This window comes from Lissotriton vulgaris, chromosome 5 (genome assembly GCF_964263255.1).
Source record: "Lissotriton vulgaris chromosome 5, aLisVul1.2, whole genome shotgun sequence".
NCBI lineage: Eukaryota > Metazoa > Chordata > Amphibia > Caudata > Salamandridae > Lissotriton > Lissotriton vulgaris.
Genome location: NC_141693.1, coordinates 1,375,058,823 through 1,375,130,911, shown reverse-complemented (window position 1 = coordinate 1,375,130,911; position 72,089 = coordinate 1,375,058,823).

Sequence of the window (72,089 nt, the reverse complement as noted above, 5' to 3'; positions counted from 1 at the left end):
AGATAGAGAAACGTTTGAGTAAATGTAACAAAAGTCCATTACACCAGGTTATGAAATAATGAAGCCTATGGAAAAAGGTATTTCAATGCATTTTAAAGTCAGCATTTCTTATTTAGTAAAATAAACTCATAATTAAGTTCAAGCACAACAAAATAAATCAAACATATCATATATGAGGATACTTGTAAGGTTGTCAGTGATTATTACACAGAAATGTTCAATTTTAACCATGGCCTACAACAACAATTTCAAGAAGTACCTACCTGCAAACTATTCCTAAACTCATTAAAATAAAAAAATCTAAACATTTGAGATCTTACTAATGTTAGGCACTTATACTGACATTTTTAGTCATATAGCATATTGCATACATACATTGCACCACTGTCTATATTGCTGTGGTGCTTTACAATAAAGTTAATAGAAATGCTAAGTTTCATCTTTAAATTTGTATAACGACTTTGTTCAAATATAAAGTAATCAGTTAATAAACATGTTAAATTCAGTATTTGATTAATCTTGTTATTTCTACATATCCAAGCACACTTTTACTGTGCTAGTACTTCCACTTTTATCATTTTCAGTATTGTTTTACAACAGGTGTGCAAAGCGCACATTATAGTTTTCCTTGTCAACATCAGTGTGTATGGCATGTAAAGAATAATCAGCTTCTATGCTGTAATATTCTCAACATCTCGCAGACAAACAGACACTTTGGGATGAGTGTGTGCCACCTGCGAGGTGAGGCCCCACAGGTAATATTGTGGCCTAGGGTACAACTGGTGTTTGCCAGTATTCAGGCACAAACAATCTCTACATTTATGGGAGCAGACACAGAAGGGTTTTGATTTTATAAAAGGGTTGTTTCATTAATGTTCGTTTGGCAGGGTGTGAATTCCCATAATATATGCATACAGACTTGAACTTCGCTGAGATGCATTTGTCTCACTTTGAAAGGTATAAAAATGCGTTTGGAAAATAATTTTTATAGATATTACTTGACAGTTTATGCAATGTTCGTGCCAACCTCCTGCAGTGTCCGTTCCATTAAGATGAGAATCCACACATTAATATTTTAAGGCTCAAGTTTACCTTGCAAACTCACTCGAAACTTTTATTTAAAAGGCTTTATTAAAATTTATATTTGCAACTGACACTCATATCTTCATAAACAAGAATCGTCAAGCCAATAGGGCTTACCTTTAAAATCAGACCACAGAGCTATTGACATTGCCATTGTTTGTTTTATTATGAATTCCCTATTTAAAGGTGGCTTTCATATTTCATACCAATGTGTTGGCAATCTTGGAACATAATCAATGTTCTGTTCTAATTTTTCTCATTCTCTCTCATTGTTTACCATTCCTAAATGTATTGAAACCGATTCACTGGCCTTCTAAGAATAGTAAAGAATAATAAAAAATGAAAAAAAAATGATTTAAGCCATTGAGAAGGGTGTCATCTATTGGCCGATGCCCGCAGTAGCTCCCCAGTGTGGCCTTTGCTGACGGCTCATGCAAGCATCTGAGGTTTCTTTTTCTAAACCCCCAGGATGGAGTCTAAGCATACTCCCTTCCACTTCAGCGTGCCTGCAATGGCGTAAGTACACAGTGCACCAGCACATAAAGGGAGAAGAACTGCGTTGTTTCTCGGCAGATGTGGTGCAGTTCTGCTCTCCCCCAGGTGATGCAGTGCAGTAAATATGCTCACTTCATTGAGCCACTTGTCCTATGAAGTATGCTGTTGTGTTGTGTATGTGGCAAGTTGAAGACATTTGTTTTTTTAGTTCATCGGATCACCCCAAGGGTATACTTAGTGCTTTTAGCTTTTAAACTTTGTGATGGAAATTGGGTTTCTGGTTGGCAGAGGTATGTACCCTATCCAAGCAGGAACCACAATCCTATTCAGGGCAAGCTACAGATACCCTTAAAGATCACCTGTGCTCACTCTCTGGTAGCGTGGCACAAGCAGTCAATCTGTAAAGAGTTTGTGCAACACACACATACACTGTAGCACAATAAAAACACCACAAAAAGACTCCACACAGATTTAGAAAAATTGACAATAAATGTATAAATAAATCAAGACCAAAATCACAAAAAGCCAATGTATGGAAGTTGAGTTATAGATTTTCAAATATTAAGAAGAGTTCTAGCACTTAGAAGCAATAAACGCCAATGGGAGCTATCTGGACATGCTGAACAGGGGCAAAGTCAATAATTCGGGACGGTGAAGAAAGTAGCTTATCCTGGTCGCAACAGCAAGATGAGGGGCTCAGTCACGCGCTGTGTCGATGTCGACCCCGCAGTGGTGGTGATGCATTGGCTTCGTATGAAAAGAGTTGAGCCGAGATGCATTGGTTTTTGCAGTGCGATGGGCCGGGTTTCTCCACGCAGTTGAAGGATGCATCGATCTCTCCACACTAGTGCGGCGGTAATGCATGATTCTGAGGCGTCAGGCACTCGCGGTGATGCATTGTTTCAGCGTGCGATGTGCCAATTCTGCTCCTGCAACTGAATCGATGAGCCAGTTCTGCTACACACAGACTGGAGATGTGTTGATTTCCATGATACAAGTATCTGGGTCCACTTCCAGTGAACCAGGCATAGGAGCTGGGGTAGAGACTATGAGATCCCTAAGTCTCAAGCAACAGGACACAAGCTAAAAAGCCCTTGGAGACCCCTTTGGTGAAAAAGAGGAGTCCAGTTCTTCTCAGCAGAGTCAGAGAGCAGCAATTGGGAGAGCAGCACAAGAGGAAAGCAGGCTTTTCAGGTCAGCATCCCAGCACAGAGTGTCAGTCCTTGATGCAGCACAGCAGTTCTTCTGACAAAGTCCAGTTTTAGGTCCAGAAGTGTCTGATTTGGTGGGACACTGAACTTATACCCAAATGTGCCTTTGAAGTGACTTCAAAAAAAGATCTTTGAAGTGCACACAGGCTCTTTCTTCCCATCCCTGGCTCTAGACTATCAGTTGGTGGGGTAATCAGCATGTTGTTTTGGAAACAAGACACTTCCTATTCAGGTGTAAGTGTCGACTCCTGCTCAGGAAGAGCCATAAGACTGCAGATGAGTGTTCAGATACCCCTACCTTCCTCTGCTTGTGGCTGTCTAGAGGGAATGCACAAAGTGTAGCTGTCACCCACCGCAGATGTGTATTGGAGACAGGCTGAAGGCCCACAGAGCAGTAAGAGCAGAGAAATGTCCACTTTCAAAAAGCAGCATTTTTCAAATAGTAATGTTAAATCCAATGTTATCAGTACTAGCATTTATCATTACAATTCCAAAGATATAAAACATGATACGGCTAATCCTTTCCAACCAGGAATTACAGCTTAAAAATGTGAGAGGAGTAGGCCTCGCAGTAGTAAAAACAAAACTTGGGGGTGTTTCACTGGCAGGAAATGCATAACTTTAAAGTACATGTCCTACCTTTTACGTACACAGCACCCTGACTAAGGGCTACCTAGGGCCTACCTTAGGGGTGACTTATGAGTAATAAAAGGAGAGTATAAGACTTGGCAAAGGGGTTTAAATGCCAAATTGGAGTGGCATTAATCTGCACACACATGCCCTGCAGAGGAAGACCTGAGACAGATTTGAAGGGCTAATAGTGTGGGTGGCACAACCAGTGCTGCAGATCCACTAATAGCATTTAGTTTATAGGCTTTGGGTATATGGTATCCCACTTTACAAGGGACTTACAAGTAAACTAAATGTGCCAGTTATGTATGCATCAATGTTACCATCTTTAGGGGTAGCACATGCATTGTAGCACTGGTCAGCAGTGGTAAAGTCCTCAGAGTCCTAAGGCCAATAGGATGAATTAGCAAGGAGGTAAGTAGGCAAAACATATGGTGGAAGACCCCCTAAGGATGACAGTTCGAACGATTTGTCACATAAATCTTAAAGACTTACACACACACCCACTGAACCATACTTCTGCCTTTTATGTAGGACAAAGCGTTTGCAAAGTTTCATCCAATGACTTGTCTTTAAGAGATTCTGAAGATGATGGTCATAGCAGTTGTATTTGCCCTTTGTGAACACAATCTGTGGAGCAGAGAGACAGTAGCAGAGTATACCAACCCAAAGAGCAGGGACATGTGGTGTTAAGCAAAGATTTAGTGTTCTCTTAGCAGCCCTCCAATTTAATGTGCCCCAAATTCCTCTATTTCACTTCAGATGCTGGATGTGAAGTCAAATATAGCAAATCTCTTGCCTTTTGACTATGGTCATCTCTTTCTGGATATTGACATCCTTGACGAAATTGTGCACTAAACGAATTTGCATGCCGAACAATATCTGAGGTAGCATGGGGGTACTCTTGGCCTCATTCTGGGCACACTGGTAGACTCCCATTTCACTTGGGGAGTTCAACAAATTTGTGGACCTTACACTCAAGATGGGTGCAAAAAACAATCATACAGTCCTAGTGGTCTACTCGCCAGGTTTGACTGACACCCAGGTTCACACTGGCCATGAGCAGAAATCTTTTTTTTTTTTTTGGAAAACCTTTATTTTTAAATCGTAGTACACAGCTATTTAGCCATACATCCCGGAGGCTAGGCAGCATAATATCATTAGAACGGCTGGTGCACTCAAAACATAGTGTAAAATCGTACAAGGTTTATTTTTAATGGCATAAAAATTAAGAAAAACGAAATAGAACACAAGAAAAAGAGCACCAAACTAGTGCTAGAAGGCAAGGCAGAAGGACATGTATGCGACAATACCCAGGCCAGGGGAAGACTAGGCCGATAATCCTGAGAAAATACACATATGAACAGTGCCAAATGGATGATCATGGGAGGGAAAGAATGCAGGATGTGTCTGTTAGTAACACTTGGGTTGGAGCCATAGGCTACGGAGATAATCGTTCATCCAAGGGGGCAGTGTCAGGCGGGAGACAGATATCACCCCTATATTCATTCCAGGCCCCCCAGATTTTATGCCACTTCTTGGGTTTACCCCGGGCCACATATACTGTTTTCTCACGAAACATACACCAATCCATGTTGGTCTTCCACAATGTCACTGAGGGAGGTGACGCCGCGCCCCACTTCTGGGCAATGTCACGTTTTGCCACCATATTGCCCAAGGTGATCCATTGGGTTTGCGCACTGTTGTAGTCCGTGGGGCCCCATACATTCAGCAGTCAGCGCCGGGCCTCGGCCAGCAAGTCCACTCCAGTCACCTCACTCATCACCATGTGGATACGCCTCCAGTAGGAAGCAATCGCATGACACTCCCAAATGATGCGCATGAAGGTAGTCAATGCACCACAACCACGCCTACAGAGGCCATCGACCGAATGGCCCATATGTATGAGTCGGGGACCGGTTACATAAACCCTATGTAGGATTTTCAGCTGGACCAAGCGCAGTCTGGCCGGGATCGCTACCTCCTTGGGGGATGATACCGCATACTGCCAATCTTCGTCATCCAACTCAACACCATCACAAACCCATTGCTCTCTCACACCAAAAAGAAGGTCAGTGCGGACATTGATTAGTTTCTTGTAAATCAATGAGATGGCACTGTCCGGCATATGACCGTCCAGTACCCTGTCTTCCAACGGGGACGACTCGGGGTTCTTCTCACCCTCCGGCATCACTGCCAAAAGGGCGTGCTGCAGTTGGGCGTACCTAAAAAATTCTGTCGCTCCCAGCTGAAAACTCCGTCTGTAGAGCAGCGAAGGATTTTATTTCACCCTTGACCATCATGTCCTCAACTTTAGAAATACCAATCAGGTCCCATCGATCAAACCCCTTGGTATGCCACAATTTGCCCAATAATTCCGAGTCGTAAAGTGGAGTGGCCATCGTGAGTCGTCCTTTCCATCCCTGCGCTTTTGTGACCGCCCTCCATATGTGAACCGCTGTCCTAGTCGGACCTGTCATTCTGCCATCCAGAGATCTCGAGTACAAAGCCCTGTAATATTTCCCGTCGTCCAGGAGCCACCGATCCATGGCGTAACCCGGACTTACAGCTGGACCATAGAAGCCATGATTGAGGGCGGCTAGCTGGGAAGCCCAATAATACCTCCGGATGTCAGGCAACGCAATACCTCCGTCGTACCACGGAGGCGTAAGTTTAGTGATAGCAATGCGCGGCCTGCCATCCCAGAGAAGGGCCCGCTGTAAGCCCTCGACCTCTCTGAAATACCCGGATGGGACCGGGTCCTGGGTATTCTGAAGCGCATACAAGAATCTGGGCAGGGACATCATTTTGAACAATGCCGCACGTCCGGGCAGGGAAAGCGGCAGCTTCCGCCACCCCTCTACATCCCACCGAAGGCGCGCAAGAGGGCGAAGCAAGTTGTTCGCATAACGTGTCTTGGTATCGACTGAAATGTAGATACCCAAGTATTTAAACCCCTGCCTCGCGACCTGTATGTTGCAATCCCTCGGGAGCCGCGGAACCTCACCTCTCAGAACATATAAATGTGACTTTGACCAATTGATGACCAGGCCTGAATGCCTATCGAAGGTTTGCAAAAACAACAAGTGATGGACCGAATGTGGATCAATGTCACACATTCCCCCAGTCAAAAGATCTGGGCCCAAATCCATCGTTTTTTTGCACCCCACACCACCCTGGGTTAGACAATGGCGATATGCAAATCAGCTCTGACCCTGTTGCCCCATGGGAATAGTCCAGTCCGAACTACAAAAGCCATGTCCTTCCCAGAACGGAATCAAGCATCCGAGGACCGGACCGGTTTCGAGGTAACACCTCTCATCAGCCCGGCTAGCTTGACTCCAAGTGGTGTGGAGTGCCTGGGACCCACGTCTGGGCATCCCCAGCGCACTTAGGGTGGCAATTGCAAAAACAACAAGTGATGGACCGAATGTGGATCAATGTCACACATTCCCCCAGTCAAAAGATCTGGGCCCAAATCCATCGTTTTTTTGCACTCCACACCACCCTGGGTTAGACAATGGCGATATGCAAATCAGCTCTGACCCTGTTGCCCCATGGGAACAGTCCAGTCCGAACTACAAAAGCCATGTCCTTCCCAGAACGGAATCAAGCATCCGAGGACCGGACCGGTTTCGAGGTAACACCTCTCATCAGCCCGGCTAGCTTGACTCCAAGTGGTGTGGAGTGCCTGGGACCCACGTCTGGGCATCCCCAGCGCACTTAGGGCGGCAATTGCAAAAACAACAAGTGATGGACCGAATGTGGATCAATGTCCCACATTCCCCCAGTCAAAAGATCTGGGCCCAAATCCATCGTTTTTTTGCACTCCACACCACCCTGGGTTAGACAATGGCGATATGCAAATCAGCTCTGACCCTGTTGCCCCATGGGAACAGTCCAGTCCGAACTACAAAAGCCATGTCCTTCCCAGAAAGGAATCAAGCATCCGAGGACCGGACCGGTTTCGAGGTAACACCTCTCATCAGCCCGGCTAGCTTGACTCCAAGTGGTGTGGAGTGCCTGGGACCCACGTCTGGGCATCCCCAGCGCACTTAGGGCGGCAATTGCAAAAACAACAAGTGATGGACCGAATGTGGATCAATGTCACACATTCCCCCAGTCAAAAGATCTGGGCCCAAATCCATCATTTTTTTGCACTCCACACCACCCTGGGTTAGACAATGGCGATATGCAAATCAGCTCTGACCCTGTTGCCCCATGGGAACAGTCCAGTCCGAACTACAAAAGCCATGTCCTTCCCAGAACGGAATCAAGCATCCGAGGACCGGACCGGTTTCGAGGTAACACCTCTCATCAGCCCGGCTAGCTTGACTCCAAGTGGTGTGGAGTGCCTGGGACCCACGTCTGGGCATCCCCAGCGCACTTAGGGCGGCAATTGCAAAAACAACAAGTGATGGACCGAATGTGGATCAATGTCACACATTCCCCCAGTCAAAAGATCTGGGCCCAAATCCATCGTTTTTTTGCACTCCACACCACCCTGGGTTAGACAATGGCGATATGCAAATCAGCTCTGACCCTGTTGCCCCATGGGAACAGTCCAGTCCGAACTACAAAAGCCATGTCCTTCCCAGAACGGAATCAAGCATCCGAGGACCGGACCGGTCCTTTGGACTGGGTTGAGTGTGTGACATTGATCCACATTCGGTCCATCACCTGTTGTTTTTGCAAATACCGAAGGTTTGCAGCACGTCACACACCACAATAAGGGACTTGCAAGGAGAGGTGAGATAAAGCAAGATGTCGTCCGCGTATAAAGACACACTGTCCTCAAATCCGGGAGACCACTTTATCCCGCTAATGTCCAGATGAAATCGCAGCTACGCAGCCAGAGGCTCAAGTGCCAACGCAAACAACAAGGGTGACAGGGGGCAACCCTGCCTGGTGCCCCTGCGGAGAGCGAATGACGCAGATACGCGGCCATTGACCGTAACGTTAGCAAGTGGACTGGTATACAGAAGCTTGACCCATCCTATGAATTCCGGACCAAATCCAAACTTCGCCAACACCGTCCAAGGGTAGTTCCACTCAAGGGAGTCGAAGGCCATCGTGGCATCCAAAGACGCCAAAACGGCCTGCTCACGGAGCGTACGGACCCTCGCGAGGGCCCCGTGGAGTCTCCTAAGATTAAGGGCGGTGTTGCGGTGTGGAATAAAGCCAGATTGATCCGGATGAACCAAGTCGCTAATCACACCAACAAGTCGGTTAGCTAGCAATTTAGCCAAGATCTTAGGCTCAGCATTCAGCAGAGAAATGGGGCGATACGATCGACACAGGTCTCTGGGCTTCCCTTCCTTATGAATGACCACGATGGTGGCCAATCTCTGGTCCGGGGGAAGCGTACCCACCTCCCGCGCCTCTAGTAACATGTCCCGTAAGGGCGGGGCGATGACATCAGGCTTTATCTTGTAGAGCTCCACGGGGATGCCGTTGGGGCCGGGCGCCTTGCCGGACCTCAGGAAGCGTATCGCGAGAGCGACCTCGTCAGCAGTTATATCTCTGTCCATGTCGTCACGTTCAGTGTCCGACAGGCACGGAAGGTCCACCTCTCGCAGTAGGGCATCGGAATCCACCTCAACCATCTCAGAGACCGAAGTGTAAACGGACTCGAAGTACTCGGCGAAGACCATGACTATAGCGCTGGGGTCGGTAACAGCCATGCCGTCCTCCCCCAGCACCTCAGGGAACACTCGGCTGGCCCTCTCCTTCTTGTCAAGCCATGCAATAAGCTTGCCCACCTTGTCCCCGACATCATAGATCCTCCCCTGCTGTTCTCTGCCCATGATCTTAGCCGCATCAGTAACAGTGGCCCGGTACTCTGACTGCTTAAGCGAGAGAACATGGAGTAGGTCCGGTGTCGGATCAGTCTCCAATTGGGAGTCGAGGTCCGCGATCTCTGATTCAATCCGCACCACATCCGCGTCCCTACGTCTCCACACCTCGGCTATTAAGGAGAAGGCCTCTCCTCTCAAGACAGTCTTAAAGGCCTCCCATAGGGAGACAGCTGATGTGACCGAGCCCGTGTTTTCGGAGAAATAGAGCTCAATGGCTTTGGCCAGGAGTCCACGCGTCCTAGGGTTACGGAAGTACCACAGGTTAACCGGCACCACCCTCTGGGCTACCACGATGTCAAAGTCAAAGGACACCCAGACCGGAGAATGGTCCGAGATGCCCCTGGCCATCAGTCGGGCCTCAGAGACCGCCGATGCGTGGGCCGCTAGAGCCAGAACGTAATCAATTCTGGAGAGGCTACCGTGAGCCCCTGAGTGGAACGAGTATTGACGCTGGGTAGGATGCAAGAGCCTCCAGCAGTCAATAAGCCCCATAGTGTCCAAGAAGTCGGGAAGCCAGGACTGCGCACCTCGAAGATCTCTGGATGGATGCCTGTCTAAGGTCCCCAACCCAACCGCATTGAAATCCCCAACCACAATAAGCAGGCCCTCAGGCAAACCCAAAATGGCGCCCCCAAGGTCCTGAAACGTGGTTGTTTGCAAACCAGGAGGGACGTAAACAGAAACCAAAACTAGGGTACGCCCCTCCCATCTACCCGTGACGGCGACGTAGTCACGCTGGATTCTATCTCGAATGGGAGAGACACGCGCACCATGATCCCCGCCCCCCCGGGACCCCGAAGAGAACCCCGAGTGTGCCACCATCTTGAAACCCTTTCTATTAAACGCAAGGCACGTGTTTCCTACCAAATGAGTTTCCTGCAACAAAATAATATCAGGCATACATCTCTTGAACATTTGTAGTACTACACCTCTCTTAATACGATCCCCCAGCCCATTAACATTCCAACACAATACATTCAATTTCTTACCCCCCATCGTCAAAGTGCAGGCCCATGCCAGCCATAGCGGGTGGCGTCGCTACGAAACCATATGCAGCACAACATTTACCTAGCCTTGAAGTAGAAAAGTGGAAAAAGAGAACAAGTGACCAACAAAAAACCCAACCATCCCCCACCCTGCACCCCTGCATCAGACTAAAGAGCCCCCCAACTAGCAGTGTGCCTGTCGCCCCTAGAAAACTACACTACGAAAAGCCCCTAGAGGAGAAAGGAGGTTACCCTATCCCCCCCATCTCCCGTTCAAGAAGTAAGGATAGTAACTAAAAGTACAGTACTGTGATACCGACTGCCATGGGCAGTCCTATTGTCCGAAAAAGGTCAGAAGGATCATTTTACTCCTGTTGCTCAGGGCCACCCGTTGCTCCTTCCGACTGTTCCTCGTGTTCCTCGCACCGGTGAGGCAAAGTGTCCAGCCAGTCTCCCACGACCTAAGGCAAGTCAAAGAACAAGGCACGGCCATCGTGCTGAATACACAGTTTCGCAGGGAACAACATGGAGTACTTCATCCCCAGCTCCCGCAGTCGTCGTTTCACGCCCGTGAAGCTTTGCCTCCGCCGCTGAACCGATTGGGTGAAGTCCGGGTAGAAATTGATATCTGCGTTTTGGTATTTCAGCGGCCCATCTCTCCTTGATGCCTGCAGGATAGCGTCCCGGTCCCTAAAGTTGAACACACGTGCAATGATGGGCCGCGGAGGGGCACCCAACTTCGGGCGTCCTCCGGGCAGTCTGTAGGCACGCTCAACCGAAAAGAACCTGCTAAGGCCCCCAGGGGCCAGATGATTCTGAATCAAGTTCTCAACAAGGAGGTCGGTGGCAGACTCCTCAGCCCCCTCCGGAACACCGACAATACGGAAATTCTGGCGCCTGGCACGTCCTTTAAAGTCATCAAGCCTACGTGCAAACATCGCGTTTGCTGACTTCAGGTCCCGGACCACTGATTGCAGGTCCGAGACGTCCGTGGTCAGGCTAGAGGTTTTAATGTCAAGTGATTTGACCCGATCGTTGGTCTTGCCCAAATCGGCTCTGATCAGGTTGACCTCAATGGCCAGTGTGTCGACCTTGTGCGCCAGGACCTCGTGCTGTTTATGCATCTCGGCTTTTATACCCTCGATGGCGCCCATAACGTCCCGGAGGGTTGGGGGCGAATCGTCCGGCGACACCTCTCGATATATATCCTTGGGTCTCGCAGCGGCACCAGGCGAGCTCTTAGGGTGGGCATACCTCTCTATGTTGTTGGATTGGGAGTAGGTTGATTTCCTGTTTGACTGGGGCTTCCTTCTGTCGGATTCGCCTCTGCCCGCCATGATAGGTGAACAACCACCACGGTTGAGAACACCCCAGGGCCTCACCGGCTCACCGATGTGACGAGCAGTCGCAGCTGTCCCCGCCTTCTGGTTTGTACCAACACACTCCGTAACTCCGCAAGCTCCGCTTCGAGGCGGAGCAGTCACTCCCGTTCCAAGCTACCTCCGTACGGCTGTGTCGCACTCGCCGGCCCAAGCACGGGCACTGGTCACGTCGCCGTCCCCAAACTTGCACACGGTGTAACTCCACCTAGGAACGTCGGAATCTCAATCGGACAACTGTGGTATTGGGTTCCCAAGGCCTACATGCTCCGCAGAAATACCCACTTACACCAAAAGAACTGTTGGCACGGAAACTGAAAAGTACAAAAGACAAGTTTATTAAGACCCCATGGGGTGGTGGTACATTCCTACAGCACCCTTCGGCAATGCAAGAAGTATCACACCGAACGTTGGTGCGAGTCCTTCTTTTATACAATTTACAGGTAATAAAAGGTAGGCGGTACAAGGTTACAGAGTTTAGGTACATATATGGTCATTTTTGGAACACAGCCAACTCATGGGAGGGGTTACAACTCCACTGGTCAGTTTTGGCGGAACATTCCTGAGAGGTGACTGGTCAGCGGGAACTGCGCAGGTACAGGCTTGACCGTTACTAAAAATAGCCTGTTGCTGGGCAAACTCGAGTGGTCAGCGGCACGGACAAAGGACTAAAGGGCATGCTGACCACGAGGCCGCTCATTCCCTAAAATGGCCACCGTAGCATACAAAATGGCGTTTTCAAATAAGGCCAAGTTAAGGGAAATAACGTGTAGCAAAGCTAAGCGCTAACCCGGCCATCGTCAAATTACGACAGACGACCCTTTTAGCGTTTAGCTGAAGCTACCTCATAGTGGACGTAGTCGGGATACTCATCTTCGATATCAATTGACATTATTTGAGCTACTTCTTTATGAAGCATCAATTCTTTTTGGGCAAGAGCTCGTCTAGATGGAATACAGGCTGATAAACACATAGAACATAATGCAGGGCCACATTGTATACATAAACACACAAAGAATAGTATCCCAACTATGACACATAAAATCGTCAGTAGTTTCCAGCCCCAAGTACTAAGCATTGACCAGAACCACCCCGAAAGGGTCCATGTACCATTGTCTGGGTGTATTTCAGCAGCAATTTTGTTGAGTTTGGAAATAGCATCATATACAGATGGTGAGTTATCAGGCACGTATACACAACAGCTACTTCCGATAATTCTACATGCTCCCCCTCGATCAGCTAGAACCACATCAAGAACCATTCGGTTCTGAAGCGTAACAATTCTGGATATTTGAAGTTCTTCCGTTATATTTCCCAATGCAAAAGCGGTATCGTTAGCTACAGCCTCAACAACACGGGTCAGTCGTTGTATTTTCCGACTATTCAAAGCAGCCCCCACAAAGGAAAACAATCCCAAATTGAAATCTACATATTGTTGTAAGGCAGTATCGGTCTGGTCAATATCATCCAAGACCACAGCACGTCTAACTCTATTTAACACAAAGTCATGGTATAAAACATAATCATTAGGGTACATTGGTGGGGCAATGAATACAGGGGGCAATACAAAAGAGATATAACATGTACCTAGCCATCCTAACGGGCGCTGATGATAGCCTTTATTACCACAAATGAAGTATGTATTTCGAGTTGCCACAAATGATATGCCATTCGGACTGTCAAATGTAAGTGTGCTGTTACATTCACTTTTTCCAACCGGGATTGTACCTTTATTGCGTATACAGAGATCAGCCTTAGTATCTATGACATTAATGACATGCGAGCTGGACATGTTAATGTTCCGTTGGTTGCTATAAATTCGGGGTGCAGACACGTTGTCAGGGCGGTACTCTTCCCATTCGAATCGAGTACCCTCAGCTCGTGGATAGCCATCCCGATCATGATAACATATCTTGTTTAAACGGAAAAGCACCCCCCCTTTTGTTGGCCATCGCAGGGTGAATAGAAGAGTATACCAGGCATTGCAGGAACCATTGTGGGAAAACGGGAGCGGGATGAGCGGTGTGCCCCCTTTCTTCTGATGCCCAGGCAACATCCCACACACCCAACAGTTAGAAGTGTTCGTCATATTATGAGTATGATGCAAGATTTGAATAAAGCTATTGTTCAAGTAAGTCTGTCGGTGCCGTTCTTCATGATAGGGTAAGGTGAAGTGAAAATGTTCAGATGGAGCCGGGGTAGTCGGCAGCAAATGTTCTCGTACAGGCACCACAAGTTCTACTACCCAGGCTATCACTGCTATCACCACAATCGTCAGTACCAACAAGATGGCACCAAGAATTCTCTTGTCTCGTGATGCAGAAGACGCCATAGTTCAAAAGTTCACAATGTCTCAAATACACAACTACAAAAAATAAAAACGTTAGTGCTGAGCTCCGAGGTAGCCGTTGTTTTCTTCTCCGGGGTCAAGATGGGTGTCGCTACTCTTGGCAGAACTGATCCCCCCCCCTTGAGATTCCCGGCTTCCGTTTCACAAACCCCAGAGCGGTAACCAACCAGTCTCGCACAAAAAAAAAAAAAAAATCTTCTTCCTATCTTGGCCGCAGATCGTAGCGCTGTCGTCCAGAAACAGTGTGGTCCGGGAAGGCTCCCTCAGATTCGGCCGACGTCACAGCTGGGCTCTTTTCTTTGTCCAAGATCTCTTTGTAGTCGGACAACACAGTAGGATTCACCAGGTCCGGAGAGACGCGACGGCAGTGAGTTGAATGCACCCACCGCTTTCTGTTGGTCACTCGCACAGCCGTTCGAGTCGCCAGTAGAACTTGCTCGGGGCCACGCCACCTCGGTTCCAAGCTGTTCGCTCTCTCAAACGACTTAATCATAACATAATCTCCAGGACGGAGATTATGAGCCTCTCCAATGGAATTGTCAGGGAGCGCTTCTCGAACCTGTTGGTGAATAGAAAGCAAATCATTTGTTAATCGTGCCAAATAATCGTTCATCATTATACAAGGCACATCATGTAACAATCGCGGCTTAGGAACTCCCCATATGTTCATAGGCCTTCCAAACACCACCTCATACGTGTGAGGCCAGTTCGAGAGTGGGGCACTGATCTAAGAGAGAGTAATGCTAGCGGCAAGGCATCCGGCCACTTCAATGACGTGGACGCCACAATCTTAGCCAGTTTTAATTTCAACGTAGCATTGTACCGCTCGACAAGACCTGCTGACTGAGGGTGGAACACAGCATGAAACTTCTGCTGGATCCCCAGCCCCTTTAGCACATACTCCACAATTTTCCCAACAAAATGAGGACCATTATCGCTCCACAAAAATTTGCAAACTCCAAATCGAGGGAAGTACTCTTTGAGCATAACCTTTGCTGTTGTCAAAGCTGTATTATCTTTCGTGGGGAAGGCCTCAACCCATTTGCTAAAGGCACACACCACCACTAGGACATACTTAAGGTTATTGCAACGCTCAAGCTGGATGTAATCCATTTGAAGTACCTCGAATGGTGCGGAAGGTGGAACAAACCCTCCTTTCGGAGTATGCGTCCCTTTTGCAGGATTGTGCTGTAAACATATTAAACAAGTCTGCACTACTCTCTTTGCAGTATTGGCAATCTCAGGATGCTCCCAAACTCGTGTGATTGCAAGAGCCCCCACATGTGCTAACCCATGTGTCATCTGGACCATCGCTTGCAAGTAAGCTGCAGGCAATTTCCATCTCTCCATGTCCTTGCTCCTCCAACAACCCTCGTCATCCAGTACCCCTTCTGCTGCCCATGCTACAAATTCTGCTTCAGTCGCTGATTTTTGGATGTCTAGTATCTCTGCTCTAGCATCATGCCATCGCTCGGCCTGCGACTTCGCTACATACATGGGGGAGTCATTTCGAGACATAGCTGTTTGTCTTGCTATACTGTCTGCAAAGGCATTGCCTTGTCCCACTTTGTCAGTGACCTTTTTATGTGCACTGCATTTAATTATCGCTACTTTCTTTGGGCAAAGCAACGCGTTTAGGAGATCACGCACTAGTTCTCCGTGCATAATGTGTACTCCATGAGAGGTCAAAAACCCACGCTCTCTCCAGAGTAAACCGAAGTCATGCGCTACTCCGAAGGCGTACTGGCTGTCTGCGTAGATATTCACACATAGGCCAGCACTCAGTTCGCAAGCTCTTGTCAAGGCTATCAGCTCCGCTGCTTGGGCTGATTTCTGGGGTATTCGCGCTGTTTCTACCACCGTCTTAAGTGTCGTGATCGCATATGCTGCAGAGGTCGTGCCATCTGGCAGCCTCAAACACGATCCATCAACCCACAGTTCCCCATCCACATCTGGAAGTGGCATATCCTGTAAGTCGACACAACCCTTTGTTTGTTCCTCAGTCAGGAAAACACAATCATGATGTTTTTCCTCCTGGCCCTCTTCAACCAGATAAGGCAATAAAGTGGCAGGGTTCAGGGTAGCACATCTTTTCAGTGTAATGTGTGGCGCCAGGAGTGTGAGCTCATATCCTGTTAAGCGTGCACTCGTAAGATATTGAGTCTTTGTTTGATTTAACAGGGCATCTACTGCATGGGGAACTAGCACCAACAATTTGTGCGACAAAACTATTCCCTCACTCTGTCGTATAGCTACCGCTGTTGCTGCAACTGCTCGAAAGCACCAGGTAACCCTCGTGCTACAGGATCAAGAAGGGCTGAGAAGTACGCGCATGGCCTCTGCTTATCCCAGTGCGCTTGCACTAACACTGATAACACGCACCCATCTTTCTCGTGCACGTACAATGTGAAAATCTTTGTGTAATCTGGTGTACCTAACACGGGTGCAGAGCAAAGGGCCTGTCTCAATTGTTTAAAAGCATTCTGACATTCATCTGTCCATTCAAGGGGCATTGGTGTAGTTTTGGACAGTAACGCTAACAAAGGTTTGATAATGTGCGAAAACCCCATAATCCACTGTCTACAAAAGGACGTTAGTCCTATGAAGGCGCGTACATCTCTCTGAGTGCGGGGGACTGGTGTGTCTAAAATCGCCTGAATTCGATCTGATGTTAATGCACGCCCCTCCTTAGACAAAAGATGACCGAGGTAGGTCACCTTGGGTCTACAGTATTGCAGCTTTTTCTTAGAGACTTTATGGTTGTTCTGAGCCAAAAAGGAGAGCAAAGCGAGCGTGCTCTCCTCACATTGTGCATAAGTGTCTGCAGCCAACAGGAGGTCATCAACATACTGTATAAGGGCTACTCCGGATTACAATTCAAAAGAGTCAAGCTGTCGTTTCAAAGCCTGGCTATAGATGCTAGGACTCTCTGTGTAATCTTGAGGAACACAACACAATCTATACGATTTATTATTTAACGTGAAGCCAAATAAGTATCTGCTGTCGGGATGAATGGGAATGGAAAAGAATGCGTTTTTAAGATCAATGACAGAAAAGGTCATTGCTGTGGGAGGGACCAATGTAAGCAATGTCGTGATATCAGACACCACCGGGTATTGTGGAATGACAATTTTGTTAATTTCTCTCAAATCAATAATAAATCGATAGACTTTGTCGTCAGTGTCTTTCTTAAGGATCGGAAGAATAGGGCTGTTACAGACATTGTAAGGAACTTCCTCCACTACTCCTGCAATGATCAAATCCTGAACAATGTGCGTCAGAGCAATTTCACCTTCCCTAGAAATCTTATACTGTGGTACACGTGGCAAAAGTACTCCCTCCTTGACAGTAATTCGAATAGGTGGAATAAGCATCTGTCCCACATCCGTATCTGAGGTCGCCCACAACGTGTGCGGGAGAGAGGCTAATGCTTCAATTTCCTTCATTGTACAAAATCTGTCTGAATCTGGGTAATTGTCATTCAAAATAACCCGCACTCCTTCAGGAGCGCAGCAAATCGTTGCTCGAAAGTATTTGAGCAAATCAATGCTCATAATGTCATCTGGAGTGTGAGGCGACAACAAAAATGGACAAAAACTGAAAAATTTGTCAATGCAAAGTGCAAGAGGTTGTGATAGTGGGCTAGAAGAGGGTGTGCCATCAAACCCTATACATGTTATCGTTTCGCCAGACAGGGGAGCCCTTGGAACCAAGTTTTTGGACAAAGCACTACGAGTAGCTCCTGTGTCAACTAAAGACTGATCAGTAGAACCCAAAATGCCCGCTGATACATATGGACCTCTTTGATCTACTGGCACTTCAACTGATTCCGTACCCCATCCTACGCAGTCCTATGCATGCACATAATCCTGATGCTCCACACTCTCACCCTCCGATATCTGATATTGATTTCGTCTATCAAAAGTATTTCGTTCATCCTGACCACGGCCCCTCGCTTCAAACCTACCACGATCACTTCCGCCACCTCTCGCTCCTGAATAATTATTCCTCGACCTTCCACCTCCTCGACCACGCTGGCTGCGTTGCTCACGAAGCACCGGACAATCTTCAGCCCAATGCCCAAACTCTTTACAATATGCACATTGGTCCTCAGCAATGTCAGTACGACCATACGACGCATTACCCCCTCCTCGCCTGCCTCTATCATTCCCTCTGGATTGCGCCCCGCGAACCTGCGCCAACATCACCTTCGTTTTCAATTCCTTCGTTTTCTTATCTACACTTTCTTTAGCCTCTAATTCCTGCCGCTCATAATACTGAGCCATAGTTAACAAAGACGCAGGGGTCGCCGTGGTCCAGGAACTTTCACTCGTTTTTAACCGCTTTGCAATCTCCGGTAGGAGATTAGCCACATACTTATCAACAAACAGAGGCCTACCCGTATCATCTGTTAACAATTGACCACTGTAATCATGAAACGCTTCTTCAAAACGTGTAAAGAAATCTGATACCGATTCATCTGGCTTTTGTTTGCACGAAGCTAACATAGTCCAATCGATCTTTTTAGGAGGAACAAGTGTTTTTATTTTGTTCAAAATAGCCGTTGGGAGGTCTAAAATTAAGTCACATGGTTTGCATGCAGGTTCCCTGTCTAAGTCAGCCTGGCTTATGTCTTTCCAAGTTGCCCCAAACATCGTTTGATCATTAGTCTTACGAATCGACCTCCACATATCAGGCGGAAGAATTAACCCAAAGAAGAGATCTATATCAACAAGAGTCATAACACAAGAGGAAATGGCCCCCTCCACCCCTTCATAGAATGCGGCTGGATTTTTACGAAGATCAGGTAAAGCGCTTTTCAATGCCATAACATCTGCTCTGTTCCAAGGCATATACACCCAATTATATATAAAATACCCCTTTGCATTTGCCGATGTTTTATCCTCATCCGTACCGGCCCCTTTGGGGGGAACATACAAAGGTGCAGCTTCATGCATAGGCATAACATGCACTTTAGAATTCTTATCTGAACCCAGGATAGAACACTGTTTGGACTGCTCCGTCGACCCCGGCACGGACTCCGTATCTTTTTTCCCTTCTTCCCGCAATCTGGACGCCTCATCCCGTAGCTGGAGCAGTCATGTGAAAAGGTCATCGACATCTGCAAGAACAAATAAACCTTTATCCAAATTCTCACGATGGACCGACACAACCTTAGGTTCTAAGGTCTCTGAATGTTTACGAAATCGAGTAATAACTTCGTCTGCAAAAGTATTCAAAAAACACATAAATTCTCGTTCTGTCCATTTACTCCTTTCAGCTATAACTTCTGTCACAGTTATATGATTCAAATTTAATTTTCTAGCATAACTACGCAAATCCGCGGCTCTCTCCGCAGATAACCTGAAACTCGATTTATCCTTCCCATCCGACTTATCCCATTCTTCATCACCAGAATCTTCAGTCGGAGCCGTAGGCTGAACATACGGAGGCGGAGATCGATCTAATAACGAAAAATCATCAATTTCATTATTAAGGACAGGATAAAGCGGTCGTCGAATAGGAAATTGACCGGTCGTTTGCAAATTACGTTCCCGTGCCTCCCTCTCTTTCTTTTCCTACACCTCCTTTTCCTCAAGCTGTAAAGCTTTATCTCGAGCAGCCTTGCGCTGCTCTTTGTCCGCCAAGGCAACTTCACGCTTCATACGTTAACGCACCGCTTTCTCCCACATTCGCACACAATCAAACATATTCTGTCTAGACCTGCGCTGAAACAAACATTGCTCCACAAACTGAACCTTTCGCAAATCAAACGACCCATGTAGTGGCCATTGCAACTCGGGATCGGTTCTAGTGTATTTATGCCATAATTTACTGTACAGTATAGGGGGAAGGCCGAATTTCACATACATCTCACGATTGGGAGTTCCCTCTGGAGGAGCCGGCTGAGATTCCGCTAACCTAATTGTGGTACCATTTCCGAGACAGCACATCCCTCGGAGTGTGCTTAAAACAGGCATGTTCAAAAAGTACCACGAAAGCGTGATACCATAAAAAATGGCACTTACAGTACTTCACACAAATGTGCCGCTCAGAGTACAAACAAGATTAGAGAAACATCTCTACATGCCTGCCTATGTGAAGTGCACTACACATATATATTCAAAGTTCACAAAGTCAAAACGTTAGCTAACTCAAATCATAGTCCCAATCATAGAACTTCAGTAAGCGTCCGTAGACTACCTTACTGATCACAAATCTTACCCAATCTCAAATATTCAGATTCCAACTGCCAAGGTCTTTAATCGAATCAGCCAAACGGGCACTGTACAGCAACGCAGACGATCAGGATCTCAGTCGGAGACCGGCGCCACCTGGAAGGTCAGATCAGAAGGAAAGGAAGAAAACACCGTGGGTGCCAAGACTCGGGTCACTCAGTGGCAGCGTACGCGTCCATGGCGAGTTTCCAATCCTTCGTCACGACCTCTCCTTCGGGCATCCAAGTCGCCGATGAGTCCCTTCGTGGTCGCCAATTTGTGGTATTGGGTTCCCAAGGCCTACATGCTCTGCAGAAATACCCACTTACACCAAAAGAACTGGTGGCACGGAAACTGAAAAGTACAAAAGACAAGTTTATTAAGACCCCATGGGGTGGTGGTACATTCCTACAGCACCCTTCGGCAATGCAAGAAGTATCACACCGAACGTTGGTGCGAGTCCTTCTTTTATACAATTTACAGGTAATAAAAGGTAGGCGGTACGAGGTTACAGAGTTTAGGTACATATATGGTCATTTTTGGAACACATCCAACTCATGGGAGGGGTTACAACTCCACTGGTCAGTTTTGGCGGAACATTCCTGAGAGGTGACTGGTCAGCAGGAACTGCGCATGTACAGGCTTGACCGTTACTAAAAATAGCCTGTTGCTGGGCAAACTCGAGTGGTCAGCGGCACGGACAAAGGACTAAAGGGCATGCTGACCACGAGGCCGCTCATTCCCTAAAATGGCCGCCGTAGCATACAAAATGGCGTTTTCAAATAAGGCCAAGTTAAGGGAAATAACGTGTAGCAAAGCTAAGCGCTAACCCGGCCATCGTCAAATTACGACACAACGAGTCCTGCACCAGCAGCAGTTCACCTACAGTATTCCACTATCGTGGATCAGGATAGACGACATGATTAATGCGGAGGATCGGAGGGTCTTCGGAGCTCCGAGCTTACGCGGCCATCTTGGTCTTCGGAGCTCCTCGCCGAAATCATTTTTGCTATTTTAGAGTATACTGCATGTCAGTAATAATTCTGCTGCATTGCTCTAGGGCCATCCAGGCCATGATAGGATATTCAAAATTTAACCTGTCATGGACCATTTGTCTGCCAGGTTTTGAGAGTTTTATACTCCTGGAAAGAATATAGCCACTGATAAGTTCTTAATTCTGTGCAAAGGGTGACTGTTGATCAGGCAGTACATACCGAGCAAAATAACTTATTATGGCCTCACAATGTTAATACTGTGTGAGAGCTCCACTAGTTATGTATACAGTTTAAGAGTGTACACTGGGAGGGACTCAGCTCTAAATCCTGCAGGTTGCCTTTCCACGCTAGGAATCACTGTAAAGATTGTATGGGAGCTTCATAAAGGATATGTCCTTTATGTTGACACATTCTATATGGTAATAAAGCTGATCAGTAAGCTGTGCAACGCTGGCACTGTGGCATGGAGTACAGTTGAATGTTACTGCAAAGGATTGATGCTGGTAAGAAGCTACAAAAAACCCAGAACACTGTGCTGCATTCCTAAAAACGTATCACAGTCATCTTCTCCGATTCGCAGGATTTGTATATGCTCACTACAATCCATGATGAGAGCACTTCCGTGATCACTGTTTGGAGTCAGTTGGCTAAAGGTCACAAGCCCACCTGTATACTTGATTACCAGTAAATGGGCAGAGGGGATAAGAATGACTAGGTACTTCAGCAATATAAGGTTAGTCATATAAACTCCAGTTTTGGGAATCTGTTTTCCCACCAGACCCAGTTTGCAACCTACAATGCATATGTTGGTCTCCATCAGACCTAATGTAAATAATCTAGGGCAACTTCAAAATTATACATTTCTCAGAACATGTCAAAAATGAACAATAGTGACACTAATGATTAGGAAAATACAAAAATAATTTATTTAGACTTCATAATCGTCATGATAAAAATAATACATTCTAACTACATTCAATCATCACACATTCATACTACATTCCATTGTGTACATATTCTTATTGTGAAAATAAATACTGTCATTACAGAGCACAACATTTCTCCTGATGAAGGCAGTGGTCTGTCGAAACGAGCGTAGAATTATTTTGGAAACCACCTCAAGAATCATGTGTTCACTAAACTGTTTCGCTACATCAATTGCGATCTAAATTGCGATTCTCAAATAGATCATGTATATCAATCTGATCAATTGAATGTAGTATGAATGGGTGATGAATGAATGTAGTTAGAATGTATTATTTTTATCATGATGATTATGAAGTCTAAATAAATAATTTTAGTATTTTCCTAATCATCATCACTTGGACCCAGAGTGATTCTAACATCTAGTTATAGGGCCTCCTGATCTGAAGCCGCAGGGACATAATAACAAGCTTCCAACAACATTGCATATGCACCTAGATTCTGCCATCTGTGAGTCTACCCTGTCAAGTGGTGCCACCCCATACCTGGAGGCTTGGAAGTGGGCCTACTGTGCTTACCAGCAGAGCTGATGCATCTTAACTGCAGAGCGACACATCCTCTAGCCAAACCGATGCTTCTTCTTGGCTGAGGGGTGCATCCCTGAGCAGAACCAACGCATCACTCCTGTTGCATGGATTGGGCTTTGGGCAGTAGGTCCGCATCAACCTCGCACCTTCAGAACCAAGGCATCGCTGGCGGCACAGCACATCTTCAACCCAGGGCCTCGCTTCCCCAATCAATGGCAGATCGATGACAACACTGAGCTCCATAGCGCAGCCTCACAGCTCATCAGAATCAATGCATCGCCTCGGCTGCACACCGATCCTCGATGCTCAGACTTTGCATCGCGAGCCCCGCCTGCAGGCTCCTCAACGATGACGCAACAAGAACTCACATTGCAGCCTTGCCACATCTTGGAACCGACACATCGAGTTGGCTGCACAGCACTTCTTCACCTCGGATTTATGCAATACTCAGCAACCAAGATTTAAGATACCTGGTTCGACTGTAATAACCTGATAACTTTGAGGGCCCTCACTCCATCCCAGTTGGCCTGAGATTGTGACTTTGTTCTGGTCTGGCGCTTTGTGCTTTTTGGCACTATTTTACTGTACATATTTAAAAATCAACACCTGCAGTGCTACTAATTGGAAGTTTGTTGCTTTGGTCTTGTTTTATTTCTTAAAGTATAATCTATTCTTCTAAATACCATTACACAGAACCCTGCAGCCAGCACTACACATATGGGTCACATTTGTGACCCACTTGACATGTTCATCCTCACTTAGAACGTGGTAGTTGTTCTGTTTGCCATATGAAAAGTGCATTACAGTCACAGCACTACAAATAATGGTGGACGGGACATACGACATGTTGTCACAGAGTACCCTGTGCGCCAAAAACTAATGTCCTTAGTAGTTTTGAATTCGCTCTTTAGGGAACATTGAACGGTATTCTCCACCACGTTTACCTTAGTTTGACTGATAGATATGCTCACTCAGTTTAACGAATGTAGGCCCAAGGCATTCCCCCAGCTCACATACAGAAACTAGATGTTGATGTGAGTATACTGTTGTGTTGGATTGGACCTGTGCTAGTGGTATGAAAGTCTTTGTGTGCGGTGCGTGAAAGGTGTGTGAATGAACCGTACAGTGGTTGGTGCCATGACATTGGCTTTAATGCTTACCTTAAGTAGTCAAGGCTTCAGTATTCTGATTCTTTTTTTAGTATTTGCTCTTTGAAGTTAGCCCTCGTGGAGGTTCCAAAACCAACCTGTGTAAGTGATGGTTTCTCTTTGGAGGAAAAGTAACATCCACTCACATTTAAAAAATCTAAACACTGCTCTGTTCTTGTGGTGTGAATGAAGCCTTGCCACACAAGTGGGGCAGCACTTTTATCAGGAAAAGTGGTAGGAATTTTGTGGTTTGTGAAGTCCTGGTGATTACAGATGTTTCCATCACAGGAATGTAAAGAATATATGTGATTGTAGGCATAGTTTGGGGTGTGCGGGCATTGTGTGTAAGAAAACATAGTGAGATACATGTAAGGCACATCAACCTGAAACAACCTGGGTGTCTATTTTTTTTAATTGCCTGTAGAATTGTAGGTTTTAATGGGTGGCGGCTGAGCACAGCCCCAAGACAGCAGCTACACCTATCGCTTATCTCTCCATGTAGAGTTTTTGAGCCTTTTGCACCATGGTCTCTTAGCCTACCCACACAATGGGGCACAATTGTTATTGAGAGACATGGAGAATAGTGGGTGGTAGATAATGTGTGCATCCTCACAGATTCTGGAACTTTCTGCACAGAAATGTGAGGAAAATATGTCACTATAGGCAAAGTTCAGGTTTGCAAGGGATTCTTTGTAAGACAATCTTGTGAGATCCATGGAAGGCACACCACCCTGGACTCCCGTGGCTGTCTAGTTTTAAGAAATGTGTGGGTTTGACAGTTTCCCTGGGCAGCAGCCCAGACAGTGAGAAAATTAACAGCTACCCACATTGGGAGAACACAGTTAGGTTCTGTGGAAAAATGTGATGTGTTCATGCTGCATTTTCTTCCCTCTCCTCATGCGAGTATTAGGCCCATCTACGCAAGTGAAGTAACATTTGTATCGGGAGACTAGAGGGAACACTGAGTGGTAGGAAATGTGTAGCTTTGCCTAGGTTCCAAAACTTTCCGCAAAGAATAGTAAGGAAAATGTGTGCTTTTAGACAAGCTTTGAGGTTTGCTAAGGCTTCTGGGTACAAAAAACACCTGGCAAGAGCCACACAAGTCACAGCTCCTGGTCCTCCCCTGAGTGTCTAGTTTTCGGAAAAGTGCAAGTTTAGTAGGCTTCCCTAAGTGCTGGCTGAACTGGGGCCCAAACCCTACTGACAAAGTTCAAAGTTTGCACAGGCTTCTGGCTAAAAAAAAACCTGGTGAGAGCTTCACTAATTATGCCACCCTGGACTCTCCCAGGTGTCTAGTTTTCAGAAATGGGTATGTTTAGTAATCGCAGAGGAAAAGTAATTCCCTCATTTGCATGTTGCCAAGCCCCCATGCAAATGAGGGAACACCCTCTCATGATAGTGCTGGTGCACCATGTGCGCCAGCGCTATCTGTATTACAGAAGGGGATGCACAAGCGTGTTCTCTTCTGCATATTGTGTAATACGAACCCCGATGTGCTAGGCTAGCAGGACTTTTTTCTGGGAATGAGCACACAAACATCGACAAACAAAATGTCACGTAAAAGAGACACTCTATATTCTCTTTATTCTGCAGCTTGAGTTGGCAGTTCAGACTCTGTTTTTGATTCCGGCTGAGATCACTTCTCTCCAGGGTAAGGCTATGCGCTCTTGCCAAATAATAAATAATTCATACTTCCTAAGAATTTGCTTTTGTGATGGGTCCTAGACTTCTTCCTATGGAAAGTGTTATATGTATTTACATCCTTCTTGCTATAATTGTCTTTACAACCATGTGTGAGTGATAGCATATTTTTTATTAACAGATGTTTTATTTTTTACATTGGATTCTTTTACTAAAGACTCTAAATTTGACCATTTCCTTCTCGCTTTTGCTCATGAGTTTTATTTGTTTAGTTTCAAGCTTTTAATATATTTCCGTTTCGTTGCAGATATATTCATCATTTAACTCAAGGCAACCTTTTGTTTTTAAATGCAAGACCTACATCACAGCACAGTATGCCTCGGAGAGAGGCGTCTGTGGAAAAAGTAGCAGTCTTTTTCCAAACTTTTTTGTAGTTGTTTGTTTGTTTTCCATTTTTAGGTCAAGCCTCTAGAGAGTGCATGCGCTGTCTGTTGCGAGGTGTTGTGGCTTGCCAACAATATAGAAGGAGCTGGAAGCCCGTCCATTGCTTACCTTTGATTGGCACTCTCTTTTTCCTGCTTCCTATTCATGTCCAAAGCTATATCTGTACCTCCCATAGAGCATTTCCTCTCTACTTTTGCCTTAAATAGCTAACATAGCTCCTTCCTTTTCTAGGCCTACTTCTTTTATTCTGTGAAGCACTCAATGAGAGTGCATGTGTTTTTTAACTCCATGTTGTGTAGCTCTCTGTTGCCGAGTGCTTCTCGAGTTGCACCCCTCCATTGTGAGCACGCTGGTGTGCTTCTCCCCATTGTCTACCCTGCCCTCATGTTGCTTTCCCCTACAGTGTGTTGCTTATCCGACCCTCCACCCATTGCTGGTGTTGCTTTACCTGCCCGCACCTTCTACCCTGTGTTGCTTTTGCTTTACCAAAACCCTCTAGACCGCTACTGCATGTTGTTTTGGCCCCTCCAACTCCCATCTGCTTCAAAAAATGTTTCTTTTTTTTTAAACAACGCTGTGTGGAGGTGTGCTTCCTCCTAATGAAAACAGGACACTCCACGCTGTGTAACTGGGTGTTTATTTAAATATTTATTCTCCTCACGGAGAGCGCCAGCTTGCTGCCACTCAGCCCCGCTCCGGCACCCGATCTGGCGCCCTTCCCGCGCGACCCAAAATGGCCGCCTTTCACGCTACGTGGTGACGTAGCGTGAACACTAGAACGCCAACACTACATATCTCCCCCTCTTTGTATCACATGAATAAGCAGTCTTGGGGGTTATTGTCCATCACCCATCTCAAAGTCCCGGAACCTGGAAGGTCTCACAATCACTCACCCCCCTCTCGTGCATCTTACCGGGGTGGACATCGCTTCTCTTCCACTGGTCATCATGGACCCCTTTTCTCTACCTTCTTGCGTACCGGGGCTATCTCTGCACGTAAGCTCTCTCCTCTCTCGCCTCTGTGTCTCTGCTCTGGGAGTCTCACCGCCTCCTTGCTCCAACACCGGTTCTGCACCTTCCATGTTTCTTTCCAGGGTGAATTTCTCATTCTCTGTTGTACTCTGATCTGTCTCTCCTTGTTCCCGATCTCCGGGAGCCCATTGTAAGATCTTGTTGCATCGAGCCATGCGATCCTGGGACCACACATTGCCATCGCTCAACATTGCTGCTCGATTGTAAACCTCTTTGACTTGGAGGGGCCTGCTGTATTTGCTGTCACCCATTCTCCTTCTTCCAATGACGTGTCCTTTACATTCTTCCTTTTGTTATAATGTTCTGTATATATGGTTTGAGCTTTTTCCAAGTTCCTTTGTACTACAACCGGAGACCATTTGCTAGTCACAGTCTTTTCCTTCCACGCCAAATTGTCTTTGGTGAAGGGATCTCTGCTTCTGAGAATCTGGAAGGGGCTGTACCCCGAACTCGTGGGCGTGATGTGGTAGGCCCAAATCATGTGTAGAATCTCCTTCTCCCAGTCCTTCCCTATCATGATAGCTGCCTGGATGGACCCCATTAGTACTCTATTGAATCGTTCCACTTGTCCATTCCCCGCTGGATGATATATGGACGTATGTTTGGAGATGATCCCATTCCTCTCCATGTATTTAAGCCACTTTTCTGAAGTGAATTATGGACCATTATCGCTCAATATGGACTTGGGAATGCCTTCCCTGAGGAAAGTTGTCATGAGGAACTTAAGTATGGTTTCCGTATCCATCTCCTCTTGGACCTGTACTTCAGGCCACTAGAGTATCTGTCTACTAGGACGCATAGGTATTTTGGAGTTCCTTGTTCGTCCAGTATTGGTCCCAGTATATCAATGGAGAGCTCCTCCCATGGATTCATCGGGGCAGCACATTTTCCTAAGGCCGGCCTCAATGGCGTCATGGTTTTGTCAGCACGCTGGCATTGGTCACACTCTCTCACATGGCGTTCAGTCTGTATGTCCATGCCAGGCCACCAGTATCCTTGTTTGCCCCTCAGTTTGGTTTTTCCAATACCTAGATGGCCTTCGTGCAGTATCGCCAGTAGCCTCGGGATTAGCCCCTACGGGGGTACCACCTTATCCCCTCGGTATAGAAACACACCTTTGTCATCCAGGGACAGTTCCTCTCTCACTTCATAATACTTTCTCAGGTTCCCATTTAGATGCTTCTTTTCGGGCCAACCTCCAACTATGTGTTCTATCACCTCTCGGATGTTTCTGTCTGCCTTGTATGCATCCTTCCACTCTTGATTACTTATTACCTTCTCCGGGTCTTCCATCAATGCCACCATCTCTTCACTCACTTCCTTCTCTTCTTCGGCGTTTTCCATTGCTGCAGCCCTGCTCAGGTAGTCAGCCACCTTGTTCCTGCTGCCCGGTATGTATTCCACGTTATAGCGATATTCCAACAATTTGAGGGTCATTTTCGCAATTCTGGGTGTTGCGCTCGCATGTCCGGTAGACGTGAGAACTCTCACTAATAGTTTATGGTCCGTTTTAAGTTGGAACCTCGTACCCCACAAGAACTGATGAAATCTGCCCATGGCCCATACTACTGCAAGCATTTCCTTTTCGATGACACTGAACTTCTTTTCCGTGTCTGTCAGGGCTCTGGATGCGAAGCTTAATGTCTCCATCGTTCCTCTATCCCTGTCTTGCATAAGGATTGCTCCCAGCCCCTTGTCACTGGCATCCGTTGTCAGCACCGTATGACCCTGCGGATCATACCCCTGGAGGGGTATGGCCTCAACAACATCCCTTTTGATACCGTCAAACTCCTTCTGTGTCTCATCCATCCATGCGAATGCCGTTTTCTCTCTCGTAAGCTGCCTCATGTGGTGGGTCTTGGTGGCAAAATGTTGTACGAACTTGCTGTAATATTCAGCCATCCCTAGGAAGGACCTTACTTCTTCCTTGCTGGAGGGGGGTGGAGCATCACATATTGTTCTCACGTTCTCCTTCTTTGGTGTGATACCTTGTTCACTGATTCCATGTCCCAGATAGGTGACAGAGGCCTTCCCTAGACAACACTTTTCCCACTCTGCGGTCAGTCCTTTATCCTGTTGCACGTTCAGGCCAACTTGGTGTCGTGGTCTCGTTGGTCCTTGCCCATCACGAGGATATCATCTTGGAAGTATTGGATCTCTTCCATGTCTTTGAAGAGGCAGTGCATGAGTTTCTGGAAGGCAGCCGCTGCGGATGCAAGGTCAAACGGCATTCGGCAGAATTGGTAACACCCGAAGGGAGTTATGAATGACGTCAGCTTCCTACTACTGTAACGCTATCTGGTGGTACGCCGACGATAGATCAATGGCGGAGTACCATTTTTTTCCTTTCGTTTTCGCCATCATTTCCTCGATGCGGGGTAACGGGAACTTTTCCACCACTATGCATTTGTTTAGCACATGCAGTTCCACGCACAACCGGACCATGCCATTAGGCTTCATGACTACCACTAGGGGTGCAAGCCACTCCGCACACGTGATGGGTTCTATTATCCAGTTCCTCTCCAATTCCCGTAGTTCCTGTTGCACCGCTTCCCTCACTTCGATCGGCGAATTCCTCACTTTGTGTGATACCGGCGTGACATCCATCTTGAGGACGATCTTGTGAGAAAATGTTTCCAATTTCCCAACCTTTCCTCCAAACACCTTCGGGAACTCTCTTTTCCATTTTTCTAGGCCTGGTCATTGTTCCGGCGCCATCATCAACACCTGTACTGCTCCTCCGGGGTCCCGCTTTATGCCCAGGTCTCCCTGGTCCATCCATCCTAGGACCGACGGGCCCTTTTCCGCTACGTATAATTTACAACAGCGCTGCGTCCCCTAAACTCAAATTTCAACAGTCTGTACCCCACTATTGGGATGCGGTCTCCGAGGTATGTGACTGGTCTGATGTCCGGCGGTTCCAACTGCGGACCCAAATGAGGCGTGAATTTCTCAGCCCATACTGCTCTCTGGACTATCGTGTATGGCGATCCTGAGTCCGCCACAATGCTTATCATCACACCACCTATTAGCATGTCCAATAATGGTTTGTTCTACCTCCTGGCGCCTATGCTTAGAACTTGATCCTCTATGCATAGTACCTCGTCCTCTTCCTCTTGACATCTTCCTTCCGTGCCTTCTTGGTCTTGGTCTACATACTTCACTGTGTTGCGGTCTGCTTTCCTTTGGCATACCTTTTCGTAATGCCCCATTATGCCACAGAACATGCACTTGGCACGGAACGCTGGGCTTTTCTTGTCATGTGCTTCATGAGCCGAACTGACACAATGGTAACAGGGATTCTTGTCTCCTTTCATCTGCTTCCCTTGTGGTCCTGGCTTCCCCGGCCACCTGTTGGGTCTTCTGTACGTCACACCCATGTTCTTGTTTCCTCCCTTGGGTTCCTCTTCGTCTATCTTATTTACCATTTGCCTTGCTGCTGGTTCTCTTTTAGCTGCGTCTGCGCATCTCCGTGCTAACTCCTCCTTCTTCACTATCGCGATCACTTCTTTCAGTGAGGCATCTCCGCTCGCCCATAGTTTGTCCTGCACCGATTTATTTGTTGTGTGCATCACAATTTGGTCCTTGATGAACTCATCATGGAGTGCGCCGTATTTACATGTCGTTGCTAACTTTTTCAGCGCCGCCACATACTCATCAATTGATTCTCCAGTTTCTTGTTTCCGCTGCTGAAAGGTGTAGCGGTCTATCGACACAGACACTGCCGGCCGGTAGTGCTTGTTGAGTTCTTCAATCGCATGGGCGAAGACGTCACCGTCAGTGTCTTGCCGGGGTTTGGGTACTGAGTTCTTGAATACCCTTCTTTTCCTTTTGCTCGTGAACGCCTCCTCATTTTCATCTTCCAGGACCTCTATGTAATTTAAGATGTACTCTCTCCAGTCATCCCACTTCATCAGGGGTTCCCCCGGTTTGGGTAGAAATGGTATCGGGGCCGTCGCCGAAGTCGCCTGGGCGCACATGGTATTGCGCTTACCCGGCACTGTGTTCTGGCTCATGGGACTGCCTGGCGCACTGTTCTCCTCTCCCTGTTCCGGTTGGAGGTGGGGGCTCTCTACGTCACCTTCCTCACTGCCCCTTGATTCCTCCAGTGCTTCTGCTCAGTTGTGGCACCCTTCATACCTTGTAGCGCCCCTGCATGCTCTGCTGGGCGTGCGGTGGCCATGGGCCGCTATCTTCCTGCCCCCTTCACACTTCTTGGTTCGGGTGGTTCTACCCCTATTGCTCTGGGGTGATCAGTGCCCTTGTACCTGGTTCCTTGCTTTTTTTTCCTTTGGCTCTGGTGGTTCCTGGCTTCTGCCGCACTCTCCGTGGTCCTCTGGCCTCTCAGTGTGGGGCCTTCCTGTGTGCTTCTGTGTGGCTGTCCTGCCCTGTTGCTCCTGTGGGTTGCTTCCTGTGGTTGACTGTCCCTCAGGTCCCAGCCTTTGTCGCCACTGTGGAGGTGTGCTTCCTCCTAATGAAAACAGGACACTCCACGCTGTGTAGCTATGTGTTTATTTAAATATTTATTCTCCTCACGGAGAGCGCCGAGCTTCCTACCACTCAACCCCGCTCCGGCACCCGATCTGGCGCCCTACCCGCGTGACCCAAAATGGCCGCCGTTCACGCTACGTGGTGACGTAGCGTGAACACTAGAACGACAACACTACACTCTGTGAGCGGTTTTTAAAATTACTGGTCCAATGCGGATAGGCAACTGATAAGAAAAAACCCCATCTGTGTCTTCATTTTCAGTGTACAGTGCGACGCTGTCAGTCTAGGGTGACGGGAGTGTTCCAAATATATAATACATACGCCGCTGAGTAGCTAAAACAAAAGAAGCTCCTGAATTTTCTTTTGTGTGGAAAAGACAGAGATTAGTGAACTCCAGAGAGAGATGCGACCCCTGACACTGTCATTGGAGCTCGTTGATTTGGATTCCAATCGCGGCTTCTGCGCTTAACCAAAGCATCTGTGATTCTAGGCGCATCAAGCTGTCATGCAGTGGCTCACTCTGCAAGTGACTTAGATATACTAAAAACACGTGTGCAGTGTGTCCTGTGTAATGCTTCCCAGTTACAGTTGACATCACAGCCTGGATTCGGCAATCCTGCCTATATTATTCCATGCTCCTCCCTTAGCATGTAATTAGCTCCCCTGCATTTAAATAATATTTGTGCCAGTGCTTCTTGGAACTGCAGGAGCTATGTGAAAAACCTACTAAGTCTCTCTATGATCAACGCAAGGGGTTTCGTGCTGGTTGCCTCTGAGCTCTCATAGACAATAAATACAGATTCCCCACCTACAGAGATAAGATCTATTCACAAGGACCCTAGCTCTCTGCACCTGCAAACCCGTGGTCTGGAGTGCACGACTTCACGGCAAGTGTTAGTGAACCGAATCTAGTTCTAGGCTCTGTACAAACATAGGGCCTTATTTATGAGGCCTTGCGACAGTTTTGTGTCACCATTGCGTCACTTTTTGTGACACATCGGCAGCGTAGAACATGTCTCCTGTTGCGCCATATTTACAAAGTGACGTCACTTTGTAAACCCCTGCATTACATTATACCTGTGTCAGGTATTATGTATGCAGGGGGGCGTTCCCACGCAAGTAATGCTCGTAGTAGTGACGCAGTGAAATCTATGAGATGGCAGGCGTAAGGGTGACCTACTTCTATACTCATAGCCCTCCCACCTGCATTGCTGGAGTTGCTTCACGTTTCAGACACCACTTCAGCAATGCGTCACTTTTACGCTGACATACGTTAGTAAAACTGCCGTATCTGTCATTGATTGCGGCATGATGCGTAATACAGAAAATATGACGCATCCTTCATGTTGCAAGGAGGGCTCAATAAAAAGTGACGCATCGATGTTTTCACGCAGCAATGCGTTACTTTTCATAAATAAGGCCCAAAATTATGCAGTAAGATGCCAGCGTACATCTACGGGTTGCATTGGCGGAGCGATAGAGGTGGGGAGACAAGCATGGGACGCTCCTTGCTGTCTGAAGACAAAGTAAGTACATCAGTTTTAGAAGGTGGTTCTGACACTATGGGCCGCCCGTATTTTTAGCTTGTTTAGCACACAATTGTTGAGCTTTTACTGTGGGGGAGCCTCATAAGTCGGGACTCGCCCACAGTGAACAAAGGATGAAAGCGACTGCATGGGGATTTTACTGGTGTCCCCCTGGCTTGACCAGGTCACTGCGCAGCAGCTGGAGAAAGGGACACTGGGCTGGTAACATGCAGACACAGGTGTACATTTGTGTGCACATGTATAGGGGCTGCGCAGGGGAGATCCCTAGCATGCTCAGTCCAGGAGCAGCTACAAAGTGAATGGTGTGGCAGGACTTATGCAGAATTGAATGGCGATATGGAATAGACTTTATACACTGGGAAGAAACATGTCAGGGTAAGTCAGTGTGTTCTACTGTTTTTCACTTCATTATTCCACTATGCGGATATGGAGCCCATGGGCTGGATTAATTTTCCTAAGGCCTACAGATTCAAGACACGCAAAAAGTCCACTGTAACGGTTGTGAGAAGAAGTATTCTGAAGAGTCCAAAGTCATATTTGTGCTGCTTTTGGGTCATCCAGAAATGTCACATTTCTCTAAGTCTGCCATAACCAGGGCCTGGCTGAGGGCTGACCTCAGCAGGACGGATTGATAATCTGTCTTCTACAAGCTAAGGCTTCCTCTCCACGAAGAGTAGATGGGTGGGGCTACAGGCTCATACATCAGCAGCTATCACTGAGCGCCAGGCTCCAGGCTTCACCAGGAGGGAAGGCAGTGTGGGGGAAAGGGACTTCAGAGACCAATGTGGCAGGAGACCCTGGACGACGTCATTTTGAACAAACCCATAGGCAGCGCAGAAAGAAGGGAGCAGGGACAGTGAAGTGATGTGTCGCTGTTTGATAGGACAAACAGAGACTTCCTCCCAGCCCCCACCTCAACGTTTAAAAAGTGCTTGCACAGGAAGAGAAGCTCTCTCTGGGGTGTGGTCTGCTGAGGCAGAAGGAGCTGGAGCCTGGCGCAATGGGCAGTTGAAAGTAGGAACCCCCTGAACAGTGCTAGGAGAAGAGTCCAGGACCAGTGCGCAGAAGCAGGGGCCTCTGCGCAGGTAGAAGAGACGCCCAGGAGGAAAGCCAGGTGGAAGGCGGGCCCAGGGAGCCAGTGAAGACAGCCCCCTGCAGAATTTACCCTCTGGGAGACCCAGAGGGCGAAGGAGAGTGCTCCCAGTGGCTGAGTAGCACCACCGGGAGCAAGAGGAGGCGAAAATGGTGGAGAGTGGTACCTTGGGGGGCAGAGATATTTACCCCAGAAGGTAGGCGACCTTTGACCTCCAAGAAGACTGACGACGATGCGCGTGGGGCTCTGCCGCCAGTCTTTAATGGACCCCCGGGGTGGGTCAGGTCCCTGGTGCTGCCCCCACAGAAGTAAAGGCTGGGTGTGCCGTTGTGGTCCCTGTGAAGAATGTGCCCCCTGTGTGGTGCCAGGAGCCCACCCTGGCTCCCGCCGAACATGAAGCCGGGGAGCGCGACAGCGCTCCTCAGCTTCATGTAAAGAGGTGTAGGGGCAGGGGCCCGGGATCCCAAATCCGGGCCCCATGTGTGGAAGGAGTCTGGGGAGTGCCGCCGCACCCCCACAAAGATGAAAGTCAGGGGAGCGCCGTCATGCCCCTGGGAAAATGTGCCCAGGGGCCCTGAACCCCATCCCCGGGCCCGCAGAAGTAAAATCAGGGATCGCTATTGCGCTCCCCATGAAGATGCGCCCCGGGGCCCGGGACCCTATCCCCTGGCCCTGAAGAAGAAGAAAAGTTGGGGGTGCCTTCGCACCCCCGTGATGAGATGGATGGGGCCCGGGACCCCATCTCCAGGCATCGAAGAGTAGGAGGAGGGGGAATGCCGCTGCACTCCCCTGAGGTCCGCCTTGACCTGCTGGAAGCTCAGTGTCTGCCGGGAGGAGGTAGCCCAGAAGACAAGTGCAGGCTCCCGCTGCAGCACGCAAGGGTGCTGACTGAGCAGGGAGCCAGCGGGGGCAGCCGGGGGTGGGCTCCCCAGGCTGCCCTCCAAATGGAAAGAGCTGCAGGGGTCCCGGTTGGTAACAGGTCCCCACAAAGACAAAAGGAGGAGCCAGGGGTCCGGGTGGGACCAGGCCCCGAGGATCAGCAAGAGCCGCAGGGGTGGGCTCCTCGAGCTGCAGGCCCTTACCTGGGTGTGCGGGCCCCCCAATAAGGCTGGAATGCGGCAGAAGACCACCGGCACCACCAGCACGGCTCTCCCTGGCACAGCGGGAGAGCCGCTCATCTCATATGCACGGCCAGGAACATGGAGCACCCCATAATGCCTTGCAAGGCATGGGGAAGTCTACGGTTTGGGTGTTTTGGTGGCCCCCAGAGGAAAGGGGCCACCACCAAGTGTTGGGAAGGTGCCCGGAGAGCTGCTGTAGAAAAGCAATCTCCCCCAGCACGAAGAGGAAAGTCGTCCCCCCCCCCCCCCCCAGGTTTCTCAGGGACATAAAAGAATAATCAGATTAACCCCTCAAGGGCTCTGCATAAGCACTAACATGTCCTGGGCTGGAACTTTCGTTCTACAGCTGGGGGTGTACTGCAAAGTGCCTCAAGGAGTGAAAGGCTGAGCTGGGGATGTTTGGAAAAGGGCATCCCCCAAGGGGAAGAGGTGTAATGGCACCAGAAATGCTTTTACTAACCTTATTTCTTTTAGAAGGACTGAAGGTCACAGGTGTAATGTGAAGTACCTGTGTAAGGTGATATCATAAGCAAAGTGGGGGTATGTTGCCAGACATTCCTGCTAGGGTGTGGGCTGTATATGCGTAGCCCTGTGATTATATCTGTGATGCCTTTAGGGACTGTAATTGCAATGCATTCTAATGATCCATAAAGTTGATGAATATTGTCAATCTAAAGTGATGCTTAAACATGCATTCTTGCTGCTGAGCTCAGGTGAAGAACCCCGACTGCTACCCCTTAAGATGTGGAGGTGTCTACTTCATGGTCGGTAGGAAATGCTCTGTCAGGGTTATGTGTCACCAAGGCAGGGTTACCTATTTTAAATGCTTGTTGAGATAATGGGGTGGGCCGAAACTGGGATGGTGCCAGTGCACAGGGCCCTCGCTCCAGGTTATGTTCAACTAACTGCATTGGTGGCAAGATGATGTGCATACGTGGGAGTGGTGGTACTAGACCCCACCCTCCCTGCGGGAGGGGTGGACATGTTATGCAATGTCACAAAGTAATTCCAACAGCTTATGTATATTTGTAAATTGGTGCATAGTATTGAGTAGTGTGTGTGTTTAATAAATGTACTCTTACTTTTATAAAGCAAAGTACAGACTGGATAATCAATTATTGCGTGTTATTTTTGCTCAAAACACACAGAAAAGGTAGATGAGGGTCAGAGGCCAGAGTTTATAGACCAACTAGAATATGTAGCCCCAAACAGACATGTAAATACAAAATATATTCTAGCGTCTAGAATCTGATGGAACGAGAGGAATCAACAAACTTAACAAGAATCACAGTGTGATGTGACAAAAAAACATAAAATCTTATGTGTGCGGATTCCCATCATTCACCAAACCTGGTGATCAGCTTCATCATTTGGGTATCCTTTGTCTATAGGAGTAACAAATCAGCTCATTAGAAATCAGAGCTTACAAGTGTCACAAAGGTATAGTAACCAAGAGGAGCAAGATAGAGTGTATTGGGAACAAATTTGACCACTTCTGTTTAGGACAGCTATTTGTTAAAACAGGTCCTAGTATTCACGTTTTTAACCCTTGATCGTGACAGACACCAATAAAATTCACAGTCTGTTTACGCACCAATTTTATACCTTTGCACTTCACTACTTGCACTGCACTTAAAATTTGTTCCCATACACTTTTGTATTTACATGTTATTTTTGCTCACCTGCCAATGGCGATTACTAGCCCACACCACCTCCCTTGAGTAAGCCCCAGACTGCTCTGCAACGCTACCCTCTGAGAGTCAGGCGCTACAATTGGGTGTTTGGTTCCCAGTGAAGGACAAATGTAGTGTTATTTGTGCCGGCCTCACAGATGCTGCCTCATTTTCCAACAATCGGTAACAGAAAGCTGCTTCTGCATTGATTGCTAGCGCCCTGTCCCCCAGATCCATGTGTTTGTTTTTGTCATGTTATGCCCTGTTGACAAATACAGCCTGTGTGGAATGTAGACACGCGAGAGGTGTTTAGATAGCATCACTACAGTGTTCGGGACAATCAAAGACATCAACCACCTCAGCAGCTGAAAAAAAATATATCCTGGTTGTGCAGATCTCCTGTTGCCTGAACTGATATCTTTCTTTTTATTGGTGCCCATTGTTAGACCTGGCATCTTATGGCGTGGTTTTCCCTGACATTTTGCTTTCTGACCTCCTTTTTTGACTGTATGCTGAACTTCTTTAGGCTTTAGGACTCTAGCACAGGTCAGCAGTGAAAAAGTGCGCAAAGTGCATGTACTCTTTGTCTAAAATGTAATGGCATATGGGGGAGGGCAAATATTGTGTCCTTAGAAACCCAGGAAAATACATTTTTTAAAAGAGTGCTGGCCATTCCGAATTCAACAGCTAATTTTATAGTTCATAAAGAATTATCTGTATTGTAAATAAGTTATTTTATTAATATAGCGGGACTTACCTTTTGGAGAGGAATATGGGCGAAAGAGGACACTAAATAAACTAGAGATTTATTAATGGACTGTCTGACTCTTGACCATAGCCGAAAAATTCCTTTGCTAAAGCATATCCATAAATTATTAACATATTATAAGATAACATTTGATAAAGTGAATCCCTTGCTTATTAAGGATGTTAGTAAAATTGAGTTGAAACTGAGATATAATACTGTCAAGGATTGGGATAGAATGGAAGACGCACGTCGAAAACAAGGTGTTAGTGCTTACTGCGAAATCCCCTTTGTGGTGGGTATACCAACATATTTAGTCGTGGTAAGAAATATCCAGCATATATTTTACTTAACAAGGCTGAGACTTGGTACATTACATTTTATCACAGCATTCTCTAGCATGGAAACATTGTCTTATAAATTCCCAAATTGTCCGTGTGATGGAAAAAACCCTCAGTCTACCTTGCATTTTTTATTGTTCTGTAGTTTGTATAGAAATATCAGGAAAACTGTTTTAAAACCATTATTCTTAAGTGATAGGTTTTTTCATTTCAAACGTACTTTTAATTTTATATTAGTACTTGGTTATCTCTTTCATACAAAGGGCGATTAGATTTGTCCCATCTAGATGCATTAATGTACGAAAAGCCTGACAATTTCATCTAGTTTTGTTATTTAATGTGCTATGTAAAATCAAAGTAATACTCTGATTTCTGTACATTAAATGCCTTTCATACATATTTTATCCATGTTTTATATACTAGCATTTTGCACATTATGCATTTTTTTTGCACATAGGCTATCTTTGCACATCTAAAGCGCGTATTTGATAATAATAATCAGAATGTTAGGAATCGTTGGTATCTTTCTTTTTTTAAAACTGTATATATCTGAAAATAATGTTTTGAATTAGAATACTGTATTTTTTTGTATGGTTTTATGGTTGTAGATTTTTACACTGAATAAAGCCGATTTTAATGTTTGATTGATTGCAATGGCATTCCGTTTTCTTCATGATTGGCTTATTTGATTTACTGATATGTCCCAAGTACAGTGCACCATATGTCTCCCGGGCCTGTAAATTAAATACTACTAGTGGGCCTATAGCACTAATTGTGCCACCCACATGAGTAGCACTTTAAAACATGTCTCAGGCCTGCCACAGTAGAGTCTGTGTTTGCAGTTTTTTTTTTTTTTTAAATTTATTTATAAAACGTATCTAGCGCACAATTACCGATTGGTGTCTCGGCGCTGATACCTACAATTGCAGAGAGAATCCTTGTCAGTGTTACTGATTGAAAAGCCAAGTTTTCACCTGTTTCCTAAATATTAACAAGGAAGGGCTGAGTTTGATGTGATCAGGTAGTGAGTTCCATAATTTGTACGCTGCAACTACAAAACGTCTATCTCCCCACGTAGCTTTTTTTGTCCGTGGAATTTGGAGAAGCTGGGATGAGGAGGACCGTAATGTTTGGTTAGGCGTATATACACACAAGGCCTTTTTTAAGAACTCTGGTCCTATGTCGTTCATAGCTTTGTACATGATACACAAGGCCTTGAACTTCGTGCGACTTCTCACCGGCAACCAGTGAAGTTGACGAATAACAGGTGAGATGGAAGAAAACTTAGGGGTACTGGTCAGAATTCTTGCAGCTGCATTTTGAACCAGCTGTAGTTTGTTAAAAACTTGCTCTTGGGCGTTCAGCAGCAGTCCATTACAATAGTCCACTTTGGACAATACCAAAGAGGACATAAGGGTTTTACCCGCCGTACAAGGGAGAAACGGTAACAGTTTCTTCACCATTCTCAGCATGTAGAAAGAGGCTGAGACTACTGCGTTAGCATGACTGGTAAATGCTAACTTGTTGTCAAATAGAACCCCCAAGTTTCTAACCTTGGGAACTGGTGTTAGCGGGATGCCCAAATCGGAAGGCCACCATCAGTTCACCAAATATCATGACCTCCGTCTTGTCCGAATTTAACTTTAAGCAGTTCTGATCCATCCACAGACTGATAGCTCTCATACCCTCCTGGAAATTCGCAGCCACTGCTCCTCCATTTTTATGTATTGCCAGGACCAACTGGGTGTCATCGGCATATGAAGTCAACCCAATTCCATATGATTTAATGACCTTCACCAAGTCCGACACGTAGATGTTAAAAAGTGTCGGACTTAGCGAGGATCCCTGGGGAACTCCACACGGCAGAGAGAAAACAGGCGAGTAAAAACTCCCCATCTTCACTGACTGCTCTCTGTCAGCAAGGAACGAGGCCAGGGGGGGACACAGCCCAGGACCAGAGTCACGGAGCAGGAGGGACTCACCGGGCACACTCCGTCGCTGCTGCTGGGGCCCACATGCTGTGAGTGCTGCACGCCGCCGTTGCTCTCCACCTGCACGGCCGCCGGCAGACTACAGCTCCCAGCAGCCTGTGAGGGTCATTTCCGGTTGCTGCGCGCCCGGAGGCGCTGTTAAAGGACGAGGCTCCCACTGAGGAGCGGGGGGACACAGCCCAGGACCAGAGTCACGGAGCAGGAGGGACTCACCGGGCACACTCCGTCGCTGCTGCTGGGGCCCACATGCTGTGAGTGCTGCACGCCGCCGTTGCTCTCCACCTGCACGGCCGCCGGCAGACTACAGCTCCCAGCAGCCTGTGAGGGTCATTTCCGGTTGCTGCGCGCCCGGAGGCGCTGTTAAAGGACGAGGCTCCCACTGAGGAGCGGGGGGACACAGCCCAGGACCAGAGTCACGGAGCAGGAGGGACTCACCGGGCACACTCCGTCGCTGCTGCTGGGGCCCACATGCTGTGAGTGCTGCACGCCGCCGTTGCTCTCCACCTGCACGGCCGCCGGCAGGCTACAGCTCCCAGCAGCCTGTGAGGGTCATTTCCGGTTGCTGCGCGCCGGGAGGCGCTGTTAAAGGACGAGGCTCCCTCCGCGTCACGGGACGCACGAGGACTGCGCCGGGCTAAGCCCGGGCAGAGGGCGGGCCCTCCACAGCCCTCAGAGGCACGAGGACGACGGGACGGGCCACCCCCCTGGTCATTTCCATCAAAGAGGTACTGTGATTTCCCTTATCATTTCCATTGATCTCCCTTGGTGATTTGCATCATACCATGTCTATCTGGGAGGAGCTCAATGCCCTGTGTGGGACTAAATATATTCCTGACTTGTTACCTACTAAAGGCATAGCCACCAATCCAGATGATGAAACCGCCACCCTACAGATGCCACCCCTTTGCTCTAATAAACCTCAATCTCCAGCCAAAGCATTACCGGGTGGGCTCAACCCTAAGAGAAAGAATGATGATGCTATTGTCAACGGGAAGCCAGCCAAAACTCAAAAACTATGCTCCAGTCCCTCTCAGCCCCACTCCAACCTTAGCTCTGTGTCGGGGGATATTGAGCATGGAAAAATGGAAAACTGCCCACCACCCCCTCAACCAACTTTATTGGCTCAGCTTGAGCACTTATTAACCTCCCTAATTTCACCACTGGTGGCAAAAATTAACGACCTGGGGGACAGGATATCTAGCATTGAACTGATAATAAAAACACACATTCCATCAGGAACCAAACCAGTATTATCAGACCCTCCTAATCCCCTCACTGTCCTGGAAAAACCTAAACTGAATACCCGCAGGAATGTGCATTCTCAAGCTATACCGTTTGTACAAACAAACCACATTGAGGCTAAACCTGAACCTGTTAGAATGCCACAAATTAATTTACCCCCTGAAGCCGCGCCTTATGTGACCGTTGTCTCTGGGATCCCTCCACTAACTTGCGGAAAACTTGAAACACGTCAAGATCTATTACATAAGGCTATGTTTTGGTTACAGACCAATAGACCCCTGCCTCCTGACCTAGATGGGGGGATCCTAAGCGTTAGGAGGGTGGGGTGGTTGGGCACTTTGCAAAAAACCATTCCAATGGTGCTAATTAGATTCAAGCACAGGAAAATAGTCCCCTATTTACGATCCTGCAAGTATAAAGAGGGGGATGGCCCAATTCGTATCTGGGACTTACATGACTTTTATCCGAACATTCCACCTACCCAGCTACCAAGAACAGCAGTAAAGAACTACAATGCTTGGGGCGGGGGACTCCGCGCATCTAATTGCCCATAGCTTACTAGATGATTTTCCCTAGATCCCTACCCCACTATATTGCACTTTTTATTTTTTTAAGTGCTTCTTTTGACAGGGAATTGTTTTATATGGATTAGCTGACTTGTCTTATTAATTCAATCATGTTTTTAACAATTGATATGTAATGAAATCTGATGTATTTATTTATGCTATACTGTTGCTTTTATGATTTTAAATCAAAAATCGAATAAAGCTAATCTGAATGAACGAGGCCAGAAGTGCCTTGGCTTTGCCCTGAATGCCTATGGCAGTGACACGGTCGATCAGGATGGTATGATCGACCGTGTTGAAAGCTGCAGACAGGTCTAATAATATCAGAACCGCCGCGCCACCTTGATCCATGATCATTCTGACCTCCTCCGCCGCCTTTATCAGAGCAGTCTCTGTCCCATGGCCCTTCCTGAACCCAAACTGGGTGTTGTCCAGTATGTCATTCTGGTCGATGTAATTGGCCAGCTGGATGTTCATTGCCTTTTCAAATATTTTAGATGGATACGGGAGAGAGGCAATGGGGCGATAACTTTTGGGCTCTGATGGAATGAGGTTTGGTTTTATTAATAAAGGTTTTACAATGGCTTTTTTCAAGATTGAAGGATAATCCCCCATTTGAAACATGGAATTACAGATGTTAGTAAGCACTGAAGCTATCGAGTTGGATACAGATTTAAGAACTGTTGGTGGGCACGGATCCTGAGGTGATCCTGATTTAACAGTGTTCATGAGTTCTCCTATATAGAGTTGAGATAGCGGACTGAGGGGCATATTATCAAGCCTGTGCGCTAAAATTATCGCCGCTTTATCGGCCGAAAACGGCCGATAAAGCGGCGATAATGGGCTTGATAATATGCTCTGTGGAATTCCAATCGAAGCCCATGTTAGATGTCTTCACATCTAACATGTGCTTCGATTGGAATTCTGTAGAGCATATTATCAAGCCCATTATCGCCGCTTTATCGGCCGTTATCGGCCGATAAAGCGGCGATAATTTTAGCGCACAGGCTTGATAATATGCCCCTAAATTCCTCCAGAGTGGAGTTGGGGAATGTAACACCATTATTCAGGCCGGATGGCTCAGTGACAGTTTTATTGGAGAAATTGTTAAAAATATCTTTAACTTTTGCCATAAAGAAGTCCGCGACGTTGTTACAGAAGGTTTGGGAAGTCTCAGTAGTGACAGATGCAGGTGGATTGGCAAGTTTTGAGACCACTTGATACAATTGCTTGCTCGAGTTTTGGGATGACTCTATTAGTTTACTATAGAATTTACATTTTTCTATAGTTATAAGCTTCCTGTAACTTGACAGAGCTTGTTGGTAAGTGTCTCTGTCGTTGTTGTCGTATTTAGTGCGCCAACGTTTCTCTAAATTATGGCATGGCTGTCTTTCTAATCTTAGGGGTTCCGAGTACCAAGGGGCAGAAGGTTTTATGCGATTGGGCCGCAAGTTTTTAGCAGGTGCTAACAGGTCAAAGACGTTATTCAGCCATTGACCATAGTCTTTAGAGGCTATGTGCGGATCTGCTGTGTTTAGTGGTCTCGTAGCCTCCAAGGTAGTTTGAAGTAAAGTAGAATCAATATTCTTCCAGTCAAGACAAAGGACCAGGGGACCGTTGGGAGGGTGTACGTTTTTGTGTTTCGCAATTAGAATGGTAAATTTCACAGCTGAGTGATCCGACCATGTAAGCGGAATTACTGTTGGGGAAGTGATATAAGAATTATTTGTAAATAGGCCATCCAGAGTGTGGCCTGCTCTATGGGTGGAAGTGCAAACGCATTGTATTAGACCAGCTGCCAGGAAGTCGGCAATGAGTGTTAGCGAGTCTTTGTCTTTAGGATTTTCTAAATGGAAATTAAAATCTCCCAAAATAGTATAATCCGAATTGGCTGCTACCGTTTATAATAAAAAATTTATGGATTTCAGGAAAAGCGTGCGTGTGGCAGGAGGTCGATAGAGCAGAGTCCCCTTAAAGGTTTGTGTGGGAGAAAGTGTGATGGTAAAACACAAGGCTTCAGCGGATGTACAATCTAATGATTCTGTCTTTATTGCTAAGTTGGCTCGGTGAATTATTGCTAAGCCGCCTCCCCTTTTTTCGGACGATCTATCCTGTCTAATAGCATGATAGCCATTCGGGTGGCTATACTGAAGTTAGGGCCAGATGCTAGATCTGCCCAGGTTTCCGTTACAAACAGGATGTCTATATTTTGGTTGGAAATTAGTTCCGCAACGTCTTCTCTGTGTTTTATAAGGGAGCGCGCATTAATAAGTACACAAGTTATGTGTTTAACATCATTCCCGGGGGCCAGAAGAGATGATGGTTGTACGTAGGGTAATGTAAGCTTAAATAGGCAGTTTGGACATGAGGACGAGAGCAAATTACTAACGGAGTCTGTTTTAAAATGAGTGCAACCTAAGGAATTTATGTTGTTTCCTATGTCCCTGAGTTGTGCCCTAGTGTATGTGATTAACTTACTAATATGGCCGGGTCTTCGGGGACCAGGGGGTACGGGGCTCCGCGCGATCCCAGCGCGGACTGGCCAGACTGGCACCCCTTTGGCGCGCTGACGGCGCTCCCGCTGCTCCCGCTGCGCTCGTCCGCTGCGCTTCCTAATGCTCATTTTATATAGCGAAGCTCCACCCCAACTAGAACGTTAACTCCGTTCCCTTCATGGGGGGAGCCGGCCCTGAGGCACAATGTAGCTCTGCCCTGCCCTCCACAACTAACGGCACAGAGCCACGGTGGAACGGGGCTAGGGTATACAATCAAATGAAAAGAACAGTACTGCAGCTAAAAGGCAACTGACATTTCGACCTGGCAAGCTCCCCTACTTGTCAGGCCCAAACCTTCCCTTTTATTACATTTAAGCCACCCCTAAGGTAGTCCCTAGGTAGCTCGAGGGACAGGGTGCAGTGTATTTAAAAGGTAGGACAAGTCTTTTGGATTTTTACATGTCCTGGTAGTGAACAGCATGGCCTATCTCTCCTATAGGTTAGCATTGGAGCTGCTTTTGAACACTTTACAAGTTTAACTTCTAATTGCGAAAAGAGAGGAAGAATACAGTTGGTGTATATTGTCTCTCAATTTAAAAACACATCTTTTAGCGAAGGTTTTTTTTCAAATTGTAAGTCTAAATTTGCACTTTAGAAAGTTGAGATTTTTTTACTTTTCTCATTCTGCGCCTCTGCATGTCTTTGGTATACATGTCTGGGTTGGGTGACAGCTGGGTTTTTGCGCATTCCCTCTAGACAATCACACATAAAAGGAGCTGATGGCCCATCACCAGGCTGATGGGTCTTTCTGAGCCAGAGTGAGAGGGAGGAGCTAACACTTGCACCTTAATAGAGCAGTGCCTGTCAATCAATCAATCAACCAATCAATCAGCATTTGTAGAGCGCACTCTGTTACCCCTAGGGGTATCTGGGCGCTGTGCCTCTGTTTAAGAGCCAGGTCCTGAGTCTCTTTCTGAAGTGTGACAATGGGGGGCCTTATGGAGCTGGAGGGGGAGGTCTTTCCAGGTCTTGGCTGTGATGTGGGCAAAGGAGCAGCCGCGGTTGCGGTGTATGCGGGGAGAGTGTGCAAGGGGGAGTGAAAAAGAGTGTAGGTGTCTAGCAGGTTGGTAGAAGTTCAGTCGATGGTTGAGGTAGGCAGGTCCTAGGTCATGCAGGACTTTGTAGGCGTGCATGAGGATCTTGAACCTGCATGTTTCCTGAATAAGGAGCCAGTGGAAGTCTCTGAGGTGGGGGGCAAAGTGGGTCCGTTTGGGGAGGTCCAGGATGAGTCTGCCAGTAGCATTCTGTATGGTCTGGAGTCCGCTGAGGAGCTGGATGGGGGTGCTGGTGTAGAGGGAGTTGCAGTAGGTGAGGTGGCTGGTGCTGAGAGCCTGAGTGACCGTCTTTCCAGTGTTGGTTGTGCTCCATCTGAAGATTCTGCAGAGCATGCAAAGTGTGTTGAAGCAAGAGGAGATGACTTTGTTAACTTGTCGTTTCATGGTCAGTAGGCTGTAGAGAATGATGCCAAGGTTGGGTGTTGGTCAATCGGTGAGGGTGGGGGTGGGGGTCCCATGAGGAGGTGTTCTTCCCAAAGATCAGTTCTTCAGTTTTTTCGGAGTTGAGTTGGAGGCAGTTGTCTTTCATACATTTGGCTATATTGGTCATGGCATGGCAGAAGTTGGTGTTTAGCATTGGCGAGGTCCTAGGTGAGTGAGAGGATCAGTTGAGTGTTGTCTGCATAGGAGATTATATTGAGCCCATGGGATCTGACGAAGTATGCAAGGGGGGACATGTAGCTGTTGAACAGGGTGGGGCTGAGGGATGATTATTTTGGTATGCCGCACATGATGTCTTTGGGTGCGGAAGAGAAGGGATGCAATTGGATGCTCTGTGTGCATTCTGTAAGGAAAGAGATGATCTATGTGAGGGCCTCTTGCTCTATGCCTACGTCGTAGAGTCTGTTGATGAGGCTGTTGTGGGAGACTGTGTCGAACTTCGTAGAGGAGGAGGAGGAGGATCTGGGCCACCATTTCTCCACGGTCGAGGAGTTTTCTGATGTCATCAGCAATCAGGGCTGTCTCAGCTCTGTGGTTGGCACAGAATCCTGATTGAGAGGTGAGAGGTGCCCAGTATGTGGTTTTGTACCAGGGATTCAGTAAGCTGCAGGTTGATGGCTTTCTTGAGAACTTTGGCCAGGTAGGGGAGCAGGGATATCAAACAATAACTTTTGAGATTGTTGGGGTTAGTGGAGGCTTTCTTTAGGAGGGGTGTGACATCTGTGTGTTTCCATCTGTCCGGGAAAGTTGCTGTGGAGATGGAGGTGTTGAGAATGCTGGTGAGGTGCATGCTGATTGGGTTCGTTGTGAGGCTGTAGAGGTGGTGGAGGCAGGGTCTGTGGGCACCATGGAGTGGATGGACGACATGATGACTAAGGTGGCCAGGGCAGTGAGCAGTGACCAGGTGGTGATGATTTGGCTGGTGTTTGCTGGTTGGCTGAGGTTGTCTGGATTGATGGTGGAAGGTTGGATGTTGAACTTGTTGGAAATGTTGGTGATCTTTATGTGGAAGTAGTCTGAAAGGGTGTTGCAGAGTCCTTAAAAGGGTTGGATTGTGCTCTCTATAGCTGTAAGTTTTAATCATTATTTGACTATTTTGAAAAGTTCCTTTGTGTGGTTGGCAGCAGAGTCAATGGGGACGGTGATGGCTTCTTTATTGGATTCTTTGATGTTGCTGAGGGCTGCTTTGTGAGTTGCTCTGTTGGTGGGGTTCTCGGTAGCGCTGCATCGTTTTTCCAGTTGCTCCCCTTGGTGATCCTGAGTTCTGGGGTGTACCAGCTGGCACGTTTGAGTACTTGTTAATTTTTTTTAGGTTTCAGTGAGATGACTATGTCAGCACAGTAGGAGATCTAGGTGGTGACGTTCTGGATGGCATTTGAGTTCTGTTGAGGCCTCAGGTTAAGAGGCAGTGAGGGTCTGTGACCACTAAATTTCAGTGACCTTGCTCCAGCTGCGGTGGGAGGAGATATGCTGCCTGGTGGTGGTGTGCTGGGAGTTGATGATGGTGAAGGGTACAATGGAGGGGTCGGTCCAGGTACCCCACACAGAGTTGCATGAGTCTTGTACACTACAAAGACCTTTCATTGAAGTCTCCCTACTTTCAAGGCTAAAATGGCTATAAGTACTAGTCCTATGACACCACATACTCAGAACACTTCTGGAACTGAGGACATTCTATTGCCAAGGAGGGCTGCCACTTTGCTTCTTGCTTTGCTGTGTTGGCCTGCTGCCTGCTGCTTTTTGCCTGGGAGTCAGAGCACTGGGCTTACCTCTCTACATCCTGCATCTCTAAAGGTTCTCCAAGCCCTAGTTGGGCTTACCTCCTGTTTCTGAAGTCTCAGAGATATCAAAGACATCACCTGCACCTTGCTACCAGCACCTGGGTTCCTCTGCTGTGAGTCCTGCTCTGCCAAGTAGTGCCAAATCCATTCCTGGGCCCTTGGAAGTGAGTGTTTGTTGCTGGGACCAAAGAAACCAATTCATCAACACCCAAGCATAATTTGGTACCTACCTATTTCTCTGTGATATCAACGCATCTCAGCTGCATGCACTGAAGCGGACTGTGCGTTACAACAACCTTGAATTACAATGCAGCACTTCAGAATTACCATTGCTGTATGGCCTCGGACACCGCATTGCCAATGTCTGTAATGCACCATCCCAAACTTTGTTGCATCCCCGGCCCTGCGCGTCTTCACAGCAATGCATCGCCTACAGCCCAGCGGTTTGACATCGACGACTCAGCCTGACACACGGTGCTCTTGACATTGATGTATCAATGACATTGATCGACTTTGGAACCGACGCATTACTTTTTACAGTGATGCATCCAAGGTACTGTCAGTGGGTCTGCGTGACTCCTGTATCGGGCCCGCACTCCATCACAGTCAAAGTGAAACTTTGGATTTGCCATGGTCAAGCGTGACCAGAAAACTCCCATTGGAGCTATTGATTTCTAAGCACTGCATTTTGATTTAATCATACAATATTCAGATCATGACTTGTGTATGTTAGATATTTGACTTTTTGGTCTATTGTACACAGATAGATATTGGCTATTTTTCTAAATTAGTGTGGACTACTTTTGTGGTGTTTTCACTGTGTTACTTTGTGTGCACAAATACTTTACACATAGCCTCTTTAGTTTAGCATGACTGCTCAGTGTCAAGCTACCAGAGGGTGAGCACAGGTAAACCTTTAATGGGCACTACACTAACTCTGAATAGGATTGTGGTTCCTGCATGGATTGAGAGCATAACTCTGTCAACCAGAAACCCAATTTCTAGCACCCATACAAAACCAAGAAGGTGAAATGGATGAGAGAGCGTGTTTATGGGTGACTGTGCATGTTTGGGCGTGTGTTTGTTGTAGAATGTACAGATGTGGAACTGTCTGGATGTTAGTAGACGAGTGTGTGTACACACTGGTAGTCCTGCCCAGGTGATTTACTTATAACATGGACTCTTGCCTCTTTTCTGCTTTACCAGCAGAGCAGCTTAATTTTAGGATCCACCTTCTATAAATCATTTATATGCATTTACATGTCATTTGTAGATCCAATATGAGCTTTGTGTTCATTAATTTGCATTCTATTCTATTAATATTTGCATTAAGTCACAAGGTATTACCCTATTTAGAAGCTATATTTACTTGAACAATAATCAATATAAACATTTTAACTGAATGTAAAATATTTGTTTGATGACTACAGATCAATACTATTGTCATTTTGTAATGTGCCTCTATTGTGATCTGAGTAAACTTAGCCTGACTCTGAGCCTTAACTGAGTACTCTAATATATTATAACTTGCCAGTGTGCTGATTTCCTTTCCTTGGCAGGTGGGTGCTCAGGTTCCTCGTTAGCTAGAGAAAGGTTTTATTGTTATGTATTAGGCTGATAGTGAGGCTTGGGAGGAGCAAACTAGCAGCAGATGTGAAGATATGACGGTGAAAGGAGTCTCCTGTACCTGATGTGGTAGGAAGAAGCAGCTCTCAAGGATGAGCACATCTGTACCTAATTGTGTGAGAGAGGGAATTTGGGGTGTCTACCGGTTCCCGGCAAATACTGCTAAGGGATTGGTCTTGGACTGTAAGAGTGAGATATAGATGTTCTGGAACCTTCAATTGTGCTTTTAAGTAGTGTTCCCTAGTTGGTTTCAGGCAGACTTTCCCCCAACTTTCATGAGAACAGACTTCTTTGTTGGGTTTTTCCCTGAGTTAAAGCTTTACGCTAGACACATTTTCGTTTCTTTTTGAACTTCTAATGAGGTTTACAAGATGCTGACACCTTCTTCCCTTCTTCTTTAGGAACCCCATCCTTTTTATTTTTTACTTAGATGGAGTGGGTTTGTTTATGGAACCCATTATTTGGATATTTTGTATTCTTTACATATAGTTTGTAACTATTCCGCACTTCATAATACTTACATTCAGAACAATTAAGCACCAGAATAGTGTGGTTGCAGTGATTTACTTTTTTAACCACTTCCAAATTTTGTGGATTAATGATTGATTATTAAACTGAAAAATAAACCATAATGGTTAAAATACTATCCTTTCTAATGTCAATTTGAAGCCTTTGGTTTCACTGTCTTTAAAATGTATTTCTCATGTTAGCTCCCTCTCAACGTTTCAAGTCAACAACCAAAGGTACTTAAGACCAGTGGAGGAACACTCTTTGTCAATTTTACCAAGAGGATGAAGTTCAAATATCCCCACTCTATTAATTAGTATCAGAGGATGGTTTGTCACTGAAGTGCAGGGAGTTAGAGCAACCTGGAAGAAATTTGGAGTGCCAAAGTCCAGTCCATGCCCTTTAAGTTTATGGCCCTGTTTTGAAGATCAGTTCTGTTGCAATGGGTTTGAATGAGTTTGCGGTAGCTGAGGAGTGAATATTAATAAGGTTGCTCTTTCAGATTGTGTAAGCCAAGCTACCCTGTTATGTCGCGGATCTGTGTTTCGCAGTGTAATAATGCTTTGTTGACTTATTGCATAGATACACATGCTCCTATTGTTGAGGACTTGAAGTTATTATCGGAGCCGTCGCAGTCTAAAATCCAGGGATAGATAAGAGTAAATCATTATTAACTTGTCTGCTAGAGGATGGTAGTGTCGGTTCATGAGGTACCATCAACTGCACAATAGATGGGGAACTGTTAATTTGTTGTTAGAGTAGTAACAGTGATTGATGCTGATAGATACTGTTGCGCAAAGGAAAAACGGTATTAGTCAAGGTGATTTCCTGCTGCCCAGATTTTATCTGTGCATGTGTGTTAAAGCTGGAAGGCGTAAAATCCTTTTGTCCCCTTCTATGTTTGTTACTTTGAATTTCTTTAGTAGAGCAGACAAGGATTTTGTACTAAAAGTGCTTGCTTTAATGCTTTAGAAGGAGAATGTGTTTTCACTAGACTCTGTAAAGGAGGGTGATCCACTGCAAGGAGCGAGAGTTGCATCACAGTGTGCTGTGCTGAGATTGGTTGGTTGGTGTAAGTCCCATGCTGCTAATGGTTGTTATTTCATCAAGTATTGTTCCATGATAGGGCAGGATATGGAGAGTCACACAGATATTGAATACTTGCGCTGTAAGACAGTCAGTTGTGATTGGGTACTAAAGTGTTGGTTGCTTTGGATATATTTCTTGTTCTCCAGTTGTTGGAATTTGTGGAAAAATGAAATGTTTTAGAGGTATTGGGAAGAAATAATGAGGGGTGATGTCAGAGTTCCCATCTATGAGGGCAAGGAAGCTCCACTAGAAGATTCATCAGGTCATTATATGGCCTTAAATGTGGTACTACGTAAGTGTATTTTTGATAATCCAATGCCATAAAATCCCTGAGAAAGAGGGGCTATTTCCGCTCCCCCTTTACATGATGTTTAAATTTAGAATAATCAAACATTTGAGGTCTGTGCTCCATGATGAAATCTCTGCGTAGACATGCCCAATACGAGACTTTGAATACGTGGGAGTGAACTGCCTATGCCAAAGACAAGTAAAAAAATCAAAACAGAGTTACGACAACTGCTCTGAGCTATATGAACTCTAAGTGGGATGCCAAACAGTAGAATTTGAGGGAGTTAAAATGTACCCTGTGTTAACAAACGAGAAATATAAAAAACAAAAAGTCCAGGGAGAGAAAAATGCAGAGAAACCAGAAAATCTGGGACAGATAGTGACTCCAGTTGTGATTTTCTAGATGATCTGCTGTTGTCCTGTCCTCCGTCTCATAATTCTGTGCTATCTTGTTATTGTGGCAGTGCTGAAACTAGCAATACTATTGCTTCGGGCCCTGTTGATCCCAATATGGTACAAGTTGGAGGACCCTCTCCAACCTTCCAAGTAGGCATTGTGGCCGAATTGTCTGTTCCCACAAGACACACTCCAGGTGTCTTTGGGCCTGCTATACTTGTCTTTGGGTTGCCACCACCCATATTTGCCGTGCAGCCTATTGTAGTCCCAACAACGACTGCATCGAAAGTCAATGCTCAAATAGCACTACGTTAGGGGCAGTAGGCGGTGTGCGCACTTCCGAGATTGTTCCTACCTCTCAGAATTCTCAGGCAACTGTGTGGAGTTCATCTCAAATTGGTTAGAGAAATAGATCTGGAGGGAGGTTAGTGTTCACAACCCTGATCACACAGAATGAGTCAAACTCGTCTGAGGACGATGAATTAATTTGTTTTGTCAATGTATCCCCTAATCGTGGTGAGACTATGGTAGTAAGTCAGGAACATCAGTCACCACCAGGTGAGAGACCTATGGATGTTCTCATCATGACTAGAACTAAATGAGTTAATCTCAGGGCATATTGACGTTCCCATTTAGATAAATATCAAGAAAATTGACTCATATATGTGAGTAAGGACATTACTCGTCATTTAGCTTAAGCATAAGACAAGTTAGTAGAGTTAGCGGACTCGTATACCATAAATATCAACAGAATTACATCTTTGAAGAGTTTCTATGCACAATTTGATGAGGAGACTATTCTGAATATGGGGGCTTTAAGAATAAAATTACAGGTGAAAGAATTGGTCAGCAGTATAAGACAATGAAGTGACTTAGATAAGTGGAAGAGTGTATGGGAAAAGAAGCAGGAGAAAAAGAAAATTGTGGTTGCATTGGGGGAAAGATAGAAGCCATCACTTGCAACCCTAGATAGAATGCTGACTCAAACTTTCCCCTACAGATGTACAACGAGGGGCATATGTACATGTGCCTTGGAGTTGAGGTGATCTTGTTACTTTACCAATCAGCTCCACAAATTGAGAAAAAATCCTTATCAGTAGTAAACACAGGTTGATCGGTTTGTACACATTTCAAAGGTCTTGTGTGATGACTTGAACAAGCTGTTTCAAACAGTAGTTCCTAACGACTTGTGAGCCAAATAGATGGTATCAATTCAGTGGTCAACTGCAGCGCCACCTAGGGTGGCTGTCACAAATGCTCCCTAGCCTGATGTGATGACAAAATATGTGCTAAACTTTTTAAGTCTAAGGTTCAACAAAAATAGATTGATTGGTTGAAAATAACTTGTACGACTCAGGGGGCTATGGAGTCAGTGCATGCATAATATGAGAGACTGTTACAGCTGTTTAAACTGCACAGTGGAGTTGATAACCCAGACAGGGAAATATGACGGGGAAATATGAGCAGTTTTTGTGCCCCAATTTGTTCTTGGGATATGGCCAGAGATTAGCATGCACATTTAGCAGAATGTAATATGTTGGCAGAACAAACGATTAGATGAGATTCTTTGGTATGTGAAGTATTGCAGTGATGAGTGGGAAATAAAGTCGGAGCAGCTTAAGAAGAACCTAATTTTAGCGCAGACTAAATTGGCTCAGAAGGGATTTCAGAATGGACATTTCAAACAAAATGTTGGCAGAATGCAAGGAGAAGAATATCCATCTGGACAGCTTGGGCATGGAGGAAGTGGTGGTTCACAAGATAGAGGTTGTGGTGATCGTGTTGACCCAAATACAGGGCCTGATATAGCAGCATTGAAGAAATCCAATCCATGTCACAATTGCAATAAGTTGGGGCATTGGAAGCTGGAATGCCACTTGAATCCCAATAAAAGAGTTAAATTATAACCAGGTTCCAATTACAAATCAGACACAATTGCAGAATGTTAAACCAATGCAAATGCCAAATAACCAAATGCAGAGAATGCAAAATCATAATTTGTCTCAAGTCCCAGTAGTGCAGGTTGCAGAGAGTGGAAGACTGCTCCTGGATTGAGCTCTCCTCTCGGAATGGTTACCGGACCCTGCAGCTATGCGGATTGGCTCGCCTTAAAGGGTTACTGTGCATTTCCGTATTTTGCCGAATGTCGCTTGCTTTACCAGTTCCAAGCCTCTGCAGCACTAAGAGGTGTTTAGAGGAACATAATATAGTAAGAGACTACTATCCCGATTCTCCTTACAGCGGTACTCATTTTCTTTGGGCCAAGAGGAGTACGAAGGTATATTTGGCTTAACTCTCACTAGGGGCAATTTGCTGAATTCTGCTCTGTGTATGGTGAACTTACCCACTGTGACTTTGCTTCCTTTGGCTGGAGACCCTTGGACTTCTTTACAAATCCATTTTGTTGATTTTCATTGAAGTCATGGGAGCCTGCTATTTGATGTGAGTGTGACAGTCCTGTATTTAGTGGTGACCTGGATGAATGCGTCCTGTGTTTCTTACTATCTTCTCGCTTGTTTCTTACATACAGTATTATCAGACGAAGGCAGGCGCCCAAGACCAGACCTGTGAAGCAACAGGACCTCTTTATTATTTTGTTCCCTTTCCTTTTCCCTTGGGTGATCCTTTTTTCCGCATTGTCATTCTTGCATTGTGGTGGAAGTAGTATTCAGGGTAAGAGGGAGGCTACTCTTCACTGCATCTTTAATGCTGACTGTTACTGACAGGTTATTGGCGTACACCTTACCTGGTGTTGCTGACAACCACGACAGGTGCCTTTCAACAATTTTCAGTTTTTGATTCTTCAGAGGGCTATGGCTCTGATCAACCATAATGACGGTGCCTGAGAGGGGAGGAAGATTGCATACTTGGAGCAGTCACAGAGATGGAGCAGAGTGGTCCATTCATAGAAGGCGAAATGAACAGCCATCAACTGTCCTTTCTAATTGATACTGGTGTAACCCTTTCCACTGTGAGAACAGCAGCAGTTCCAAACCTACGCCTCTCAGGAAAACAGATCCAAGCTGTGGGAGCTGCAACTAAACAAATCACTAAGCCTGTTTCATAAAAAGGGCCTGTAAAGATAGGGTCTTTTGACGAAAAACATTAGTTTGTAATATGTGTCTCTAGTCCCTTGAACCTTCTAGGACAATATTTATTGTGTAAGGTGAATTGCACCATATACTGCACAACAGATGGTGTTGGTTTCCAAACGCACAATGAAGATGTTGATTTAAAACTGGCAAGACAAAGGACAGCTAATAGTTTGTTTCCCTTTATGACTGCTGAAGATCTACCTTTAGATCTCATGGATACTGTGAAACCCGAAGTCTAGGATTTTTGGGTAAATACATTGATCTCTGTTGTAAATGAATGCTAAGTAGTCCATATACTTTCTTGATGCTCCTTTATTCAGGTAAGGTGGTAAGTCAAGTAGTAGAAGGAGAAACCCCACCAGGAGTGGCCTCCTGCCACTCAGCCCTCATTCAACTGCCAGACATCCACGCAGAACATTCTAACAGGCTCTTGCATCATACATTCTATGCTGGGCTGCTACTCAGCCCTAGTTCAACTGCCAGACATCCACACAGAACATTCTAACAGGCTCTTGCATCATACATTCTATGCTGGGCAGCAGGGACAAGTACAACAATCTCATTAAAGGTATTGAGCCTATTTGGATAACTGTCAACCCAAATGACGAATACCCTAAGACACCACAATAGAATCTCACTTCTGAAATGATAGCTAGATCTCCTCCAGTGAATGAGTCAATAATATAGCAAGGCATCCTGAATGAAATAATGGGGGTCATGCAACTCACCCGTTATGGGCCTGCAGAAACCAAACAGTAAATACCAGATCATGCAAGACCTAAGAAAAAAGAATAACATCACTCTCACCTGTTGTTCTCTGGTTCTTAAACCAGCTGTACTACTATTCCAGCTACCATATAAAGCTGAGTGGTATACCAATTTGGGCCAAGCTTTTGCTTTTGATTACAAAATATGGTTTTTGCATGGCGGTGGATCCCTTAAGGGTATTGTGCAATATATCAATGACTTTCTGGTTGCATAAAATTCACAAATGGCCTATTGACAAGATACAATTGCTTTTGTAAACCACTTAATGGAAAATGGATTCAAGGTGTTCCCAAGCAGATTACAATACTGTCAGAAAGAAGACCTATACTTGTGACATCATATTGAAAAAAGAACAACTAAGGTGTCACAAGAGAGGATATCCACTATTTTGAAAATGAACCCACCCACAACACATCAAGAGGTCAGGATGTTTAGGGAATGGCAAGTTAATGAACCCATCCACAACACATCGAGAGGTCAGAATGTTTAGGGAATGACAAGTTACTGAGGATAGTGGAAGCCGAACGCTTCCTTAGTGGCCAAACCTCTTTAGAGGCTGACCCACAAAGATGTCCTTGATCCGGCAAACTAGTGTTGAGAGAAATCTCTGTCTTGCCCTGGCACTGGGAATGCCAGATTATAACAAGGTTTTAACTCTCGATTGTAGTGAGACGGAGGGCTGCACTCTCTCAGTGCTTCTACAAAGGCATGGGGATGTTCAAAGACCTGTAGCATATTTTTCTGCTACTTTCGGTTCTGTTGCCACCGGTCTACCCAGCTGTCTTAAAGCTCTCACAGCAGTAGGTATCAGCACTGAAAGAGTATAGTCATGGGGCATCCCCTTATGGATTTGGCCCCTCCTTCAGTGGAGATCTTACTGACTTACACCCAAACTCAAAATCTGCATCTGACAAATAGCAGGTTAACCAAGTTCGAACGAGTTACATTGGCAGCTGTGAATATCACCTTGAAAAGGTGCTCTTTGCTAAATCCTGCTATATTGTTACCAGTACCAGAAAATGAATTGAGTTATGGGGAGGTTGAGTGCAATTGTCTGGATGTCACTATGTTATGAGAGTATTGGAGGCGATACTGATGCCTTGAGAATTTGCAGTGGTTACATGCGTAGAACATGCAAGCAGAAATAATTATGTGACCACTGATAACCAGCATGCTGAAAATGAATTGAGTAATGGGGAGGTTGAGTGCGATTGTCTGGATGTTACGGAATTGTGAACCAAGCAGAGACCTGATATTAAGATGAACCCCTTGTAGATACAGTTTATATATTGTTAATGGATGACTCTTGCCAGACGGATGATGGGGAGAATTTGAGAGCTACAAACGTGCTCTGCATTGTTGAAGGCATAGTGGAAGCCTCATGACTCCACGGTATTACCTCCATAAAAGTGGGTGACTAGTCACCCATACAAGAACCTGCAGTGTCTCACAGTAGAAAAGCTGTTTTTGAGGGAATTAATAGCCTTCTTTAGGTTCCTGACTTCTCTGGAGTCAGACCCAGGGACCCATTTCAATCATACTATTGTCATGGGTAGAGGTTAGAGACTGTCTTCCGTACCTTTCAATGCACTTGTAAATATAAAAATGATATGATTTTTGACTACTGCAAATAACTGGCTGATGTGGTGCATTCTGTGTCTTACCATGTTGGAGTCGCTATCACTCTTCTGCACCAGAAACTTTGCCATGAACTCAGTCCTGGAGACTGGCTATTGGTGTAGAAACATGTTTGAAAAATCTCTCTAGAGCTCACTGGAAAGGCCCTTTCCAAGTCATCTTAGTGACCAACACAGCTGAAAAGTGTGGGGGCGGGGGCTACACAACTGGGTTCATGTATCACATGCCATTGATGAAGTGATTGTGACAATAACGGAAGTGGAATCAGAACCTGCAGGATCCTTGGAAGTGCCGGAGGGCTCAAAGTGATTGAACCAGAGCCTCAAGGTTTAGTAGTGCACCGGGGCTCCGAGGTGATCCATGAGAGGGGTTGAGGTAAGATTTGACTCAACGGTGGTCAAAGCTGGAGCAAATGACACATTGTCCTTGCTGCAGATGGAGACCGACCCTGATCCTGGTGAAGGGCTGAGTAGTGTGACCAGTGAAGGTTGAGGTCAAGACAAATGGACAAGAGGCATGAGAGGGAAGACCATGTGTGTCTTTGGAGCATAGACCACTAATTGTAACAGAAGAAACTAAGCCTAGTGAATTGAGTGACAGTAATGATGGATGGGCAGTACTCAGGAGATCAAAAGGAGTTTGAGTACCCTGCAGGTTTAGTCTGCCCCTGAATGGACACCCTACAAGTGATGACATTGGCCAACCATTTTATGATCTGGATGGTAACAGTATAAATCTGAGAGAGTCTCAGTGAAACTGAAAACTACCGGAGAGCTTTCTTACTGAATTTGATTTTCTAACTGGATAAGATGAATGATGAACTGTGGATCTGTTGAACCCCTTCTGAAGCTGAACTTGACATACTCCATGAACTTTGACTTCAATGAACTACTGTCTTACTGAATTAAGAAGAGTCCCTTGGACCAAGGTTGCAGAGTAGGGTTGCATATAAAACTGTGTTACATCATGTTTGTGATTTACACAAGTTGAAACTGTACAGAAAAACTTTGTTAGTTGATATTTCTACTCTAACAGTCTGGTCGTGGAGAAGTCATGAATATTTACAGTCCTGATAGAGATAGGCTTCTAATAGATGGTGTAGTTATCAGTACTATTGTAGTGTTAACTGTTTTGTCTATAGTATTGAGTTTCCCAGCTCCTATTGATACACTTAGATCCACCCTTACCCCAATCACACCTGTTTCGGATATAGAGAGATTCTGCCATTTTAATTTTAAGTTGCTACACAAAGAGGCTTCAAAGAGAGATTTTTCGTCTCATGCATATTTTAAGTTACTTTATGAGCATCTATAATCAGCAAGCTTTATGTTATTGAAAAGATAAATCATAAACTCACATAGTACAAATTTCATTAATAAAACATACTTGAAAACCATTTAAAGGAGGAAGAGCAAAACTCAACACTATGAAAACATAAGAAAAAATTACAGCACCCCAATAGGTCAATACGACAGTTCAAAGCATCATCTGGCGCCTGCAGCTCCTTCATTTGTGGGCCTTTAAAAGGAGCAAGCATTGGGGAAGCCTCAGCATGACTTAGTTAAATTTGCGGCTGGGAGACCATAAATTGACGGTAAGCCAAGTGGATACACATCATGAGATTAATGTTTAAAACGATGTTTTCTGGGTTCAAGGCAGCTATGATGCCCTGCCTACAGGTCTGGACTCCCAGTTTGATCCACTCTGGTCTTAGCTTTGTTCTGCGCAGGGACAGCAATGCTGGTCAAATACAAACAATGTGCTCGAGAGATTTGTCTGATTTGCCACAGCCTCTGCACACAAGATCGACTGAGGGGCGCCGCCGTAGAGGTAGGTGTTTCAAGAAAAGCCACTCACCCATCCCAAGGGCCAAGAATCTTTGTTTTAGGTGTAAAGAATAAGAAAAGGCCAGGTGTGGAAAGAGAGAGGTCGACTGATACGAAATGATTGCTGCCCATGCCTGCTTCCTTTTGGCTAGAGTCTCTCTATCCAACAATCCGTAGCATAGTTGGACATGCTTTTTTATACTTAATTTAAAAGCTTTCTTCCCAGGATTATTAATCCAGAGTTCATCTCCTGATTATTGTGACCTGCATTTGTTGAAGTATCAGCTAAGTGGCCCACTGCAGTTATTAACACTGATGTCCAACCAAAGCAGGGACTCACGGGTACTATAAGAGTTTATTGATGCCAATAATGTGAAGAATTGTAATGTGTGCACACTAGTGCCAGCTTCTCTATCTGAGGGTGTCTAATTTCACCATATGGCATCACTAGTAATATCTTTCTTAGTATTTTATATCAACAGGATCACTTTGAAAATTATTTTTCAAACTATTATTTAGCATTTTTTGAAGTCCCAATGTACAAACATTTAAAACCAAACCATGATGCAAATGAGATGGAAACCGTTTGGAGTTTCTTTCGACTTTAACCCAGATTTGACTATGCTTATGCTTAGAGACAGAATTTAACCTGTTTCATGACTGCAATAAAAATAACTTGATTCAGTTGAGAGACAAAAGAAGGGTGATTGAAGAGAGAACAGATTTGGGAAGAGGTGTATGTAAAGATAAGTGAGAAATTATACACAAAGAATTAGGAACTCGACCTGTGTTAACTTTAGACTGACAACTCAAAGGAAAGTTGTGTGTGTATATAGGCGGTTGAATGTAGTGCATAATTTTATGGGAGAAAGAAAATGTGAACATATCTTCAAGTTAGGGGGAAATGCTGAACAAAATATAGGGGGTAAGGATCCTGTTATTCCTGATGTCTATTGAATTCGTGGTTTACACACATACATTGAACTACCCAGAAATATGGATCGGTACTTGTTATCTAGCAGTAGTATTTCCACAGATTTATTATATAGAGATGCTAGATCACAGCTTTCCAAACTGTGTGGCGCGACACATTACTGTGTCGCGCCCCAACCGTAGGTGTGTCGCGTGATGAAATGACTTCTGCCGGGAATCGGCAGAGTCGAGCTGCAGGGGTTCTTAGAAGGGGTGAAACAACAACAAAGCCCTATTATAGGGCTTTGTTGTTGTTTCACCCCTTCTAAGAGCCCCTGCAGCTCGACTCTGCCGAGCATTTCACAGCTCTTTAAAGACCTTGTGCATGTTAATAGGGCCTATTAACATGCACAAGATCTTTAAAGACCTGTTAAGTGCTCGGGTGCGGCTATGAACGGTCCCAGGCTGCCACACACGACGGGGGTGAGGGGGGGATGAGTGGGGGCTGAAGCCATCTGATGCCAATGGGGGTGGGGGCTGAAACCCTTTGATTACTAAATCAACCTCTTCTCAGTGAGTCCCCTAAATTAAGCGGTTCTGGAGTTCCTGATTTCGCCCCTTCCCATGGGACTGCCGACAGAGGAAAACGCTCTGGTTTACATTGTCAACCCAGGCTCACAGGCTATCTTCAAACGTTGCCTTATTGGACAGCTGTGAGAATAGGAAGTGATCAAATTCACTGAACACAGGTGCGCTGTAGCATAAAACTCTGATTATGAAGATTAGCACAAACAACCGGAAATTGCGCAGGCCCGGAGAGATCTCTAGTGCAAACCCCCGTCCCCCAATCCCCTCTTCTCCCAGCTTTAATGGACGGACATGCGCCAGGGCGCTGGTGCGCTCTGATACTGTATCTTGGTTTAGTCGAAGCTGCCTCCAAAATACGACCAGGGCTGAAGGCAGAGCAAGTAGGGTGGGTTAAAAATAGGATGAAGGGTCTGCACAGAGCCCTGCTGCTGGGAAGACACCAGGGGCGGGAGGATCACGTCTGTATTTGGGGAATGCTTCAGAGGAGCAGACGATAAGAAAAGAGAACAGGAGGAGTGTGAGCTGATCAGTCAGATGTGTTCTCGGCCTTTGAACGGAAGGAAGGGGGCATCAACCAGAGTTTTAAAGCACAAGAGATGCCAAAAAGCAGACAAGTGTCTTTAGCATTATTAACTTTAATATAAATACAAGTGTGCTTATTGTCTCTAATATAAATACAAGTGTGCATCATGAGCAGCAGTTACAGTGCTTTGAGCATGTATGTGATAGGTGTCAGGAAATTATATATTTTTAGCTAGACGGGCCGACGTCCGTCGTTTTTTCCCCGCCCGAGGCCCTCTGGTGGAACAATAGAACATCAATCATTTGAATAGTTTCTTCCAAAGGTAAACCTTCTAACGTCACAATTCTCAAAGAAAATGGCATGGTGTGTGTGGGGTGTGCCTGTGGGGGTGTGTGTGGGGGGGTGTGGGGGTGTGTGTGGGTGGGGTGTGGGGGGGTGGAGGCGTGTGTGTGGGGTGTGTGTTGGGGTTTGTGTGTGGGGTGTGTGGGGGGTTGTGTGTGGGGGTTGTGTGGGGTGTGTGTGTGGGGTGGGGTGTATTTGGGGTGGTATGTGTGGGGTTGTGTGTGGGGGGGTTGTGTGTAGGGGGTTGTGTGTGTGGCGGGGCTGTGTGTGTGGGGGGGTTGTGTGGGGTGTGTGTGGGGGGTTGTGTGGGGTGTGTGGGGGGGGGTTGTGTGGGGGGTTGTATGGGGTGTATGTGTGTGTGGGGGGTGGGTGTGGGGGTGTGTGTGTGGGTGTGTGTGTGGGGGGGTTGTGTGTGTGGGGGGGTTGTGTGGGGTGAGGGTGTGTGTGGGGTTGTGTGTGGGGTGTGTGAGGGTGGGGTGTTGGGGGGGTGTAGGGGTGTGTGTGGGGTGTGTGGCGGTTTGTGTGTGGGGTGTGTGTGGGGGGGTTGTGAGGGGTGTGTGTGTGTGGGGTGGTGTGTCTTTGGGGTGGTGTGTGTGGGGTTGTGTGTGGGGGGGTTGTGTGTGGGGGGTTGTGTGGGGTGTGTGTGTGGGGGGTTGTGTGGGGTGTGTGTGTGGGGGGGCGTTGTGTGTGTGGGGGGGCGTTGTGTGGGGTGTGTGTTGGGGGTTGTGTGGGGTGTGTATGTATGTGGGGGGTGGGTGTGGGTGTGTGTGTTAGGGGGTTGTGTGGGGTGGGGTGGTGTGTGTGGGGTTGTGTGTGGGGTGTGTGTGGGGTGGGGTATGTGTGTGCGGGGCCTGAACCCACCATAGGTGGTTCGGGCTCGCTCGCTGCGCTTCCTCGCGTTACCGTGTCCCTGAAATTTTTTTCACAAAAAGGTGTGTCACCAACATGAAAAGTTTGGAAAGCTGTGTGCTAGATGAACATGAACGAATTGCACATGAATTGCACTTCCCTTCCATACCAAAATGTATTAGTGCTTCTGAAATAGTTAACATTTTTGGTGCTATGATTCCTTCTCTGGGGGTTGTTTTAAACAATCTCAAGATTCTGAAGCTTTTTTACCATCATTGATAGATTAGAAACTAGTACTGCTGCATCATTGCTTGTAGTTGACACTAAGATGATAGCTATTAGGTCTATGGTTTTACAAACATGCCTTTTTCTTAAAGTAAGGCATGAGTTTGTAAGATGTTGAAAGTCCAGAAAGTCTGCACATGTATACTTGATAAAAGCGAGGAGATAAGAGGGTTTGTGAGAAACATCACTGATTGGAAGCAGGATTTGAGAGAATTAGAGGCTTCAGATTTATAGGCAGCAATTGGTTTGAAGCTGTAAGTAATTGGATTAGAAATATAGGTAGTGGACTTCTACGCATTATATTAGGGCCTGATATATTCATTGTTTTTTGCTTAATTTTTTTGTTTGTAGTATTTAAGGGATTCAAGTACATGAGTTCACATATACCTCTGGTTGAGTGAGAGAGAATTATGCAAAAGAGAAGTGATGTAGAATTTGAGAAGAGTCAGTGTAGGTTCTACGATGAAATGAAGGAGCTGGAGAATTTTAGGCACAAGATGTTAAAGACAACAGGGCTTTGACTTGGTCTCAAGAAAATATCCTTAGTTTTTTATGTTTAGGCTATAGGCTAATAAAAGTATCAACAATATCTCAACTGGATTCAGTAGAAATGAGTATATATGTATGACAAGACATTACAAGGAAAGAACAAAAGGGAGAGACTCTGAATTATTTGTTGAAGGTCTTCATGGCATCATATATTTTGAAATAAGAGTTAAACATGACAGTTATATCAGCACTGATTAGCATAAATGCAGACAACCCTAAAGGACTTAGTTCACGTTGTGCTTGTGACAAGAGGTGACGGCGCAAGTGACAAGTGAAGAACAGAGGGCGAGGTGCAAAGTAAAAAAGTGTTATAAAATATGTACATGATGATTGGTTCTACACAATGATGATTTTCTTAAATGAATTAAACATGATTAGGGCCTGATATTCAATCCCGATGATGGTTCCAACTCCCAGTGGGTCTAACGAGCTGGTTGGTACTTCTGGGAACTTAATTACAGTCTGGCAGCCATTAGAGCCCAACGCTTTTGTAGAAATTCTAAACAGTATCAAATCCGGTTCGCCTAACGACCCTATGCCAGCACACATTATAAAACAACTTGATCCCTGCATTCTAAATGTAATTAGATTGCTGTTAAATGCATCACTAAGTGAAGCAGTGGTCCCAGAGGACTGGAAGCGCGCCATGGTAGTGCCCCTACTTAAAAAAAGTGAATGGAGATCCAGAAATCTTCTCAAATTTTCGACCGGTATCGCTCCTTCCAATATTCTCCAAAATTTTGGAAAAGCATGTGAACAGACAGTTAGCGGAATTTGTCAATACCAACAGGCTGTTACACCCCTCTCAGTCGGGCTTCAGGGCTGGTTACTCCACCGAATCCACCCTAGTAGGAGTAACGGAAACTATCCGTCAAGAACTGGATAATGGTGGCACGGTGGCACTCATTCTATTAGATTTGAGTGCCGCATTTGACACCATATCCCATGAAACTCTGATTCAGACTCTAGAAAGAATAGGGGTGAGAGGTACAGCTCTGGAATGGTTGGAACAATTTCTGTTCCAGGTTTTCTCCAAAAATAATACCTCCAACATTCTGACCTCCCCATATGGAGTGCCCCAGGGGTCAATTTTGAGCCACTACTTTTCAATATTTATATAACTGCTTTATGGAAAATAGCAGAAGAAGCTGACCTCACACTATTCTCCTATGTGGATGATACACAGGTGGTGTTCTCCCTGTCAACAAGAGATAAGGCCAACACCTCCTCGCTCCGCTCCGGGCTACAGAGAATGGCGAACTGGATGCACACCAAGAAATAAAACTAAATGGGGAAAAAACCGATCTGCTCATTTTTGGAGAAAAAAAGAGCTTTGGGGACCAGCCCATTGGCCCACGGAAATGGGCCCTACCCCGGTAGCGGTGCAATCAGCTCGCAACCTAGGGGTGATAATTGATGATAAACTGACCATGCGCTTGCAAGCAGCCAAAAAAGCATCTATTTGCTTTGCCATTCTAAAGTGTCTGAGAAAAATCCTGTGGCAACTCCCTGAAGGGGCTCAAAAAACTGTAGTCTCGTCCTTGATTGGCTCTAGATTAGATTATGAGAACATCTTATATCTAGGTACCAACAAAGAGATCACGCTTCGGCTACAGGTCGTCCAAAATGCGGTGGCTACGGTACTCCTCCACCTCCCTGGACGGACGCGTGTTTCTGAACATTTACGCAACTTACACTGGCTCAAGATGGGCAATAGAGCTAAAATTAAAGCACTGTGTTACATGTTCAGAATTAACACAGGGGAAGCCCAAGCTTACCTATGTAAACTGGTTCATAAATATACCCCCTCTCGAAACCTTCGCTCGTTACATCAGGCGAAATTTGTTGTCCCTAGGTTTAAAAGGGTACGAATGGGAGGACGCTCTTTCGCTTACCTGGCGCCGGTTCTGTGGAACTCGCTTCTGCTGAAACTGTGTCTAGAACCAAGCTACAGAAAATACCGGAAAGGTATTAAGGCATGGCTATTCAACCAATAATATTTTTCCCCTCCTAGTAGAGTACGGATCCAAGGCACCGGGAAACCCTCAGGGTAGCTGTTGCACCATACAAGTTTAATAAATAAATAATAAATTAGAGAAATTCTATGAACCAGAGAAGGATGTGCGCTATAAATTGCAGTGGAAAGAATGGTTGATAGCGTTTCGATCCTAGTTAGTCAGGATCATCACCAGGACCGGGAAGCCAAGGTTGAGGGTGCTGTAGCAAAGGTGATTAGGATCCAGAAGTAAACAGGTCCTTTGGAGAGATGGCAGCGTTGGAAAACATCTGCGGTCGATGGCGGCACACTGGTGTGTGATCCGCTGGTAGCCAGAACAATTCCTGGGTCAGGTGCAGGGTCGGAGCCCCTCATACCGGCGGACACCGCACACGCTTATGGTGGTCTGGATATACTTGTTTGCGAATCAACAACTGGATTTACTCATCCTCACTACACGATTAATCCAGATATCAACATCCGGCTCTTCCAGCAGTGGACCGGGTGGGTGCTTCGGGGCTTTTTAAGGCTCGGGGAAGGAGGCTGTGTGGCCCACCAGCATATAAAGTAATTGCGGCCCCAGGAGTGGGTTCCCCAGTGCCTCTGGAGGCTTGGGGATAGGGAATGCGTTGCCTCACCCACATATAAACACATTTCATCCCCTGTGGTGGTCTCCCGGGGGCCCCTGGAGGGTCGTGAAGGAGGACCATATAGCCCCTCTCCCCTTCATGAATACAGACACAGGGGTAGAATTCCCTGGGGAATACACATAATAAATGCTTTCGAGACAACATTTTTAATTTTTTGATCCTGCTAAAGTTCTGCTGAATGGCAGCATTTTTTAGCCAATTTATTTAAATTTTTGACCTCAGGGGTGTCCCTCTGAGTCCCCATCATGGGGCCTAGGAGGTCAGGGTATCCCTACGCTGCCCCCCTTATATATCATTTTTTTCTAACTTCAGGACAGGGGGCTAAGCCCGAGTCCTGTAATGGCTGCCAGCAACAATTTCCTCATGTTGCTGCCAGCCAATCAGAGCACTTGCTCCTGCTGGAGTGTGACACCTGTGGGAGCAAGATGACACAAGTAAAATAAAGCTTTCTGGACCAATCAGAACACTCGCGGACTCAACTGCCCAGAAATAAAAGTATTTTTATTATTTCTTAAAAACTGCTTAACAGGTTCACACCAAAGCACAAAAAGCACAATCTGCCAACCAAGGTTTAGCTTCCTGGAGAATTTGGTTTACTTCCGCTAAGCAGATTTAGCTGTAGCCTTGACTAAAGTATAGTCCATGGAAAATGCAAGGGGATTTGGTGTTTTCGGACCCCTATTTCTTCTCGGCCCCCACTGGACAGATCACCCAAAAAAGCACCAACTAATCAAAACGTAGCACCATTTTGGAAAGTTTCATGGAGTTAAAGTTATTAGAATCACAAAAAATATATACCTATATATACAATATTTCTTATAAAACCTTTAATTCTAAAATAATATTAAATAAAACCCTACACACCCAAAACCCCAGTAAACACTACAACCCAAATTAAAATAGAGATACTAGCTCACTTAAAACAAAGCCAACTATTTACAACAGCAATTGTAACACAAATAAACATAAATAAATAGATTTCAATTATACTATATACCACAGTAGTTTAGTGCAGTATTGTTTTATCAAATCATTTACAAACAGAAAATAACATAATTAACATACTTACCATTGATATTGTTCACTACAATAGTTTGGCAGCTATTTTCAACAATATTTTCTCCACATTATATTTTGAAGTCAACATTCTGATATCACATATTCACTAATGTATCTGCATTAGTGAGATGCAATAGATATTCCAACTTTTCACAAGCTCATGATAAATGGAAAATACACACATTTCTGCAAGCCCCTTATGTATGATATTCCACCAGAATAATGACTCGAATATAGACCTGTCAAAATATTATTCTATACAATTAAATATAGATTTACTATTTTTAACTCTACATATACATACCTTAATGATATACATATGTTCAAAGTACATAGATGTGGAACTAAGATTAGTAAATCACTACTTACCTTCACAATATAGGGCCTCATTATGATGTTGGGCAGAAAACCTCCCCTAGACCGTGTCAGAACCTATGCGCCCAACTCTGTCGGAATCCAATCTTCGCGACCGATTACGATGTTTGCAAGAGAAATCTTTCGGACATTCTGAATTGGTTCTGACTGGCTCTAGGAGAATCAGTGTTGGTCAGAGCCAAATCGTACAGCTCTACGAACAGCATTTCTGCCCGAACGATTGCTATATCAGATTCAAACAGCCTTTCCAACTCGGTCTGTCCGACATGAAAAGGCTGTCGGGAACTGACTTTGGGTGCTCCTAGCAGGCCCCCCTTTATCCTGAGGCCTCCGATTGGGGGTTGTGGGGGTTCCCAAGGGACCCCCCTTTAAACCCATGCACTGTGGGGCAGGTACCATTGGAGACAGGGTGCAGGGTTGTCCGTAGACACCTATTTTCCCCAAACGAGCTAGTGTTATCAGTCGGAACACGGGCTCCCATAGGAGGTAATGGGAGTTCGACCGAAATGGTGATCAGACACATCGTAATTGGTCCTGCTGTACCTCCAACTGTGAGTCAGTCGGATCCCGAAATCCGAGACTGTGACTGGCGGAATGTTTCTGCCCGACATCATAATGAGGCCTATAGTTGTACTGCGTCTAATAGATTGACTGAGTAGGAAGCCATGAAGGTGGTTATAAGAGGGGTATGTATGAAAACCACGTACGGAGTGAAGCAACGGTTAGAAAGGAACATTCCAAAGCTTGAGAATCAATTGAAGAGGTTAGATGGTGCTGTACGAGAGTCTAAGGAACACTTGGCTGAGTGGTCTAAGGTGCACAAGGAACTACTAGATGCCTGGGCCAGACTTGAGAAATTCACATACACCTCATATAGGCAGAGATTACATATTCAGGGGGATAGATCAGGGGTGCTATTGGCAAGGCTAATTAGAACAGAAAAGGAGCAAATACCCATCTTGCAGTTACAAAATAAGGAGGGGGTCTGACTACAAACTCAGAGAAAGATTTGATGGGAATTCAACTTGCGGGCTGATCCAGGGGGTTGCAGGAGTTTCTCGAAGGTGTGACCCTCCCTGAACTAGATGATACAGTGGTGGAGGTCCTCGGAGCACCGATTTCCAGGGATAAAATCTTAGCATCTATACGGTGCCTGGAACTGGAGAAATGTCTGGGTGGGGATGGGCTTCCAGCAGAATTTTATCAAAGGTACGCTCCCTTATTGGTTGACCATTTGCTGGAAGTCTTTAATGAGGCCCTATATAGGAAAACGTTGCCAAATACCACGTCGGAGGCAATTGTCTCTATTCTCCTCAAGGTTGATAGGGACCCTCTTCTGTCAAGTTCTTATAGACCAATCTCTTTTATTGATGCAAACATTTTGAGTGGGATACTGCGTCTCGGTTATTACCCTACATGAACCAAGTGATCCATCCAGATCAGGCTGGGTTCATTCCTAAATGTAATATCACACATAACCTGCGACACTTGGCACACGTGTGGCATGACCCGAGGCTGGAGGCTGTGGATTGGGCCTTGGGCTTCCTAGATATCCAACAAGCCTTTGACTCGGTCGAGTGGGACTATATGTGGGCCGTGTTGACCAAAATGGGTGTGGGACAACCGTTTTTAAATTGGATGCAGACCATTTATAATAAACCAACCACACGCTCTTAACTAGAGTAAAAGAGCAAAGGCACCTGGACCTGACGGTGTCCCAATTGACACTTTTCTAGACAATCAAGATCTTTGGGCGCCACTTTTGACAAATGTTTTTAATAAAATTGCTCAAACATGTGCATGGAAGATGACTGTTATTGTACCTATCTATAAAAAGGGTGATAAAATGGTTCCCAAAAATTATAGGCCCATATCTCTAGAGTCTACCGCTAAATTAATGGGCCAGCTACTTTTAATTAGGCGGAGGAAAGGGCCTTGGAAAAGAACATTATAACCCCATGCCAATATGGCTTCAGAAAAGGGAAGGGCAAAGTGGACCAGTGCCTGAATTTGAATTTAATAATAGCTAAATACACAGCAGCTAAGAATGGTCATTTATACATTGGCTCCATGGATCTGTCGGCAGCCTTTGACTGCATGGCACAGTCTAGACCAGAGGTCTTCAAACGTTTCGATGCTGAGACCCCCTTGTAAAACCTTTTTAGGCGTAAGGACCCCCTTCCGACAAAAGTTTCTAGAAACTGGTACTCCTCATCATCAACTTTTGACAACCATAAATGCCCCTGTTAGACCTCATAACATCCCTCCATCATTCATCCACCCACACTTTCACACATCCATCCATCCACCCTTTCATCCTTCCATACATCCATCCTTCATCCATCCACCCTTCCATCCATACATCCATCCTTTACTCATCCACCCTTCCTTCCATCCACCCATCATTCATCCACACACCTTTTCACACATCCATCCATCAGTCATCCATGCAACCTTTTATCCATTCATACATCCATCCACCCTTTCATCTTCCCATCCATACATCCATCCTTCATTCATCCACTCTTTCATCCTCCCATCCATCATCCATCCACCCTTTCATCCATACATTCATCCACCCACCCTTTCATCCATCCATCTACCCATCATTCATCCCCCCACCTTTTCACACATCCATCCATACATCCTTCATCCGTCCACCCTTTCATCCTTCCATCCATACATCCATTATTCATCCATCCACCCTTTTATTCATCTATCCACTCATCATTCATCCACCCACCTTTTCACACATCCATCCATCCTTCAGCCTTACATCCATCCTTCCACCCAGCATTCATCCACCCACCTTTTCACACATCCATCCATCCTTCAGCCTTTCATCCATCCACATCCATCCATCCTTCAGCCTTACATCCATCCACATCCATCCATCCTTCAGACTTGCATCCATCCATCCATCCACCCATCATTCATCCACCCACCTTTTCTGTGCCTCTCTCATGGGGGGGGTCAGTATCTCTCTGCGTCGTCGTCCTTCTTCTTTCCCGCTCACAGGAGGGCATCTCTGTGCCTCCCTGCTGGGGGCGGGGGACGTGTCATGGGACCCACAGCTCCAGGTGTGCAACATCCATTGAACTCAAAGGGCTAAACTACAGCCACTCCCCCAGCCTCACCCCCCCCAGCTCCCCCCTAGCTCGTGTATGTGAGCCAGGCTGAAACAGCTTCAGGGACACACACACAGTCACACCCAAGTACTTGAAAGGTCTTTAAAAGACCTTTTACTTGTTAATGAGGCGTTGATGTTTTTCACACCTCTGTGTGAATTAGACCTCCACCGTGAGCACCCTCGATCAGCCCAATGCCAGGAACTGCACTCTGCAGAATCTGCGACCCCCTTCCCAGGACTCCACGACCCTCCTGGGGGTCGGGCCCCACAGATTGAAGACCGCTGGTCTAGACTGTGGCAGATCATGGAGACAATAGGAATTGACACACAGATTATTAATATAATTCGCAACCTGTATGCTGGAGCAACTGCCTGTGTCTGCTTTGGCAGGGGAGGAGAATGCACTGGACACCTTAAAATCTCTAAAGGCGTGAGGCAGGGGTGCGTCCTTGCGCCCTTTTTATTTGTGCTTGATACAAATGATATAGAATCTGCTTTGTTAGAGCCCACTCCAGATGCTCCCCATATTGACTCACTTCAAGTACCAACACTCCTCTACACGGATGATGCAGTGATTCTGGCGCATACCAGTAACGCTCTGCGTTAACTCATAGTGGAGTATGCAAAATGTATGAATAATTTGGACCTGAAAATTAATTACTCTAATTCTTTTGTTCTTGTTGCAGGTCCAAAACAGCAGAAACAGCCATAAATCTATATTAAAGGGTGGTAGCTAGATGTCATGGACTCCTTTAATTATTTAGGGATCATGCTTGATCGAGATAATAATTGGTGAAGTAAGGTCTCTAATAGGGGATTATTGATGGTAAAAAATATTGGTACTCTCTTTAAATTTGCGCAAAAAATTGGGACTAAACCTATTGAAGTGGTAAAGAAAGTTTATGAAGCAAAAACTCTATCTGCTGCAAACTATGGGGCAGCTGTTTGGGGCATCTCAGACTCTTCTAAATTGCAACATATAAGACGCCTTTTTGAAAAACTAGGCTTCCTTGCCCCAGTCGTGTTCCAACTATAATTGTCACACGGAGTTGAGAGTTCCCTACATCAGTGATAAAATCTGTATTGCACCCATTCTGATGTGGCACTCGGTTTGGCATAAGGGGGCTCTTTCATTGACTACGGATATTGTAAACAGTGTTTTGAAATTAGATGTTGTGAATAATATCAGTTGGTTAAAATATGTTATGTCGATTCCAACCTTAAGATGGTTGGTTAACACCACCTTCATGAAGATCCAATTATGTGTCAGTCCATCTCTAAGAAAGAGCTGAAAATCCATTTACTCACCCAGTTACAGGCAAGGAGGCAGGATATTAATCTTAAACTCTCGACAGTTAGAGCATATCACGCTGTCCTGAGCATAACTTTGATTACTGCGTATTTAATCTATCTATCGTTTGTTACATATCTTTTTTGTCAGTCCAAATCAAGACGAGAGCTAGACTTTATCCTGTTGACTGTTGGCAACACGCATCTGGAGATTCATTACCCCAGATGGCCATTGTCCAGCAAAATGCCAAGGAGCCATTGAAAGCACACTAGGATCGTTCATTGACAGTTCCATCCTACCACAAGTGCTCCCCACACAACCCTGTCCTGACGAAGACCCCACATTGAGGAACAAACCAACCTCCTTCCAACAGGGGTCGAATCGTAGACTACCGCACACCCTCAAAACCATAGGAATAGAACAAACCAATTCATATGTACCTATGTGTTATGAATATAGGGGAACTATGGACCGATATTAGGCTGTAAAGGTTCTACTGTATATAAATGCAACTGTGCCTATGTCACTATACCTTTACCCTGTCCCTCACTCATCTTTTCACCCCCATTACCCAAAAAACTTCTTTCTGTCTATCACACTGTGAGCACTGTAAATATTACATGCACTAGGAGTACACCTATGTGGATACATGGAATAATATTAATGCTTTGAATTACAAGAGCAT